At 53.2% G+C, this 66772-nt stretch overlaps 2 protein-coding genes across 3 annotated transcripts; one reads left to right on the plus strand and one right to left on the minus strand.

The window, feature by feature from the left end:
* The first annotated feature begins 2450 nt into the window (after positions 1-2450).
* On the plus strand, positions 2451-21449 carry FMNL1 (formin like 1). Its single transcript, XM_065650942.1, has 26 exons — positions 2451-2612; positions 8745-8828; positions 9082-9165; positions 9245-9318; positions 10400-10483; positions 10713-10853; positions 11995-12103; positions 12395-12471; positions 12556-12649; positions 12970-13044; positions 14148-14258; positions 14342-14491; positions 14588-14689; positions 14779-15055; positions 15266-15565; positions 15687-15808; positions 16309-16511; positions 16767-17001; positions 17085-17153; positions 17265-17345; positions 18199-18328; positions 18433-18596; positions 18827-18928; positions 19184-19276; positions 19407-19530; positions 20204-21449. Exons 1-26 carry the CDS (start codon positions 2451-2453, stop codon positions 20305-20307), a joined length of 3351 nt encoding a protein of 1116 aa, XP_065507014.1. The 3' UTR covers positions 20308-21449.
* A 1785-nt stretch (positions 21450-23234) lies between these two features.
* On the minus strand, positions 23235-48701 carry MAP3K14 (mitogen-activated protein kinase kinase kinase 14). 2 transcript variants are annotated; one of them, XM_065651160.1, is made up of 16 exons: positions 48612-48701; positions 41241-41513; positions 40629-40698; positions 38902-39112; positions 38174-38779; positions 37049-37186; positions 34843-34972; positions 34000-34131; positions 33458-33562; positions 32626-32789; positions 31705-31855; positions 30791-31144; positions 29767-29873; positions 27865-28009; positions 27271-27371; positions 23235-26407 (listed from the first exon to the last, which is right to left on the minus strand). In XM_065651160.1, the coding sequence occupies exons 2-16, from the start codon at positions 41491-41493 to the stop codon at positions 26243-26245; spliced, it is 2832 nt and encodes a 943-aa protein (XP_065507232.1). In that variant the 5' UTR covers positions 41494-41513; positions 48612-48701; the 3' UTR covers positions 23235-26242. The 2 variants fall into 2 exon arrangements, with proteins under 2 accessions (XP_065507232.1, XP_065507233.1); XM_065651161.1 differs by lacking the exon at positions 48612-48701 and adding an exon at positions 43496-43572.
* Positions 48702-66772: the final 18071 nt, after the last annotated feature.

Below are 66772 nucleotides of genomic sequence, written 5' to 3' on the forward strand. Positions count from 1 at the left end.
CCCCCGGTCAGGAGGGAGCTGGTGGGACCTTTTTGATCAAAGCCTGGCCCAGCAAGCAGTCTAGGACCTGGCCTAGCACCAGGCTTGGTCCATGGGGGGTCTCTGCCAGCACCCATCTTTCACCCCAGTGTGTGGGCAGGGTGCTCATGGGGGATCCAGACCTTGGGGGTCACCACAGACCCACTGCCCCATAGCAGAGCCCATCCCTGGCGTGGGACAGCTCTGCGTGAAAGCCCCGGTCCTCAAATGTGGTCCTGGTGACATCTGCCATCCCGGGCACACCTCTGGGACTAGGTCGGGGTGGCCGTCCCCATCCCTATGGTCACACAGCCTTCCCTTAAAAATCAGGATCAGGGAAATAAATGTAAAATAGTTAACGAGATGCTGAAATATTTAATGAAACGAAGAGATTTCAACCTGAAAATCGAGCTTTGGAAAATCAGAACAAACCCAAATGTGGGTGACCCCAATTTCGGTGCTGCTGGGCTGCCCGCGGCTTCTCTCCAACCTCCCAAACCCCCGGAGATGATGGGGAGGCTGCGGCAGCATCACGCCCAGGGCAGCTCGGGGATCGGCGGCAGCTGCCTGCTTGTGTCCCTCGTCCCCCGGCTGGGGTTTGGGGTTTGCAGAGGGTGGGAAGGGTTGGCCAAACAGGTCCGGCACGTTCCCCTGGTCCCCGCGGTGCCGAGCGCCGTGTCCCGACACCGCGGCGGGTTCTTGCCAAACAGGAGATGCCGCGAGAGCCGGATGGAGACGGTAACACCGGTGTCTGGCCCCGGAGCTGTGCGGGGGCTTCCAGACCACAGTAGATCCCGGGGGTCCCGGGACCCCACCTGCATCCATCCTCCACCCATCCCTCAGCAGATCTCTCCTTGGATCTTAAATCTTGGCAAGTCTCGGTAAATGTCAGCAAATCTCAGCGAATCTCACTGAATTTCAATAAATTTCATCGAATCTCAATAAATTTCATTAAATCTCGGCAGAATAACGTGCTTCGTGTCCTGGTAGCGATTCGGTGCTGCGGCGATCGATGCCGGCGCAGCAGGAGCCCTGGGGAGACGCGTCGGTCCTTGTCCTGGGTGGGCAGGAGCTGCGTGTCCATGGGGTGACACCAGGTGCCACATCCCCGGCCGTGTGCGGGGATGCTCTGCCGAAGGTGGCGGGTGCCACGGGTCCCCGGGGAGAGCCACCAGCACTGGCTCCGTCCCCGCACGTCCCTGTCCCCCCATGGGTGAGGCGGTTCTGCTCCTCCAGCTTTTTCCAGGCCCGGCGGCAAAGCAGAAGCGTCCTGGGACATCGGGGTCTGTCCCTCCTGGCAGGGACGTCGCTGCCCACCCACACCAGCCCTGGCTCTCGTCTGCCCCTTAAAAAAAGAGTAAATTAGAAATTAAAAAAGAATTTTTAAAAGGATTTAAAAACCCATATAAAATATATAAATGAATAAAAAAGAAAATAAAAAAATTAAACTAAATGGGATATTTTAAAATGGAAAATATGTAAATAAATAATAATAAAAGTAAATAAAATAAAAATGAAATAAATAGTGTTTTTTAAATGGAAGATGTATTAATAAATAATAACAATAATAAAAGCAAATAAAAATTAAAATAAGTAGAATTTTTAAATAGTGTAAAACACATATTAAAAAGAATAAAAACAGAGGAAAAGTAAAATAAATGGCATTTAAAAATAATCTAAAATATGTATTTAAAAAATAAAAGTAAATAAAAAATAAAAGAAATAAGGTAAAATCAAAGCGAAATAAAATAGTAAAACAAAAATTTAAAATAAAAAATAAAGTAAATAGAATTAAATAAATATTAAGTAATAAACTGAAACTAAACTAAAATAGTAAAATTTTAAAATGCGATAAAAAATTTAAAGGAGCGCATAAATAAAATGAAAGTAAATGAAGAATAATCAAAGTAATAAACTAAAATAAAAAATAAAAAATAAGAAATAAGAAATAAAAAATAAAAAATCCCCATAAAAACATAAAATAAAAACAATTAAAGTAAAAATAATTAAAATAAAATACGATAAAATACAGTAATATACAAAAAAATTTAAAAAATAAATTAAAAAAAACAATAAAATACAATAAAATAATAACATTAAAAAAATAAAAAAATTAAAAAATACAAGTACAAATACAAGTAAAACCACAAGACGATAGCGTAGGGCACAGCACACGCAGCGCAGGCAGCCGGGCGCTGCCCCCTCCCCTCGGGCGGGCGGGGGCGGCAGGTGCCGGGGCCGCCCCTGGGCTGCGGGTCGGGGCGGCGGAGCCCGGCCCGCCGGGGCGGGCGGGGGGAGGCGTTAACAGCGCAATGACGCCCCGGAGAAGTTGCAAACGCCGAAGAGCAGCAGCAGCAGAGAAGGGAGAGGAGTCGGGGTGGGGGAAGGAAAAAGAAGCCGAGCCCCGAGCCAGGCGCTCCCGCAGCCCCACCATGGGCAACGCGGCCGGGGGCTTGGACGGGGGGGCTGCGGGGCGGGACGGCCGCGACCCCCGGCTGCCCGTGCCCCCCCCCAGCGCCGCCGCCGCCCCGCAGCCCCCCCGGCAGCCCATGCCCGCGGCTGCCGAGCTGGAGGAGAGATTCGGGCAGGTCCTGGTGAGTGGAAGGCGGGGGGGGGTCGGGGGGTGGGGATGGGGGGGACCCCGGCTTGCGGGGGGGTAGTCCTGAAATCCTGCCCGCGATTTTTATGGTCATCATTATCATCATTAGTAGATTTTTAAAAAAATTTTTTCATTGATGTTTATAGCGTGTTTATTACAGTATCTTTATTCTTGAATTGTTCTTTTCATTATTTAATTTTTGTTATTTAATGATCATGTATTATTATTTAATTATCTTCATTACTAATGACAATTTTTCCCCTCCCACCCCGTTACTCCCGGGGATGCTCAACCCTTCCCCGGGGGATGCCCCACACCCCGCTGCTCTCAGGGGGTATGTGTGGCGGGGGGGGGATCCAGCCCCAAACTATTGGGGTGACCCCGGTACCTGGGGACGCTCCGCCATGGCGGGGACAGCGGCAGGGCCCGGGGCCGGCAGCGTGCCGCAGGCTGCCGGTGCTGCGGATGGCCAAGCTCTCGCTTCGCCTCTTCCTCCTCCTCGTCCTCGTCCCCGGGGAAAACCAGCGGCATCTCCCCGGTGCGGGGTGAGCGATGCGGGAGCCGCGTTCCCCGGAACGCTCCGAGCTGCGGGAGATCGGCTCCCGCTCGCTCCCGCCGTCCTTGAGCGGGGCCGGACGGCTGTGACCTTGTCAACCGCGGTCCCACCGCGGCAGCCGCTGCGCGCTCCATCCCACAGCCGGGCCCTCCCCAAAAGATGCTCGTGGCGGGAGAGGGGGGCAAAAAATGTGCTGCTTTAATGCCTTGATTCCCCCTGCGGGGGATGGAACCCCTTGCTGACCCCGTGCTGGGCAAACGCTCCCGGGATCTGCACGGTGGGACCCGCCACCCCCCGAGCGCAAATTATTTGGAAGCTTTTTTATTTTGTGGTGTTTGTAGGGTTACGTGGGGACAGGCATTGCAGCCGCTGCCACTTCTCTGCCACCAGCAGCATCTGCTCAGGGGGATGGTGGCAAAGGGCTCTGCAAGGCGGGGACCCGCGTGGGACCCCCGAAATCCCCAAGGAGGGTGTTTTGCCGTGGGACACCTGTCGCCGGGAGGGCAGCGGGTGGCTGAGCTGGGTGGCGGCGCCCGTGAGGGCTCCCGGGTGCTGCAGCAGGAGGGGACGGGTGGCCGGGGAGCTTGGGGTGCTTCCGCTGCCGCCGCGAGGCCTCAGGAAACGGCGCTTTCCGCCTAACTGGGTGGCGGCACGTTGGAAATCATAAGCCAAAAAATGACGAGAAAAGGGCAAAGTGATGCTCCAGACCCTCGGTGCCAGCCGGAGCTCCTCCATCCCGAGGGACAGCCCTGTCCCAGGAGCCGGGGGACCCAGGGGGTGGGTTTTGGCCAGACGGGAACAGGGCGTCTTGTGAAATCGGCTGTCCCAATCTCGCTTCCTCCTTTCGCAGGTTCCCTTCCCCCTTCTCATGGCTGAGGGGGCAGCGGGACCCCCAGGGGAATGGGGACAGGGTGTCCCTCTGCCCTCACCCATCCCAACCATGTTCCTTGGCTCCGAATTCAATGTTTCCACCTCCTGAGCATGTGAGATCAGTGATGGAGCAGGAGGTGATGGGTGGAGCATCTCCCGGTGGCGTGTCCGACACCTGGCCACCGTCACGGTGATGCCGGGAGAGCACATCGGTACAAACCAGCTTTGGGCTGGACATCCCAAACTGGGAGAGCTGGTGGGGCAAAGCCCGGCAGAAAAGCCAACAGTGGAGCCGGGGGGGTCCGAACTGCCACCGGGAAGGGGATGGATAAACCCATCACATGCCAAGAAATGGGGAATTTCGTTTTATTCCCTAAAAGTTGGCTCCCTCCCAGCTAGGGCACTGTGGCAGGTGCCGCTTTGGCAGAGCGACGGGAGGGTTGTCCCCGTGCCAAGCGGTTCGGGATGTGCCAAGGTGGCTTTTTGGGATGGAGTGAGGGAAGGAGAGCACCCTTGCTGCTGGGATGGGGATGCGCGAATGCTCCTGCTCGGAGCAGTCGGGATTTCCCCTCCTTTGCACGTCCAATCAGGAATATATAAATGAACTTGTGAGTCGAGGGTGTGGTGGAGGAGAAGCTGAAAATACCCAGGAGGGTTCAGCTGGAGCCGTGGGGACGGTGACCGGTGGGGACGGTGACCTATGGGCACAGGGGCAGATCCAGCCAGGAGGTTTTGCTGGTGGGGGCTTTGCTGCCGCATCTCCTGGGACCTGGGGGAGAGCACGGCAAAGGTCACTGCTGCAGATGTTTGCAGATGTTTGTTGCAGATGTGCTGTTGGCCCCGGTGGTGGAACTGGTCACCAGTGAGCCCCAGGCCTCAGCTCAGCTGGGAAAGAAAACTGATGCTGGGTCTGTCCCCAGGCTGGTCCCCTGGGGGTTGCGTGGGGTGTCCCCACAGGGGACACGTGCCCTGGGTAGGAAGGGGAGTGAGCTGTGAGCCGAGAGCTAGCGGACACGGCTGGATCAGGCCGTGGCTGGATCAAGAGGGGGTCCTGGTGCAGGGATCTGCCCCTGGTTGGCTCAGAGGACACCCCGGCACTGGGATCCCCCTGTCGGGGACGCAGCGTGGTGGCTGGGTCAGGCTCATGTCCCCAGCCTGTGCCCAGAGCAGCTTCTGCTTATTCTTAAAATCGAGCCTGCAGCAGCGGACGGTGGCAGCCGCGTGTCCCTCAGCCCGCTCCTTGTCACCCTCGCGGCAGGATCCGGCCATTGTGGGGACATGGGTGCTCTTGCTCTGCCTTGTCCCTGCCTGGCACACGGTGCGTTTGGGACCTGGTGCAAGCATGGGACTCCCTGGTGGGATGAGCTGGTCCTGGGACCGTCACCCAGCCCAGCGTCCTGCAGAGGCCCTGGTCCTGCTGGGTGCCTGGCACTGGGCCTCGGGAAGAGTCAGGAGGATGGGTCTGGTGGCAGTTGGGGTCACTGGAGGGGACACCATGGGACAGCTGGTGCTGTGGGGCTGGGCAAACCCCAAACCCCCTCAGTTGGGAGCATCGCGCTTCATGGCCAGATGGGACAGAGCATCCCGGGAGTGAGGTGGCCCTGGTGACACTGGTCCTTCCTGCGGTCGGTGAAAGCCCCTAAACCCCCATCTCGGGTCTGCTCCGACCCCTCCCTGCGGTGGGCAGGACTGGTACCCGACATTCGCGCTGGGACACTGGGATACTGTCCCGGGCCACGTGCCATCGAGGTTTTCCATCCCCACTCGGTGGCTGCGCAGCCCCCACCTGCCCCAGAAACGCTTTTCCCCGCGCTCAGCCTGGTTCTCGCTCGGCCTGGTGCTGTTTTGCAGAGCAAACACTTCCGCAAAGGACGCTTTGAATTTATTTTTTTTTTTTTTGCGCTGGGGTTTGGTGCAGAGCTTGGCTCCGCTTGACTCTGCCCGCTCGCGTGCAGAACAAAACGAAGGTGTCTGACACCCAAAATAGCTCGGTCCCTCCCTCCCCCCGCCGTCGGCAGCCCCGGCTCTGCGGGTGCTGCGATATCAAAAGGTCTTTTCATACCGGAAAATGATGTCGGCGCTGCTTCGCCTCCCCCTCAGTCTTAGTTTTAGGTGTTGGGTTAAGCCCAGCTCAACCCCGCAGCAAACCCATCCTGAGATGGGAGGTCCCGGCCAGTTGGGGAGGGCTGACCTGGCACCAGGGGCTCCGTGTCACCTCGTGTCCCACGAGGGCTGGCGGGGGACGTTTGGTGGCATCCGTTTGGGAACGCGGTGGGCTGTGATGCTGCTGGGAGGAGGGGAAGGGTGGGGAAGCCCCATGCCGGGGTGGGACGAGGGTGCTGGGTGCTGGCTGGAGGGTACTGGGTGATGGGAAGTGGGATGTGGCTGCTGGGGACGAGTTCCCGTGTCCCCTCCAGCCTTGTCCCCTGAGGAAGAGGAAGACCAAGTCTTTCCTCTGACACCTCTGGGGTGCTCAGCTGCTGCCCTGCCCCACGTCACCCACCCTGCCCCACATCACCCGCTCTGCCCCACACCTCCGACAGCCCTGGTTGCCCCCTCCCCGGCAGGAAACCAGAACCGGTTTCTTGGCGCTGGCGGGTGATGCCGGGGCCCACAGCGGAGCCACTTCCTCCCCCTGGCACCACGTGCCCGCCCGGAGCTGCGGCGGGACGCGGCCACCACCCAGTTTGTACCCAAACCCCTGCCACATCCTGCCAGCCGCCCAGCCCTGCGTGCGAGGAGGGGACCACGGTCGGTGGCAGAGCCACCTCCGTAGGGACATCCCACTGTCCCCCTGCATCCCGGTGGCAGGGAGCCCATGGGACGTCCTGTCCCACCGGTGACACTTGGTCCAGGTCCCACACATGGTCACTGGAAGGGATGGTCCATGTGGCAGGTGCCACCAGCTCCTCTCTGCTGAGGACACCCAGCAGGGTGTCCCACAGAGGGTGTCACGGGTGCTGCCAGAGCCCCGGGTGGGGTGTTTGGGTGTGTGGTCCCTCTCTCCACAGCCCTGTCCCTTGCTCTGACCCTCCTGGAGCATCTCATCTATCCCAAGGGTGACCATGAGGACAGAGCTCCCCAGCAAAGGGGACATCCAGGGGACCTCGTTCGTTGGGGGACCCACCCGGCAGCTCCGGTGCAGCCCCGGTGGCTTCGCAATGAGGCCATTTCTGACCCCACAGCCTGATGTCACCCTCCCTGCCCAGCTCTCCGTGCGACCTGTCCCCTGGCCAAACCCAGCCCTGCGCTGGCTCCTCTCCGCCCATGTCCCCGGGCTTTGGGTTCTTGCGAAAGCCGCTCGGCAAGTCCTTGGTGGCAGCGAGGTTTCCTCTCCCGCCCATCACTGTGCCACCTCTCCTCCCAGACCTGCTCCTCTGTGGGCAACCGACCCCCTGTGAGATGGCTTTTCCCCAAGGATGTGGGTGTCCCAGGGCTGCACGCACCCCACATCCCCATCCTCAGCATTGGGGAACCCCAAAACTGGTGGTTAGGGGTGACGTGGGGCTGTGTGTCACCTCCCCGTGCCGCCGTGCCGGCCTGCCTGGGCTCTCCAGGCGAGAGCTGCCTCGGCTCCTGCTGCTCCCCCAGTGACCAGATCACAAAAAAATGGATCTTTTGGGCAGTTAAATGCCCGTGGTCCGAGCTGAGCTCCCAGTGTCACCCAGGCCATGGTGGGTGCCCTGTTCAAGTCTCTGCTGGTCACCCTACGGTGTCCCTTGGGGGCCCCATGTGTCCCTGAGGCAGGAGCTGCACCCAGGCCCCCCCGGCGCCCCCGGAGCGGTTTCGGCAGCCGCCTCATGCCGTTCGGGGAGCGGAAACCACGTCATGTCCTGCCAGGGCGGCCCCGGGCGGGCGGTGGGGACCGGGGTTGTGCAATGGTGGCACAGAGGGACGCGGTGACACGCCAGGCCCTGCCATCATGGCTCTAAAGGAACACAGATTTCACCAGGCGGGCCGTCACGTGCCCGCGGCGGGGGGACACGGAGGTGACCCTCACCTGGAGCAGGGCCCGGGCTGCTGGTTCCTCAGCTGTGTCATCGCCCCGTGTCCCCGTCCCTCACCCCAAGGGGCTCTGCCGGGAGCTTTGTGCACTCATGACATGGGTAGACAGGTCCAGTTTTTCCTCCTGTCCCCCCTGCCTTGGGGACCCCCAGGTGGGGACATTATGATGGGTCCATGGCTGGTGGGATGGTAACGTTCTGGGAGTGGTGGTGGCCCCATCCTCCCACTGGTGTCTCTATCGTCCCTTTGGTGTCCCCATCATTCCACCAGTGTCCCTGTCCTCCCACTGGTGCCCCCATTGTCCCACCAGTGTCCTCATCATCCTGGTGGTTTCCCCATCCTCCCACTGGTGTCCCCATCATCCCTTTGGTGACCCCATTGTCCTACCAGTGTCCCTATCCTCCCACTGATGTCCCCATTGTCCCACTGGTGTCCCCATCATCCCACCAGTGTCCCCATCCCCTCACTGGTGTCCCCATCCTCCCACTGACGCAGTCACCAATCCATTGTCCCCATCCTCCCACTGATGTTCCCATCAGCCCACCAGTATCCTCATCATCCCTTCAGTGTCCCCATCCCGTCACTGGTGTCCCCATCATCCCATCGCTGAGCAGGGACACCCGGTGCTGGGTGCTGCAGCCCCGGGGGGTGTTTTTTGGGGGGTGACCTCCAGCCCTGACCCCCATCACCCCGCAGAACTCCATGAACCTGCCGCCAGACAAGATGAAGCTACTCAACCAGTATGACAACGAGAAGAAGTGGGAGCTCATCTGTGACCAGGTGAGGTCCGGCTGTCATGGGGTCCCCAGTGCTGTCCCTGTCCCCAAGCACCACGTGCGGCGTGAGCGTCAACGCGGCACGTGCCGAGCACCGACATCCATCTCTGTTAGCGAGATGGTGCCTTATTAACCTGATTAAACATTGCTGCAGTGCGGGGGCAGGGACAGGGACATGGTGGCTGCCGTGGGGACGGTGGCACGTCCCCGTGCTGCAGGGGGGTGGCCTCATTTCAACCTCTCTCTGGGGCTCGTAGGAGCGTTTCCAGGTGAAAAACCCCCCGTCCGCCTACATCCAGAAGCTGAAGAGCTGCTTGGACATGGGCGGCGTCAGCAGGAAGGTGAGTGTCCCCCTGTGACCCTTGTCCCCAGCCCGGGTTGGGTGTGGGGACAATGCCAATGGCTGTCCCTGTCCCCCAGTTCAAGAGGCGAGTGCAGGAGTCGACGCAGGTGCTCCGGGAGCTGGAGATTTCCTTGAGGACCAACTACATCGGGTAAGGACCGGGATGTCCTCAGTGTCACCCAGCCACTGCTGCTGTCCCCGGCATCACTGGACAGGGACGGGTGTGATGGTGCCTTCTGGCTGTGGGGGTGGCAGCGGGATGTGCAGGCTGGTGGCCTCATCCTGCCCCGCTGCGGGGACTCTGAGGAGGATTGGGGATGCTGGGGCTGTGTCATGGGTGCTGTGGGACCCCCAGTTTGGCTTTGCCAGGTGGGTGCCACCCTGGTCCCCCTGGCTGTCCTGGGCCATCGTGGTATGGTGGGTGGCAACAAAGATGCTGGAGGGAGTGGAGCATCTCCCGTGTGAGAAAGGCTGAGGAGCTGGGGCTCTGAGCTGGAGAAGAGGAGACTGAGGGGTGACCTCATTCATGGGGATCAATATGGAAAGGGGGAGTGTCAGGAGGATGGAGCCAGGCTCTTCTGGGTGACAACCAGTGATAGGACAAGGGGCAATGGGTGCAAACTGGAACACAGGAGGTCCCACTGAAAGATGAGAAGAAACTTCTTCCTGGTGAGGGTGCCAGAGCCTGGCCCAGGCTGCCCAGGGAGGTTGTGGAGTCTCCTTCTCTGCAGACATTGCAACCCGCCTGGACACCTTCCTGTGTAACCTCATCTGGGTGTTCCTGCTCCGGCGGGGGGATTGGACTGGATGAGCTTTCGAGGTCCCTTCCAACCCCTGACATTCTGGGGTTCTGGGATTCTGGGGTTCTGTGCTGAGCCACAGGTGCCAATGGTCCCACTGGCCAGGTCTGGGCTGTCCTGTCGTGGTGACAGTGGTGACAGTGGTGGCAGCAGGCCCCGCTGGCTGTGTCCCCCGGGCATCAGGAGCCAGGGTCACCATGTCACCTACCTGCCTTGAAGAGGTGCCAGCTCACGGTGCCACCTCGTGTCCCCAGCGTGTCCCACCCTCGCTGGGGACCTCTGGCAGGGGGTGGCTGTGCTGGGTGGCGGGGAAGGGAGGATGAGGAGCGTGAGGATGGTGCAGAAGAGGAGGAGGACAAGGAGGATGAGGATGAGGAGGAGGATGGTGAGGATGAATGGGCTGCAGAGCCACTAACCCCCTGTCCCCCCCAGCTGGGTCCAGGAGTTCCTCAACGAGGAGAACAAGGGGCTGGATGTGCTGCTGGAGTATCTCGCCTTCGCCCAGTGCTCTGTCCCGTATGTCCCCACCGTGTGCCCCTTTGTCCCCGAGGCCGGGGTCACCCTCCCCTGGGGCTCAGAGGGGCTGGGGGGGTCCCTGGGTGACAGTTCTGGGGCTCAGGATGCTCCATGGCTGGGCTGGAGCACAGCGTCCCCAAGACCTCCATGCCCACGTCCCCACCCCTGGGTGCCTGTCACCATCGGGGTGCCACATCTCACCCGTCCCCGTGTCCCCACGGGCCACCAGGTACGACATGGAGAGCACTGAGAACGGCAGCCCCGGCTCCGACAAGGGCAAGGGCCTGGAGCGCTCGCTGGAGGACCTGAGCAAGGGCAGCTCCTCGTCCCCCCCGCTGCTCTCCTCCAAAGTGCGGCACCTCACCGTCAGGTAACGCCCGCGCCTGTCCCCAAGTGTCCCCTCCTGTCCCCGCGCCGTCCCCAGCCCCGCTCCCCGCCTCGCTGCACCCCCAGCCGCGCTCGGAGGGGGGCTCGGCGGGGAGACGCAGGCCTGCTCCTAAAAATGGGTGCCCAGCGCTGGTTTTGTGGCGGGGGACAAAGCCACGGCTCCGTGTGTGTGCAGGGGACAAACCTGCGGGAAGCTGGGCTGCATCTGTGTCCCCTCCGTTGCCATCACCGCTGCGGGTGTAACCCATCAATATCAAAAATTGGAGATGCTTGAGATTTTGGGGGAGAAAATTGCACCCTCCGGGGTTTAAAACTGGGGTGGATGAACGGGCCTGCGCCCCCCGCAGCTGGCCCCTGGTGGCCGGTGGCTCCTGCTTGTCCCCTCTGTCCCCTCTAACCCCGCTCTTCTCTTGCACGCTGCCGGGGACGCGCTGACGGTAGGTGACGGGGCGCTGGCGTGATGGGGACGCCTCGGTGGGACCCGGTTGTCCTCAGCATTGGGGACAGCACCTGCGGGGCATCCCGGCGGGCAGGGGGGATCCCAGGGGACACCCCAGCACGGTCACCCTGGGAGCCGTAACGTGGCACCCCAGGGACCGCGGGGGTCTCTCGCCGCCTGCCAGCAGCTCCGGAGGAGCCGGGGTGTCCCCCAAAGCCCCAGGGACAGGTCAGGAGTGACGTGGCACCTGTGGGGGGGGTCCCAGCCCTTGTCCCCAAGGCCGGGTGTCCCGGGGGCCACGCGGGAGCCCCGTTTCTCCCTCCTGTCCCGCAGGCTCCAGCTGCTGCCTCTCGAACTGGCACCTCCACACCCTCCTCCGCCACGTCCACCCCGGTGTCCCCTGCAGCGATGGGGACAGTAGCCCCCGGTCACCCGGCAGCTCCTGCCCGCCCCGGTGAGCCTCCGAGACCACCCGTGCGCACGAGGGGCACCCACCGCCATCCCACCCCCGTCACCCCCCACCCCGAGGGCTCACAGACAGGGGGGTGTCTCCCGTGGGGATGTAACCGCCCGGGTCCCCTGGTGTCCCCCCGCTGCCACCCGCCCATGCGCTGCCCCCTCCCCGCTTGCGCTGCGCCCCCCAGCCGCTCCCTGGACCCCCCTCAGCCGCCCTCTCGCCCCCCAGGCTGAACCCCTCGCACAGCAGGAAGGCGCTGAGGAGCTCCCGCCTGGTCAGCCAGAAGGACGACGTCCACCTCTGCATCATGTGCCTCCGCGCCATCATGAACTACCAGGTAGGGGGAACAGTGGCCTCAGGGACCTGCCTGGGGCTCCCCAAAAGCCCCCAGCCCCTGCAGTGCTGGCTCTGGGGTCAGGGATGGTGGTGGGACCCGTTGTCCAGCCCCATGTTCTGAGGTGTCCTCACTCAAGCTCATGGCTGGTGGGGACGTGGCACAGGGATGTCCCAAAGTCCCAGAGGGTCGCTGGGTGGGGACATAGCATGGGGATGTCCCAAGGTCCTGGAGCATCCCTGGATGGGGACAGGAGGATGTGTGACCCCATTAACACTCCTTTTCCCCCCCAAGTCTGGCTTCAGCCTGGTGATGAACCACCCAGCCTGCGTCAACGAGATCACCCTGAGCCTCAACAACAAGAATGCCAGGTAGGACCCGTCCCCTGTCACCCGTCCCCCTGTCCCCTTGTCTGTCCCATGGCGCCGATCCCCCGGCACCCCGTGTCTCCACAGGACCAAGGCGCTGGTGCTGGAGCTGCTGGCCGCCGTCTGCCTGGTCCGAGGTGGCCACGACATCATCCTGGCCGCCTTCGACAACTTCAAGGAGGTGAGTCCCCAGCAGGGACACGTGGTCCCCACATTGACACCTGTGCTCTGGCTGGCTTCGTGCCTCAGTTTCCCTGTGTCACTGGGAAATCTTTCACCCCGAAAATGCCCATCCAGTGACTCAGGGATGCTTTGGCCGCTGGGTTTGATGTCCCCATGCCAGTGCGTGGCCTCAGGGCCATGTCCCAGGAGAACCAGGCACTGGGCAGCAACCAGCAAGGCTGGGATGGTGTCACAGCAGGTGCCTCCTGTCCTGCCACCCCCCTGGGTGTCCCCCTGGCTGTGTCCCTGCTGTCCCTTAGCCCCCTGTCCCTACCCCAGGTGTGCGGGGAGAAGAACCGCTTCGAGAAGCTGATGGAGTATTTCCGGAACGAGGACACCAACATCGACTTCATGGTGAGTGGCTGGCAGGGCTGCTGCTCTGCTGTCCCCAGGGCACTGTGTCCCCAAGGGCTGCCAAGCCACCGTGCTGTCCCCAAGAAGTTGTGTCCCCAAGAGCCGCTGGTCCATCCCCAGGGTGCTGCATCCCAAGGGCTGTCAAGCCACTGGGCTGTCCTCAGAGCATTGTGTGTCCCCAAGGGTTTCTGAGCCACCATGCTGTCCCCTGGTCCCTGTGTCCCCAGGGCATGGTGCCCCTAAGTGCTGCTGAGACCCCCATGCTGTCCCCAGGTCCCAAGGGCATGGTGTCCCTAAGTGCCACAAAGCCACCATGCCATCCCCATGTCTGTCCCCAGGGCACGGCGTCCCTAAGTGCCACAAAGCACTTCCTTCCCCTCTACTCTGCCCTGGTGAGACCTCATCTGGAATATTGTGTCCAGTTCTGGGCCCCTCAGTTCAAGAAGGACAGGGAACTGCTGGAGAGAGTCCAGCGCAGGGCCACAAAGATGATTAAGGGAGTGGAGCATCTCCCTTATGAGGAAAGGCTGAGGGAGCTGGGTCTCTTTAGCTTGCAAAAGAGGAGACTGAGGGGTGACCTCATTAATGTTTATAAATATATAAAGGGCGGGTGTCACGAGGATGGAGCTAGGCTCTTCTCAGTGACAACCAACAGTAAGACAAGGGGTAATGGGTTCAAGCTGGAACACAAGAGGTTCCACTTAAATTTGAGAAGAAACTTCTTCTCAGTGAGGGTGACAGAGCACTGGAACAGGCTGCCCAGGGAGGTTGTGGATTCTCCTTCTCTGGAGACATTCAAAACCCGCCTGGACGCCTTCCTGTGTAACCTCACCTAAGTTTTCCTGCTCTGGCAGGGGGATTGGACTAGATGATCTTTTGAGGTCCCTTCCAATCCCTAACATTCTGTGATTCTGTGATTCTGTGAAAGCCACCATGCTGTCCCCAGGTCCCCATGTCCCCAGGGCTGTGAAACCACCATGCATTCCCCAGGGGCACCATGTCCCCGAGCGCCACCGATCCCCAGCACGGTCCCCAGGGCACCGTGTCCCCAAGGACCAAGGTGCCGTGGCGTTGGCCGCGCTGAGCCTGTCCCTGTCCTGCAGGTGGCCTGCATGCAGTTCATCAACATCGTGGTGCACTCGGTGGAGAACATGAACTTCCGCGTCTTCCTGCAGTACGAGTTCACCCACCTGGGGCTAGACCACTACCTGGAGGTGGGTGACCTGCACCCATGGGGTGGGGGGTGCCGGAGGGGCCACCACCGGCCGTGACGGTGCCACCGCCTGTCCCATGGCAGAGCCTCCGTCTCACCGAGAGCGACAAGCTGCAGGTGCAGATCCAAGCCTACCTGGACAACGTCTTCGATGTGGGGGCCATGCTGGAGGATGCCGAGACCAAGACGGCCGTGCTGGAGCACATGGAGGAGCTGCAGGAGAGCGTCACCCAGGTGGGACGTGGGTGCGTGGGTGGGAGCTGCTGACGCAAAGTCCCCCGGCGGGGAGGGACGGGGATGGGGCTGAGTGACGGCTCCTCGTCCCCGCAGTTGACGGAGAAGCTGCAGGATGCGGAGAACGACTCCATGGCCAAGATCGCGGAGCTGGAGAAGCAGCTGAGCCAAGCGCGGCAGGAGCTGGAAGCGCTGCGGGTGAGCACCCATGGGTGCTGCAGGGGGGATGGGGGTTAGGGGGTGCCTGGGGGATACTGGTGACATGCTGGGGTTTGTCGCCACCGCAGGAGCAGCTGAGCCCCCCGCGGCCACCCAGCCCTCCGGCCCCGCAGCCGCAGGATTGCTACCGGCGGGCGCTGGAGCGGCGGCTGGCCGAGCTGGAGGAGAAGGGCTTGGTGCAGATCCTGCGGGGGCCCGACGGGGACGTCGCCATCGAAATCGTCCCCGTCGTCATAGAAACCCCGGCAGCCCCCGTGGTTACCGGAGAGGCCACCACCACCACTGCCACCACTGCCACTGCCACCGCTGCCACTGCCACCACCGTCTCCACCAGCACCGGCACAGGTACCGCGGGTACGGGGGGACGGCGGCAGCACGCGATGTCCCCATTCCAGTGGGGACACCTGGCACTGAGTGTGGGTGGCAGCGCGTCCCTGGGCGGGGGGTGCGGGGGTGCGCCCAGGGACGTGGAGTCACTCGGTGGCAGAGGGACCGTGGCGGTGTCCCCGTGTCCTGCGGTGCCACCACCTCACCCACCTCATCTTTCCGTTGCAGATGCTCCGGCTCTGGCACCGTCTCCCCCACCAACACCTGCCCCCCCCACTCCGCCCCCCCCTCCGCCCCCTCCCCCGCTGCCGGGGGCCGAGCCCGGGCCCCCCCCGCCCCCCGCCCCCCCCCTGCCCCCCAGCACCAGCCCCCCCCCAGCCCCCCCGCTCCCAGGCACCCAAGTGCCCCCCCCACCCCCCCCGCTGCCGGGGGGGCCGGAGGGTCCCATCCCCCCCCCTCCACCACCTCCACCCCTGGGGGGGCAGCTCCCAGCCGGGCCAGGTGCCCCCAGTGCCACCGGCGGTCCAGGTGAGTGTCACCCAGGGGTGGGGGTGACATCCCCCAGGTGAGGGCTGGGGGCACCCTGGGGTGGGTTTGGGACCCCCCCCCACCCCATGACGTGTGTCCCCCCCTCCCCGTCCCACCGCAGTGAAGGTGAAGAAGCCGATCCAGACCAAGTTCCGCATGCCCGTCTTCAACTGGGTGGCCCTGAAGCCCAGTCAGATCGACGGCACCGTCTTCACCGAGCTCAACGACGAGAAGGTGCTGCAGGTGAGGACACGGGGAGCTGGGGGGCCCAGGGGCGCCCGGGCACAGGGTGCTCCGCTGGGACGGTGCCCCAGTGCCCACCGTACCCACACTGAGGTTGTACCTGTGCCCACCTTGCACCCACCCGGGGTGTCCTGGGGCTGCTGGAGGAGCTGGAGGCTGGAGCAGCTCCGTGGTGACACGGAGAGGAACAACATGGGATCTGTCATCCTGCTCTCGCCCTGTCCTTGTCCCCTTGCTCCATCCTCATCCTCACATCCTGTCCATGGCTTCTTTCTCACCTTCATCCTCTGGTCCCCTCATCCCCTCCTTACCCACTCCCTGTCCCCTTGTCCTGTCCTTGTCACCTCGCTCCATCTTCATCCCTTCAACTTGACCTCATCCCCATGCTCCATCCGCATCCTCTCATTCCTCTCCCCTTTGTCCTGGTCCTCTGGCCCCATCCTCATCCCAGATGTCCTGTGTCACCTCCCCGCCGTGCCCTCAGCCCTGTGTCCCCGCAGGAGCTGGACATGAGTGACTTTGAGGAGCAGTTCAAGACCAAGGCGCAAGGCCCCGGCTTGGACATCAACGCCCTCAAGGCGAAGGCCACGCAGAAGCCTCCCAGCAAGGTCACCCTCATGGAGTCCAACCGAGCCAAGAACTTGGCCATCACCCTCCGCAAGGGCGGCCGCAGCGTCCAGGACATCTGCACGGCCATCGAGACGTGAGTGTCCCCTCCTTGGTGGGACAAGGTTGGGCACAAGCAAGGGGGTGGGGACGGGGTGGGGTGTGCAGGGGCTGGAGGAGCGATGGCACCAGATGTGGGGATGGAGGGATGCTGGCACCAGCTGTGGGGAGATGAGGGATGTGGGGACCAACTGTGGGGATGTAGGGAAGGTGGGAACCACCCCTGGGTGACAGAGGGGACCGAGGGACCTGCTGCAGGGTCTGACGGCACCACGGATTCCCACCGCCCCAGGTATGACCAGCAAGCCCTGAGCCTCGACTTTCTGGAGCTGCTGCTGCGGTTCCTGCCCACCGAGTACGAGCGGACGCTGATCGGGAAGTTCGAGCGGGAGCAGCAGCCGCTGGAGGAGCTGTCGGACGAGGACCAGTTCCTGATCCGCTTCAGCAGGATCCCGCGCCTGGCCGAGCGCATGAACGTCATGATCTTCCTGGGCAACTTCAACGACACGGCCCAGCTGCTCATGCCGGTGGGTGCTGGGGGGACACGGGGTGGCCGTGGGTGGGGGGGACACCGGCAGCACGACCCACACGCTTCTCCTCCCGCCCGCAGCAACTCAACGCCATCATCGCCGCCTCCATGTCCCTCAAGGCCTCCAGCAAACTGCGCAACATCCTGGAGGTGAGGAGTTGGGGGGCGGTGGCCCTGACGGGGGGACGCGACGTGCTGTGGGGGTGCCTCAGGTGCCACATCCGTGCCGGGTTGTGTCCCCACGCTGTTGTGTCTCTGCAGATTGTCCTGGCCTTCGGGAACTACATGAACAGCAGCAAGCGCGGGGCGGCCTATGGCTTCCGGCTGCAGAGCCTCGACGCGGTAGGGTCGGCGTGGGGACACTGTCAGTGCACGGGGACACTGTCGCTGCTGGGGACATTGTCACTGCTGGGGACCAGCCTCAGGGATGGAGGGACCGGCTGTGGGGATGGGGGGATGGAGGGACCATCTATAGGTTTTGGAGAGGCCTGGAGAGCATCTATAGGGATGCAGGGACCAGCCGTGGGGATGGAGGGATGAAGAGACCATCTGTAGGGTTTGGAGAGGCCTGGGGAGGAGTTAAATGGATGGAGATAGACAAGAACCAGCCGTGGGGTTGGAAGGATGCAGGGACAAGATAAGGGGAGATGGAGGTTTGCAGGGACCAGCCGTGGGGATGGAGGGATGTGGGGACCAGCTGTGGGGATGGAGGAACCAGCTGTGGAGATGGAGAGACAAGATACGGGGAGATGGAGGGATGCAGGGACCAACTGTGGGGATGGAGGGATGTGGGGACCAGCTATGAGGATGCAGGAACCAGCTGTGGGGATGGAGGGATGGAGGAACCAGCCATGGGGATGGAGGAACCAGCTGTGGGGATGAAGGAACCAGCCGTGGGGATGCGGGAACCAGCTGTGGGGATGAAGGAACCAGCCATGGGGATGCAGGAACCAGCTGTGGGGATGAAGTGATGCAGGAACCGGTTATAGGGATGGAAGGATGGAGGAACCAGCTGTGGGGATGCAGGAACCAGCTGTGGGGATGGAGGGATGGAGGAGCCGGTTATGGGGATGAAGGAACCAGCCGTGGAGATGCAGGAACCAGCCACGGGGATGGAGAACCACCAGATCCCACCCTGAGCAGGGGTCAGGCGGGCGATGGGATGCAGGTCGGCGCTGACACCACTCTCTCCCAGCTCCTGGAGATGAAGTCGACGGACCGCAAGCAGACGCTGCTGCATTACCTGGTGCGGGTGATCACGGAGAAGTACCCCGAGCTGACCGGCTTCCACACCGAGCTGCACTTCCTCGACAAGGCGGGCGCAGGTAGCGCCACGGGCACCGGGCCGGGGGGGTCACAGTGGGTTGCAGCCCCTGCCGGGGGGGTCTCCGGGCCTGCCCTGACCCCAGCGCTGTCACTGTCCCCGCAGTGTCCCTGGACGGCGTGCTGCAGGACGTGCGCAGCCTGCAGCAGGGGATGGAGCTGACGCGCAGGGAGTTCATGCGGCAGGACGACAGCCCTGTGCTCAAGGAGTTCCTCAAGGTCAACTCCGAGGTGATGGAGAAGCTGCAGGCCGACAGCAAAACCGCCAAGGTGGGCGCTGGGGGCACAGCAGGGTTGGGCCCCCCCATTCCTACGTGGGGACACCCCGGGGTGCCCCTCGCTCACACCTCTGTGCTGTGGGGGATGCTCTGGGGGGGACGTGGCTCCAGCTGGGACCTGGGGGGACACGGAGGGCATGGGGAGGCTGGAAGGGGGTGGTGGGTTATGGAGCATCGCTGCCTGGCCCCAGCCCCCCCAAATCAGAGTGTCTCTGCCCACAGGAGGCGTACGAGTCGGCTGTGGAGTATTTTGGGGAGAACCCCAAGACCAGCCCCCCCACCACCTTCTTCCCCATGTTCATGCGCTTCATCAGAGCCTACAAGGTAGGAGGGGACGGGGGAGTGCCCTGTTTCTGGGGGTTGGGAGGGGATTTGGGGTTGGGGGGTTTTGACCCCACTTTGGAGTCATCAGAAAAAGCCACACGTGAGACGGGGGCTCACGAGACAGGGAGCCTGGGGCTCAGCGCTGCCCTTTGGGTTGATGTGAGATGCTGGAGCTGGGTTTTGGGGCAAACTGGGGGCTGCGGCCCTGCAGCAGGACCCCCCCGCTCAGCACCCCCTCTCTCCGCCTCTCCCAAGCAAGCAGAGCAGGACATCGAGCTGTGGAAGAAACAAGAAGCTGCGGCCAAAGAGGCAGAATCCAGCCCCCCCGGCAGCGAGGACCAGCCTGAGGTGACGGTGCCCCCGTGTCCCTGTCCTGGAGGGGCAGAACCGGGTGGGGGGGTGAAGATGAGGGCCCCCCATCTCCTTTGGGGGACAGCGGGGGGCTGCGCCGTTCACCCCGCGCTGTCCCCAACCGCAGCTGCCCACCCAGAAAGCCAAGCGGCAGCAGATGGACATGATCGCCGAGCTGAAGAAGAGGCAGATGGTGAAGGAGCCGCTCATCTACGAGGGAAAAGACGGAGCCATCGAGGATATTATCTCAGGTGAGAGATTATTTCAGGTGAGAGGTTATCTCAGGCGAAGGGCCGGGTGTCCCCCCTGCAGCAGAGCCAGCAGGGAGACCCCGGTGGCGGGGGCTGCGGGGGCTGTCACAGCCAGGAGGGGCCACCGAGCCCCGTCGTGGGGTCCAAACCCACCTGTAGCACCTCCCCATCCCACGCGGCGAAGCTGCCGAGCGGTCTCTGCCCTGTCTCATGGCTCTTCCTCCTCTTCTGCTTCTTGCTTCTTCCTCCTCCTCCTCCTCGCTGTCTCTCTGGATCACTCTGCTCAGCTCTGAAAACTGTTCCTTTCACTGCCCGGACGGGCAAGCGCTCGTCCCGGCTCTTCTGCGACGTCAGCTTCAACGAGGAGAGTCCTCTGTAGGTAACGTGGGGGCAGCGGGCGCAGGGGCAAACTGCCAAACTTTGTCACCCTCGGGGACGTCTCAGCCCATCGTCACCTCCAGCTGCCTGGCGGATCGGCCAAGGGACGGGGTCCCGCAGGGTGCTTGTCGTAGCTGCTGCTCCTGTTGCTGCGGGCAGCTGGTCGGGCTCCTCCAAGTGTCCTTGTCCCAAGACGGGGGTGACTCCTGGGTGACTCCTGGGTGGTGGCCGGTGGGTCGCAGCCCTCGCCGGGGCAGCCGGAGCTCAGGCAGCCTCTGCGCTTGGCCCGCTGCAGATCTGCGGAACAACCCGTACCGGCGCGCGGACAAGAGCCGCGGCAGCGCCAAGAAACGGGCCGGGGGACAGAGCCTGCAGGCGACACCGGACATCTCGCTGTGACCGGCGCCGGCCCTGCAGCTGCCGGCACTGGGGCAGGACCATCCTCCCGACGCAGATGGGACCACAGGACATCAACGCACCGGCCCGGAACGGTGGGGCGGTGGGACAGTGTCTGCTCTGAGCTGCTCCAGCTGCTTGCTGTGCCAGCTCCCACCCTGCGTGCCCGTGGGACCCCCGGCGCTTGCTTAGCAATGCCCCTGAGCTCCTCTCCCCCAGGCTGGGGGACACTCCTGGGTATGGGCAGGGAGGGGGGAGCACAGAACGGGGCCCCCACTTGTCCTGGAAGGAGCAGAGGGGCTGCCCCATCCCGCCCCATTCCACCCCATCATCACCCCGGAGCTGCCCCATCCCATCCCATCCCATCCCATCCCATCCCACCCCATCATCTCAGGGTCAGCCCCTCGCCGCTGTGCCGCGCTCCTCAGCTTCCTGGTGCCTTGGATTTCCTGCTGCAGGAGGGGACAGGGGGTGACGCCGAGGCCACAGCAGCCCCTGCACGTGCCCCCGTCTCCCCCAGCCCCGCAGAGCCCTCTGTGCCCTGTGTTCTCCTCCGAGCGGGCATGGGCTGCACCTGCGCTCCGGCGAGGAACCTGCTGCAATGATCCCAGCCCGGGCACATCCCGTACCCCAGGAGCTGGCAGGGGTGCTATTTTACAGGGATTTTCTATGTCTTCCTTAAAATTTCTGTGTGCTACGGGAACCAGAGCACTCACGCGCAGGGTGTCACGAGGCTGCGGCAGCAGCACCGGCTGTTCCTCGCTGTGGGTTCCGCGGCTCTGACCATCAGCGGCAGGTCGAGGATTCCCCGTCCCCAGGTGTCTGTGGGGTGGCGCCTGGCGCTGCCCCCCGGCACCCACCTCCATGGGTCACACCGGTGACCGTCAGCCCTCGGGGAGCCCGAGGCCGCTCGCCAGCAGCCGCAGAACACGACACGCAGCCTCCAAAACCAGGGTCACGGCTGAAATCCCGCAGGAGACAGAGGCCAGAGCTGCACAAGCCTCCAAATACCCTGTTTCCCCGAAAATGTGACAGGGTCTTATATTAATTTTTGCTCCAAAAAATGTGCTAGGGCTTATTTCCAGGGGACGTCGTCTTTTTCCATTTATTCTTGAACAAAAAAAAAAAAAAAAAAAAAAAAAAAATCAACATTTATTCAAATATAGTCATGTCATCACATTCTGTCACATCTGTCCTGCTGCATTCTATTGCAAATTAATTTTACTTTTTTCCATGTATAGCTGCCTGGACACTATTTAAATTGATTTTAAAAATGAACTGTAACTAGGGCTTCTTTTTGAAGTAGGGCTTATATTTTAAGCATCCTCAAAAATCCTGAAAAATCAGGCTAGGGCTTATTTTCAGGGTAGGTCTTATTTTTGGGGAAACAGGGTAAGACACTGGGCTTGATTCCTTTCCTGCCCTGCTGAGTAAATCCAAACCATGCACTGTCACAATTAACCCGTTAACGCTTTGCCTTCGTTAAACGGCCCCTGCTCGCCCCGCTGCGAGGACGTGTGGCTGCCGTGTACGTTCTTGCTAGCCCCGGCTTTTAGGCCAGGCTTAAGTCCTCTCTCTAAGCCAGAGCAGCAACCGCCTCCTGCTGTAATTAAGCTGCTCCGCACCGGCCGGCTCAGGATCGCACCCAAGCTCCGAGGGGAGGGAAGGGAAATGAATGTGTAACTTATAAATGCCTTTTACGCCAGAAATGTAAGACATTAACTGCTAATTTGTATACATTATTTTTATATACTGAAGGCCTGTTTAATCTAAAGCAGAACTGGTAATAAAACAACTCTAGGATAAAGGACTTGTCTGTGAGAAGGGGGAAGCTTTGCATGGGGGGTGATGGAGGGAGGGGATGGATGCAGAAGCTGCCACTTGTTGCTCCACCACCACGTGTGACCTCCTGTGTAAGGAGCAGCTGCCAGGAGCAGTGACCACGCTCCTTACAACATTTTTAAAAGTGGAAGACAAGGCAACAAGGGCAAGTGCCGGGTCCTGCACTTGGGTCACGACAACCCCATGAACGCTCCAGGCTCAGGGAAGGAAAAGGACCTGGGGGTGTTGGTGACGGCGGCTGAACATGAGCCAGCGTGTGCCCAGGGGGCCAAGAGGCCACAGGATCCTGGCTGGTGCCAGCACTGGTGTGGCCAGCAGGCCCAGGGCAGTGACCGGCCTGTGCTGGGAATGGGGAGGCCAAACCGCGAATCCTGGGGGCAGTTCTGGGCCCCTCACGCCAAGAAAGGCCTTGAGGTGCTGGAGCGAGTTGAGAGAAGGGAACGGAGCTGGTGAGGGGCTGGAGCACAAGTGCAACCTGGTGTCTCTGCATCTTAGAATGACGGAACAGTTTGTGTTGAAGGACCCTCCCCAACTCCCCCAGTGCCCCCCCTGCCATGAGCAGGGACATCTGCACCAGCTCAGGTTGCTCAGAGCCCCGTCCAGCCTGGCCTGGGATGTCTCCAGGGATGGTTCAGCCACCACCTCTCTGGCCAACCTGGGCCAGGCTCTCACCACCCTCAGGGACAACAATTCCTTCCTCGTGTCCGGCCTGAACCCCAGCCCTGATTTTGCAGCACTGAGGTGATGACTCCGCAGCTCCCAGCACAGCGAATCCCCCACCTGCAGTGGGACAGGAGGAGGAAAAGGGACGATCTTGGAAACAGCGAGAGATGCCGAGTATGGTGAATAAATTTAGCAAATCCTGTGCTCAGATCCATCAAAATTATTGCTGCCGCTGCATACCCCGAAACAGCTTCTCCCTGCACCCCCGAAACCAAGGGTAATGTAGACCAGAGTTTAATCAGACCAGGCTTCCCTTCTGGAAAAACGTCTTATTCCGCACCCTTGTCTTATTCTCTGGGACAACGTATCAAACCACTAGCAACGAGAATGAGGAATCTGTTTTTTTACAGCTTTATTTTTTTTTTTTTCCCTGTGAAAATGCAGGTCAAAACCGTCAATTTCAAGAAATCACAGCTTTAAAAAGTGTCATTTGTTCAATACAAGCTAGTCACTCCATCGCCTCCACCCCTGCCAGCACTGCCCGTCCACAGAGATTATCAGCTTCACATTCCTTTGCCAACCGTGATTTTTCCCGAATTTTGGAAGGAGCTACACAACAAGAGTCATCTGTGTTCATCACTCCCGTTTGTCCTCCCTAACCCGAACTGGGGTTCTGTCCTAAAGACTAGTTATTATACACACTTCCAGCCAAATTTTAACGTGGATAACAAAAAGCTTTCCCAGCTTTCTCTTCTGTCAGTATTGCACGGCCAGCCTTGATCTGGAAGCTGGACTTTTTGTGCAAAAATGATCAGGCAAATTAAGAGAGATCTGTCCTGGCAGCAGGAGAGAGTCAAGGAGACCCCAAAGCTGGGCAGTAGCACAAATGTGAAAATCCTGGCGATACCCCCGAGAGGAGAACCACGTCAGGACAGTAAGAAAGCACCGGCGGTTTGTGGCATTTGCCAAAGCGCCTTTCCCGTCCAGGCGGGACTGCTGACACCACAGCCCAGCTGGCACGTAAAATATCGATTAGGTGGAAATCTGCAGTCTCCCTTTCTCACTTGGGGTGGCAGCAAATTAGGACTGAAGGTTTAGGACAAAACTGGCTAATGCTGGTGTGAGAGAACGGGAGAACACGGACATCTCCACCTACCCGCCACAGACATTCTGGGCTCGCGAGGGTTTTCTGCCTTCCCCTCGTTCCCGCAGGCGGCCTGAGATGAACGTTAATGCTATAGGTGAAGTGTAAAGCTCAGGAGTCCTGTAAACAGCGAGGGGGTTCTGCTGCGTCCCGCCCCATTACAAACCCGTCCACCTGCACGTCGAAGCACTTTGCAGATGACAGCGAAAGCCACGAGACGCAGCGGCGGGGAAGGGAGAGGACCAGGCTTTGGGGTTGACACAGCGGCGACAGCCGCGTGTCACCGACACGTCACCGACAGACTCTTCTAGGAAACAACCAACAGGTTTTTCTCCTCGCGCCCCTCCAAGGAAGCCCGGGAAGGGGGCCAGGCATGGGGGGACCGGCTGGTGCATTGAACAGGGCTCGGGAGCTCCCGGGGGGGGCGTTTGGATCCCTCCTGCTCCAAGACTACAATTCTCAGTAGTTGAAAAAACACTAAATCGAGCCAACGCACCCATTCCCCCCACTCCTTCCTGGCAGAGGTGTGCATGTCAATTGTTTACCAAAAAGACTCTTAATGTGGCATTTCAGCTATAATTAGGTGTCTATTTTGGACAACGTATTAAGTGCTTTAGAACAAAAAGTGCTATAAAAACTATACCCACAGTGGTGACAGGTTTAATTTTTCTTCAAGAGTTCTGCTTTTTTATTGCATCCCGACTTCAGTTTTCTGATTAGGCATCTTGCTGCCTAGTGTATCAAAACCAGCCGATGTTCGGGGAGACCAAAGGGCAAGAGCAGTCGTTCCCTAAGGAGCGTTGGTCCTCAAAAAGCGAGGCCTAGAGTATTATTTTCTCCAGCTAAGTGAAGTTCACTTGAGAAAACTGCAAATATTCCTGCCCCGTTGTGTCCCCCAGAACCGGTGCAGATCCTACCTTGCTTTTTGGGAGCTGTTTCCTTGCCTGGTCTGGATGTGGATGGTCCCAGCTCAGAATCTGCAGCAGGTCCAGCACCCTGGAGGAGCCACAGCACCCAGCAAGCCACCGGGATTCGCAGGCGTGCGAGGACTTCGAGCAGCCCTGAACGAGAACACCCATCGCTCACGCCTCCCTCTGGTTCTGTCCTGGGTTACAGACGGGCTGTCAACAACTGCCCGTCTGAATTCCACCCATACAGTTTCCAAACAATTCACAAATCAGTAAAAAAAAAGTTCAAAGCTTAAGGCACTACAGGCCCAGCTGCCTGGCCCACTCCTTTAGCACGTTTTGACAGAAGGGGAGCAGCACGAAGCCTCGTGCCGCACTGTAAGTGCTGGTGAAGACAGGCCGAGCCAACACACCGCGCAGAACCGGGGCACCGGTCTCGGCGGAGGGGCCGAGCGGCCAGATTGACAGCTGTGAGTGAAGATTTTTAAAAAAACGCTGCAGTAAAATTCAGACTTTGTCCGAGCTCACTGAGCCACCGTCCCTTCCCCATCCAGGGGATGCTGCCTGGACGGGACGGTTCCCGTGAAGTCCCAAGTCAGCGTGGCACTAGGATGGAGGAACACAAGCCCCCAGCAACACCGTCCTCTCCTCCTGCCCTCCCTGCCAGACCACGCCGGCAATGCCAGAGAGCGAGCGCCCGCTCCTCGGTCACGGAGGAGACCTGAAGACGAGAGCTGCAAACAAAGCTCTTTCTGGAAACAAAAGTTCTTTTCTGATTCAAGAAGGAAGCGTCTGCGGGGAAGGGTGGGAGGTGAAACCAGGAACCCAGCTAGTTACCGCTGTCGATTTTCCCCGTGCAAAAGGCTTGAGGTAGAGATGATGCTGCCCAAAGCCTACAGAGACGTTAACTTTTTCCTCCGGCTAGAAGGAAGTCAGCCAGCTCCCCTCGGCACAAACGACCACAGCTGCACTCAAGATAACCAACCTCCTCCTTGGGACAAGCCCAACAACAACCAGATTCACCTCGGGGGCTGAGACACGGGAGTTCTCACCCGATCGCCCTCTGCTCCTGAAAAGCACAATCGCATTCCTCTGAAAAGCAGGAATTTCCACCCACCATTCTCAAGCTCAACCTAAAACTCACACCCAAAACAAGTAATTCCCACTGTTCCGGAGAACATCTAAGCTCAGGACATGTCTTGGAACTGGATCAGAACAGACAAGAGAAGTGAGGCCTGGGAGCAGCGAGCTGCTGAACCGCTATCCTACTTCAGCACAAAACACCAGCGACCGTGCTCGGTGCTCCACGGCGGGGGTGGTTGGAAGCTTTTGCAATTCCTTCTTTCGACAAGGTAAAAGAACCTCTGAAACAGGAACGGCTTCACGGCCTGTTCTCCAGCTGCCCGTGTTTGACTCGCCACGTCCAGCTGACGCTGCAGTCGGGCGCGAGGGTGCACTGCAGCTCGATGCCGGAGTCGGGGACCTCCATGTCGTAGCGAACCGGCTGGCCTTCCTTGGTGACCAGGCTGAAAGCGGGGACCGGGATCTGTGAGGCAGAACAAACAGATCTGAGCGGCACTTCAGGTCTCTTTTAGAACATTATATCCCTCTATCCAACCCAACAAGTAGCTTCCCAAGGCATGAAAGGCTTCTGGAGAGAGGCTTGTGCTTGGCAGGAACATCCTTAACCTTCTCTCGTTAGAAAGTATCTCAGAAACCGGACCAGGCAGCGTCCACCCTGCTGCCGAATCGCATCACCCAGGGTTTTCACCACTGCTGGTGGCTGCTGAACTGGCTCTGTTTGGGCCCTGTGAATTCCTCTGCAGACTGGTGATGTTTTGCTTTGTGATGTCCTATGACTACCAAAGAGAACCTACAACACGAAAAGATTTTCTGGACTTCTGCAACCTCTTTGTTTGGAGACGATCACCACGTTTTACAGGCAGAGGAGTCACGGTGCCACAAACACTCAGGAGCTCCTTTCAGGGGCTGCCAAAGAGGCCCCCGGTGAGGTTTGCTGGAATCTGCCAACATCTCCACCCTCACACGTTAGAGACATCACAGCCAAACACAGCCCGTTTCCCTGGGCTGATACAAAAAACTGATACAGTGATTCTTCTTTAGGGAGAGGGGGAAGAATCTGGAGTCAAGAAGAAGGATTCTTAAGCTGCAGCACAGAAGATGGAGATCCCTATGGTCCCTACGACAATTAGCAATGGTTATGATTGAGAAAATATCTTCCGGTATCACCCTCTGGACAGCAGCACTGAAGTTATGTTGTTAAATGTGCCATTAGGGTCCCTGAATGGACTTCTCAGTTGCTGGTTTTAAAACCTTGTGAGGCTGCGTTACAGAAGAAAATAATTTTCGGACAAAATATTGTAGTTAACCCCCAGGTTTGTGTCTCACCTGGCTGCTTATCCCAGTGGCAATGTCTCCCACCTTCGTCCTGTGGAAATCCCTGATGTGTAAATTTTCTCCACTCAGCAACTGGATCTGAATTTTCACTCCTGAAATGGGCAAGAAAAGTCATTAACTTCTGTTGTAGGCATAATGACTTCACAGTCCAACACCGAAAACTGACGGGCCAGGCATATACATCACAAGAACTCATTTTCATCATTAAACATCTCATTTATGTAGGTGTTTCGCTGAGCACAGAGGCTTGCGGAAGACAACAGTGACTCACAGAGCAGAGCCGGATTTGGCAAGAAAACAGCTGAAGAGATGTATTGATTTGCACAACGTGCCCTCAAAATTACTTTGTAGACATTTATGGTTATAAAACGGATATTTTTGCACATGGCAGTTGCACGAGGCAAGACAAAGCTGAACTAGACTCGGTGCGTTCAGGAACTTCTCTGGCTTTGCTAAACTACACAGACCTGAGTCCTGCCTATCTATGATTGGGGCAGACTTGGCCTCCGGAGAACGCATATGCTTTTAGGAGGGTCTGAAAATTAGACCTGACCGTTTATTCACATGGGAGAAATTCAGACTCACCATTGAAATAGCTGGGAGTGTCCGTGTGGCGGCTGCGGTTCAGCAGGTTGTTCCAACTGAAGCTCTGTCCGTCCGTCTGGCTGTTCCAGGAATGAATCCCAGAGCTCATCGTGTCCCTCAAGCTGTGAGAAGCCTTCATGGAGTTCTGCAGAAGTAAGCACAAGTTTGTCTAAGGCTCCTAAAGAAAAGGAGCTTGCGTGGGATAAACGTTAAAACAACCTCAGGAGGACAAAAGTAGAAATATCCACGGGGATCTAGGCTGGGCCTTGAGTCATTTAACATTTACCCATCATCTAGGAAAGGGGATGAGCAGCAATGCAACAGTTTGCAGACATAGTAGGATATTCTCAATAGTCAAATCAATAATCATCTGAAGAGCTGGAGGAGAAAAGAGGGCTTCATCGTACCAAGAGGCAGGAGAATAAAGCCTCAGATAAAATGCTAATGTCAATAAATGACAACGCACAGGAAAAACAGTTAACTGTACCTAAACAACTACAGACCCTATATCGCTGTACTGCTTGGAGATGTCTGCTCTAACTTAGAGTGTTGTCTAATCTGACAACATCGGCACGTTGGCAAGTACCAGTCAAAAGTCAAATTTAATGTTAGGGTTAGGTATCAGGGGAAAAAGAAAAAAAGCAAAAGCAGAGTGACATCCCACGCTGCACACCATGCTGTGCCAACAGCTGAACTACTGCACAGTACACCGCTCAGTCCCCCTCAAATAGCGTTATGAGGCGGTGAAGAGGAACAGAGATAGGAAACAAAGACGATCACAGTCAGAAGTGACTCCTGCAGATGGCAGGCTACACAATTTTGGGCTCTGTGTCTTTGAAAACCATGACTGAAGGACTCATGGCTTTCCCTGCTTCAACAAGGCTTAGTCAGTGGTTTGCACTGGTATTCCCTACCTTATGAACGCTGGAGTTAAAGCAGACAAAATAAATTAAACTTAGTATTTAACTAATTTAGACTATGCAAATCATTAGTATTAAGGGATTAGAAGAAGTTCAGGGAGAACAGATCCATAGACTGGGAATGAATATCCAAGAGCCGGGACTCTGTGCTTCTGCCCTATTAGAATCATCGAATTGTTTTGTTTAGAGAAGACCCTCAAGATCATCGAGTCCAACTGGTCCCCAGCCCTGGCACTGCCCCATGTCCTGAGAACCTCATCTCCGTCTGTCCAACCCCTCCAGGGATGGTGACTCCAGCACTGCCCTGGGCAGCCTGTTCCAATGCCCCACAGCCCTTGGGGGAAGAAATTGTTCCCCAGATCCAACCTCAACCTCCCCTGGCGCAACTTGAGGCCGTTTCCTCTGGTCCTGGCGCTTGTTCCTGGGGAGCAGAGCCTGACCCCCCCTGGCTCCAAGCTCCTTTCAGGCAGGTCAGAGATCAGAAGGTCTCCTCTCAGCTCCTGTTCTCCAGCTGAACCCCCAGCTCCCTCAGCCGCTCCCATCACACTTGTGCTCCAGCCCCTCACCAGCTCCGTTCCCTTCTCTCAACTCGCTTCAGCACCTCAAGGCCTTTCGTGTTGTGAGGGGCCCAGAACTGCCCCCAGGATTCGCGGTTTGGCCTCCCCAGAGCCCAGCACAGGCCGGTCACTGCCCTGGGCCTGCTGGCCACACCAGTGCTGGCACCAGCCAGGATCCTGTGGCCTCTTGGCCCCCTGGGCACACGCTGGCTCATGTTCAGCCGCTGTCACCAACACCCCCAGGTCCCTCTGTGCCGGGCACTTTCCAGCCGTTCCTCCCCGAGCCTGCAGCGTTCACGGAGTTGTTGTGACCCACATGCAGGACCCGGCACATGAGAAACCCCAATGTCCGTTGGCCCCAGTTTCCAGAGGTGGTTACCCTGCCACCCACCCCGTCCCCAGTAACAGCAGACACTGACACTCACCTTCTCGCTGGCATCTGACACAAACGGGCTGTCGATGCTGAGACACGAAAGCATTTGTTCTTGCTCTTCCAGCGAGTAAGGCTGTGAAAGGCTGTTCAAAAACAGTTCTGCAAGTGAAAGGAAAGAGAAGGAAGACATTTCCAGTGATTTCTTCCATGCCTCCCTGCTCTAATCACAGTTACTGCAATTAATACTCAAGGCTTCTCCAGCATCATCTAACAAACATTGATATTAGTGTCTGCAAAACGCAGGAAACACAATTCCTCTACTAAAGCAAGGCTACGGCCACCGCTGTGAAAATAGGGAAATTGAGCCAGAAAGGACAGATGAATTACGCAATGACATGCAAAATGCCAGAGACAGGATTAGCACCCAGAATTTCCCAGTTCTTGCCTATTTTGTCACCCCTCAGTCTTCCCTCCAGATCCATCCACATCATACCCAAGGAAAGGTCAAACCGATGCACTTAACTCTCGCAGTAACTTGCCCTGGTATTATCCAGACCTGACAAGGCTGCTGGAGATCCAAAGCCATTTCAGAAGGAAGTTGCCCTTCAGCAACCCCTAAAATGCCATTTCTCAGTTCCATGACAAGGGTTACATTTCAAGACACTTTTTTCCTAGCTTGAAGTTTTCAATTCATTTACAAAGACTAGAAAATATGGGCTAAAAGAAGCGAAATGTTGAGTTATGCTCCAGCAATGGAACGGCAATATTACTTCACTGATCTTCACACTGAACTTCCTGTTGGTTTTCAAATTCTGGATCGCTGCTGGTAATCAAACTCGTTCAGAGGGTGGATGAAAACCCTGACCACTACCTTTGTGGCACATTTAATTGGTTAAGAACTACTAGTTTGGGTAATTTCAAGGAAGCCTGAGCAATTCGTGTAATGAGAGAGGAACTACGAATAAAACGACATCCAAGCTCAAAGCCCAGAAATAACTGTCAAGAGGCCAAAAGAAAGCAGCCACATTTTTATCAGACTCTCAGGCACAAAGCTGAATTCCCTACGCGGCGCTTACCTATTTCCAGCTGCTGAAGCTCTTGTTCCGAAATGGTTGTTGCTCTCTCCACGTGGCTGCAGCTCTTCAGGGGGAGAGGGGTGGAGGAGAGAGGTGGAGGGTCCCAGGTCTCGGGGAACTCCTTGCACGGGTTCCAAGGGGTTCTCTCCGTCTCCTCCCTTTGCTCCGGAGATGGTGGTGCTGGCAGGACTCGGCTCGCACAAGAAACTTTGACTGGCAACTTTGGGTCAGAACCAGTCTCAGAAACTGGGCTCGCTGTGGGGGACAGGGACGTCTGTGGGTTGTTCTCTTTGTTCAAAGATAAATGTCGAGGCTCTCTGTATTCGCCTCTCCAGGGGCTTGTCACACCTCCCACTACAGAAACAAAAAGGAGACGAACGTTATCAAATAAAGAAAACAAAGCAGTGAAGTTTTCCTTCACAATCAGAGTTTCCTGAAGCGTATCCTGCTGTAAAACACTCGGCTTCTTCAAAGGACAAAACCAGATCATCTCTACAAATTCTTGCTGTATTACAGAACCTTTCAGCAGGATTAAGGTGAAATAAATTACAGAGAGTCTTAGAGGCAAGACCAGGCCACAGGTATGAGTTACAGTTCAGGATGCAATAAACCTGCTTTCGGTTTTGCTGCCCAGCCCCAGCACACACCTTAACAACCCCCCCCGGCACAACATCGGCTGCTGCAAGAAAGAACACGTGACAGCACACAGGAAATTTTAATTTATTTGGGCGAGAAACACCCAGCTGCGGGCAAAAGCTATTGACCCGAAAATATACATCAACGCTGAAGCCCATGTAAATGATAAACCCAACGGTAAAACATACTGCTATTTCCCATAGAACCACCCTGACTTAACTGGCGACCAGCCACTTTACCAGTGCGGATAAGAAGCTTTAGATACAGGATGTTTCTACCTTCTTCAAGTGCGACGCTGGTCTTAGTTTTCAGCTCAGACGCAGATGCCCTCTGAACAGGCTCTTTCTCCAGACCCATTTTAATAATCTCAGCAGTGAGAGGGTTGCAGGAAGGTGGAATTTCCCTCAGAGGAGGTGGCTCTTTAGCGATCTGTGTAACAAACAGGAAGTGAAAGAGGTTAGACCAGAGAGGCTTCATTTGATTTCAGAAAGGTTCTTCCCACCCTGAGAGTGTTTCCAACTGAAATTGCAGCATTAAATGAGAGACCTGAGCAGTAATTTTACTACAGCTGAATGGCTCAAAAGTCACACCCAAGTCATGAGCAGGATAGGAAAGAAACAGCCTGAGTGTGTGCAGTATTTGGAGCACAAGTGTGATGGGAGCGGCTGAGGGAGCTGGGGGTTCAGCTGGAGAACAGGAGCTGAGGGGAGACCTTCTGATCTCTGAACTGCCTGAAAGGAGCTTGGAGCCAGGGGGGTCGGGCTCTGCTCCCCAGGGACAAGCGCCAGGACCAGAGGAAACGGCCTCAAGTTGCGCCAGGGGAGGTTGAGGTTGGATTTAGGAACAATTTCTTCCCCAAAGGGCTGTGGGGCATTGGAACAGGCTGCCCAGGGCAGTGGTGGAGTCACCATCCCTGGAGGGGTTGGACAGACGGACATGAGGTTCTCAGGGACACGGGGCAGTGCCAGGGCTGGGGGAACAGTTGGACTCGATGATCTTGAGGTTCTTCTCCAAACAAAACAACTCTACGATTCTGTGATTCTATACAGAAATAAGCAGCTTCCAAAGGAAGGTTGGCATGACCTCAGATGCCCCTCTGGCTCTCAGCCAGCCTTCCTGACATGTCTGCTCTCTCACCACGTATAATGAGATTTTACAGCCTTACCTGCCTTTTCCTGGAGATGCGTTGGGTCCCTTACCTTCAGGCAGAGCGGGTGATTGTAGTACTGGGTCCAAGGGTGGCACCCGTTCAGCATGTGCAGCATCATGCAGCAGCTGCTCCACACGTCCACTTTGGAGTCACAGCGCTTTCCCATCACCACCTCCGGAGCCATGTGAGTCTCTGTGCCGGGCACGTAGTTCCCTAAAACGGTTCACATGAAAACTTGCATGTAAACGAAACAATTGTTCCAATGCAAGGCAGCCTCCTTGTCTTTTTAAAGGGAGAAACAAGTCACCTTATCCCAAAAAGCAGCATCGTGTGCTCTTAGAAGCTGTTCAAAGGCTACATCTCCATATCGGCCCCATTCCTTATACACAGAATATGTATTAAACTCCCCTTTCCAAGCAAATTTGGGAGGCAAAACATGAGGCTCCATTGGTGAGCTCAGCATTAGAAAACATATCCTTCCAACAGCTGCATTAGGAAGCGCTGTAAAGTTTAACTGCCCAAAACTCAGTGAGGAATTTTGCTTTGGTGGAAGTCAAGATTCTTCCCCAGCTGCTTAGTGAGGTTACGTGACAAGCCAGAGTTAGATTTTTAAGTTTTGATGTGTTTTCTTGCAGCGACAAAACAATGAATGTAGCACGCTGACATAATCTTACAAAAAACCACAACAGCTTTCTAGACTGGGAGACGAGAATCACCTTCCAGCCCGAAGTTCATTTTACATCACAGTAATATCAATAAATGTGACACTATGAGCAATGCTAGGTCCGGAAGATAGTTGCTTGCAAATAAGCCGTATGTAAATGTTCAAAAAGAATGAGTCAGTAGGGCAATTCTTTAGAACAGCAGCAGAAACTCCTTACCTGTGACCAAGCACTTCCCCAGGCCGTCGGGGTGCAGGTGAGCGGAGTGACCGAAGTCACACAGGAGAGCTCTGCTTCCGTCATCAGACAAGAGCACGTTCTCCGCTGGCAACGAGAAGATTTTAATTAGTCAGTCTCCTTTGTATTATGGCCACTGAGATGGAAAAAAAAAAGTCAAAAGCCCAAAGAACTACAGTTTTCTGAGCCCAAACCAAGGTCTCTTACTCCTATGGAGTGTCACCGGCTTAAGCAAGTACACACCTATAATTATCTGTGCTTACAAGCTACAATTATCTGCCCTGGAGATTCCTCTACCCCAGTGGCGAGGCAGCCCAGGGAAAGAGTCTGTCAGCCCCACCGGATGGCAGAAAGAAAGAGGTGACAAATATGACATGCCCAGCTGTTTAGAGCTGAGTTAAGCTCTGATCTCAAATGCAGAACTGAAAATCTAGTAAATAACCTTTTGGCACTCAGTAACTTCATCTCCAAGCAGTTCACAGTAAGAAAATGGGAAGAACAAGGTACCTCAAGTACCATCCTACCTTTTACATCTCCATGGAGAATGTTTTGAGCATGAAGATACTCCAAGCCCTCTAAAGCCTGGCCCAAATAACTGAGGGCTCTGTCTTCCGGCAGGCAGCCGCTCTGTTTAATTAGCTGACCTAATGAGCCACCTAGAAAGGAATCCAGAGAGTCCACGTTAGCTTATCTTTAAATTCGTCCCAGCATCATCATCGTTCCTCGTTGTTTCTGATGAAGAAATGAGAACTGCCAGGTCTGACAGCCCTTATCTTCCACACACAGGTCTGGTCCTTTTGGTTATTCCCCGAGTTCTTACGGCCCACAGAAACCTGCCTCTTTCACAACGCCTTTTGCTTAGTGTCAGGTTAATGGTGTTGCTTTGCTACTCTGTGATCGTATCAGACACTTGTAGGTGCTACTGATCACCACCTTGATTCTTACAGTCTGTGTTTTCCATGGTCCTGCCTGGAAAAAGGAGCATCAGGCAACAGAAGGTTTGCTGATACAGCATCCCCTGTTCCAGTGCAATGAGCTTTACACGCTGCTACGCAAAGAAATGTGAAAGCAAAAACCAGGCCCAGTGAAGTGTCTTAGTGAGAATTTGCAGGTGCTGTTGAAGAGGAACACATCTCAAACAGGAGCGAGGCAGAACTGGAAACGATTCCCCTCAAACAAGACCATTGCTACATACCAGTAGGGGTTACACGTACCTATCCCAACCCCCTCAGGAATTAACACTAGGAACGCTCTGGATACACCAAAGAATTAAGAGATTTAAAACTGGGGCAGGAAGAAGAGGAGATCAGTGTCCACTGCATCCAGCAGTGACCACGGTGTTTCCATTGTGCCTGTTCCCTTCTCACCCTCCATCAGTTTCATGAAGATGGTCACCCAAGGTCCCTCCTTCACAGCTCCGTACAGGGGGACGACTTTAGGGCTGGTTATTGCAGCACACGTTGTTAACTCCTCTGCACGGAAGTGTTCCACTTGTACCTGGAGAAACAAAGAAGCAGCACTGAGTAAATTTTGTGACAAATCCTAACAGAATTGTCCCTCCTTGATGTTTGGGTCGGAGTGTCCTGCACTGTCTAGTAGCCGAGGCACAGGGATAACCTTCGTTAACACAAATCAGCGGGTGCAGCGATAAGTGGGAACACTCAGAATGATGCTGAACGAGGACAATGAGGGTCCCTAAATCTTCAGTGTCTGAGTAAAGTGAAGATTTGTCAAAAAAGATGCCAGGTTGCAATACCTTCAGCTTACGGCTGAGTACTGGTGATCTTCAGGGGGAAGGTAATTTTGGTCTCAATTAAGAAGATAATACTGACAACTCAAGCATTCTGCTTTCATGAAAGAGGAAAAAAATTAAGGATGATGCAGTGCTTGGCAAAAATAAAACTCCTCTCAAGCAGGAGGGAACATGAAATACAGCCACAAGCACTGATCTACACTGTCACCTTTTTAGGTGCTACTCAGCCTGCACAGGAAAACGCTTAAACAAAAATTCTATTCACTAAGTTCAGCCAAACAAAATACAACAAGAATTTGCTAAAGACCAGAAGAAAAACATGAGTCATTAAGATTCTGGTGGGAAAAGGATGTGTCGTGTTTCTTCACTGTCAGCAATGCAGCTAGAACTAGTTTTCTTTAATCTGAAGAATTTGGAGAGCAGGTGCTTGCAACACCAAAGGTGGTGGAAGGTCAGGTAGTGTCCCTGTGCCCCAGGCTGACAGCACTAATTCCAGACACTTATTGAGGTCAAATGAAATAAGTGTTCAACTCGCCTGTTAGAACTCACTGGGTTAAGCGTTCGTTCTGAGAAGATGTATTTCTGATCTACAGAAGTATCCTTTGAAATCCTCCAGTAATTCGGAATAAAAAATAATAATTGACATTTCGAAAGACTTCAGCTTCTACCCTGATGTCTTTATTTTCAGCACTGCCAGCCCTTCTTCCTGAAAATATACCCCACCACTAACAGCTATTTCTGCTAAGACTGCGCATTTGCAAAATGGATAATAAATATAACTAGTTACGCGCTGTCAGAAAACAAGCTGGTCATGTTGCCACAAAATTCCCCATCTAAAGGATGCAAAATAGAAAATAACATTCTACGTATTTGTTTCTATACAGTTGACAAATGAAATGGTTAAAAACCGGGAAAAGCTGCCTCAGTCTCGCCACTGACATCTTTCCACTGGGCAACGCACCAGGGTGAGACCAACATAAACACGAAAAAGCAAACATTTTAAATTGAAAAACACAAGTGCCAATTCTTTTCGCATATAATACTTTTGTACTCGAGACAAATGCTTCCCACACACTTCTTGAAGTTTTCTACTGGAGTAACATCAGTTCACAGAGGTGATGAAACTATTCAAGTGTTAAGTTCAAACAAAACAGTTCACATTCGCGTTATCTACTTGCGTTATCATTCTGCCTTCGCCCCCAAGTCCCCCAGGGCTGCCTGCAAATCAACACCCCGATGCAAGTTCTACTCCACACATCATCTGACGAAGGCGCACCTCAGTGTACAAGAGATTATTACGCCAACTTCTGGAAAAATCCACATCTTTGCTGTGCTGTAATGGAATCACCTCATGACAATGTGTCAGCACAGTGTACAACACTCGAACAGAAGAAACCTCTCTCTGTTTTGAGCACCTACTGCCCGTCTTATTCTTTTCCTACTTTCTTCCTTTTTCAGCAAACACCTGCCAGGTCACCACTTACACTCCGACATGTTTTAAGATGCTAACAGACAAGCAGACAACTCATAGAACCGTTTCTCCTTTGCGGTCATTAGGAACACACTGAATCTTTCTGAAATCTCAGTGCAAAAACCAAGATCCCTTGTTGCATGTTTCGAAGGCCAAATGAACCTATTTCTGGCTGCTAAACTGGACCCCCTGTGCACATCCAGGTTCTCCATCTGCTGCTTCTCTCCATGCCATCACCTCGAAGCTTTCCCTTGGACGTAACCACCGCAGCACGGTAGCTGGAAGGAGACGACCTTTTCTTCGTACACCTTTTTGTGTCAGGAATCCCCCCTTTCTCACACATCATTACCTTTTTGGCAGCACACTGAAACCCCGTCTGTTTGTCCTCTATTTTGTACACTTCTCCAAAAGAGCCGATGCCCAACGAACCGTGACACTTGGTCCAATGAACCTCTTCTCGGTACTCATAATCCACTGGCTTTAGTTTCTGCAAGTTAAAAATCAAAAAACAAGATGAAGCAAGGAAAGAAACAACTGTTGAGGTCACATTTTCAGAAAAAAGCCCCATGATAGACGCTGCCGCATGTGCCTAAAAATCCCTGTACAAAACTACTCCTGTCACAAGCTTGAGACGAAACTACACGGGAGGATCTACGTGATTTCTGTGGGTTCTGTTTGATCTGAATTAGTGCGCCCTGTTGTTGTAAAGAAAGGCTTTTCAGCTCCAAACTATTCCCTTCACATACAGGACATTACTACGAAGCTAAATCCTACCAACAAGGTACATGTGACTAAATGTAGACAGCTATGCGTGAGCTAAATTTTTACAGTCAGTAGACTGAATTGTGCTTTAGATCTCAGTGTAAACGAATTCAGGCAGGTAAGGAACCACCACCAACACTGACAGGGTCACACCGATTCCAGCGAAGAGTCCTCTAAGGTGGCGACAGAGAACTGAATTCAGAAGAAATGAATCATCCCTCTAAGATTTACAAGCGTTTGCTGCGCCCAAGCCCTGCGCTTGGCGAGGGACGAGCTGCTGGCGTCCTACCAGAGGCAGCAGACGGGCTTTGTGCACCTTCCCGGTTTACACGGCCCTGGTTTCTGTCTGTGTCACGCTCCGGGTCATCTATAGCCAATAAAATCTTGCAGCCCGTTCACCTGAACGGACTGGGTTCTTTCACAGACAAACAGAGACGTGTTTGAAGTCTGACTAAGCACAGAAAGGCTCCTCGGAGACAAGCGTGCATATTTTGTGAATGAGCGAACAAACGAGAGCCACCGATCTGAGACCGGGCTTTATATCCTTCAAGAAACAAAACCGCATCTTTAACTGTCGGCCTCGAACTATATCAAGAACCATTCAGAAAATGCAGTTTTGTTACAGAAGCTGGTACATGACGCAGATTATCTTTTTTCTGAAACCCAGGAGAAATTCTGCCTTGCGCGACACTAGTGTGTGTGGTCAGATCACCTCAGTGAGCAGCACGCCCTCATTTTCATCTGCTTCGTGAAACTGTTCCTTCGGGTCCAGACCTCCTCCTCTCCACGTCTTGGCTAGGCTGGCTAAATTTTGGGGTTCACCGAGACTCACGCTCCCCTTCAAGGCGTCTACCAAGTATTCTTCCACAGAAATCTTGTCCAAACTGGTTTTTATGGACTGGTTGACGCATTTGGGGAAACTATACTCTGAGTTTAGGCCAGATAAGCGATGCTCGCTGTCTTGATAGACTTGGCCGTGGAAGTACGTCTCCAGAGCGCTGCGTTTCACGGCATGGAGAGGATTGTCCAGGTGTGGGAAATGAGGGGGGATGATGTTGTAGGGAAAAGGATGGAGAGTTTCAGGCTGCGGAACACTGTCCCTCTGATAGTGTCGTTTCCAAACATGATTAAGGCACTGAATTGGGCTGATTAACTTGTGCAGTTCGGTTTTGTATTGGCTCCTTGGTGAATGGAGTTTGCCCGCGGACAGAACTTTCTCAGGTTTCTCAAACGGCAGCGGCTCATAGACCAAGTCCTTGTTAAGTTCTGAAACCCAAAAATTGTTTCTGTAAAGAGTGTTTTCGTGCGATTCATCTTCCTGGAAAAGAAAACAAAACAGCTGAGCAGGAACCTCGACAGAACCACCCAAAATTCAGCCAAGAATTGTTAGGAGTTCGCAGGGGTCGCACCAGCACGAGAGGAACGCTCAGGGATTCTCACCTGGACGGGAATTGGGGTGCAGCTTTCTTGTTCCGGAGTTCTGGGCCCTTGCCTGCCAGCAGCCACCGTTTGGATTTTCAGCTTGGATCTTTTCTTGTGACGTTTCTTTCTCGCCTTGCCGCGGTGTCTCCCTCTCCAGCAGGTAGGTGCCATCTTCCCCTCCGTCGCGTGGGCCACATTGTTGGGGATTTGATCGAGACTGTCCGATCGGCTGTTGGAAACCAAAACGCACAAAGTCTCTCAGATCTGGTGGTGCAAGCACATCTCCAGTTAACAACTATGACCAACACAACAAGAATCAGCAATTCTGCCTTCTGAGGCTTAAAGAATGGAGAACACTGACATCATTTCTTGCCTTCTAATATGTAGCGTTTGTAAATTCAATATCAAGGCACGGTAGCACGTCTGGCATTGTAAGAAGGAAATATTGGGGGTGTGTGGGAGAAGCAAAGCATTAAATCTCCCACTATTTGCAAATTCTGCAAGGAACAGCAAGAGGGAAAAGCAATGTATGTCTCCAGGTCTCTCTGAGACAGTTTGTCTCTGTGATTTACAGTGAACACAGAGATTATGTATAAATGCAACACATTTTTAAAAATCGTTGAAATTAATAAAAGTGCTCCTAATATAAATGTCTGCTCTACTTGAAAGAACAATAGTCATCCCTTTGGTGCAAAGCCTAAGTGCACTCAAATAAAATACCTTCAAAAAGCCAAAACGTTCTGGCATGTAAAGCTCAATAGTCAGATAGGATTTCTAGGAACGCACACAGACACAAACCAGCACCGGCCAGTGCACCACCTGGGGCTGCACAAACAGATGCAACCCTCAAGAGGAACTTTTATCTGCAGTTATTCAATACCAGTCATAGCAGTTATAAATTGATTTTAAAAAAAAAAATCTAAGAAAAAAGCAGGATATTTGATCTTCAAATCAAGAAATCGTAATTGATATATTGCACAGATCAAGAAAACATCTGGCAGCACCTTATTCTATAACCCAGTCACCCACTTCAGAGGGTGTTGGAGCTGCTTAATAAAGCTCCGGTGCTTCATAAAGCTCCAGTATGTGCCCCAACAGGGCACAGATTCTTCAAGAAGAAAAAGCAACTTCAGAAAAGCAAGTCCCAGGCCTCCATTTTTCCATCTCGACTGTTACTCCCACTTTACCAATTTCAGCTTCTCTTCACAACTCTATTTCTGCTGCTGATGCTGTAATTAAGCAAAGGTTCTCCTGTTTATCCTTCCCAGAAACAAAACAGTTCATGTTTCTCAGGACTACTAGTGCCAGTCTAAATTTCCCACAACTTTTCAAAGGGGACAGTGTAACATGATTTCAAAAGCATCAGGACAGCTGAGTTAAAAAAGACTGAAAACTCTCCTTTGGATCCTTCTCCTTCAAGCCCAAGAACCTCAAAAAAAATATCACTCATTCATTTTACAATAAATTTGACAACCCAGAAATAGAGACAGAAGATAATCGGCAGGCATTGACAATAGGATAATGTAAGGTGTTTGTGCTTAAACTTAGATTTTTCTCCTAATACAAAAAGGTTTTGAGGAAGATGTTTGGGGAAAGACAAAACTCTTCCAAAGCGTCAGACTGAAAAGTTAATTTTAAGGAGTGCTTTTGGAAGAAATACTGTAAGCACACAGAACAAGAGTGATTTGGAACACGCCAGCACACACGACGGTGAAGGTGGGTATCGATGTGGAGGGGTCTCTCACCTGTAGCGCTTACTGTGAGCAATAAAAGATCTCTCTGACAAAGTGGGGCTGAACTCCTGACTGTTTTCACCTGTGCGAAAGAAAACAGGATCATCACATGTCTTTGGTATCAGGCAAAGTCTCTGCTGGTAACAACTGGACTAAGAAACAACCCTACCGACTTGCTAAACCAGTGATTCAGAGAAGTCACCACACAGTCGTACCACATCACACACACTCCGTTGCTCCTCCTCAGACAGCTCCCCAGCGCTGCAACTGCCTGTCTCCCAGCTCTTTCCCACCTGACAGTGTTATTTTGTTTTTCTTCTCTTCACCCCCCCTCTTTTAAAACACCCAAGACCAGCTGCCCCAGCAGGACAGAGATTTAAAGTCCAAGCAGCTACGTGCAACGGCCCTTCTGTTATTTATGCTTTACTCAGTGGATTCTGCCACATTATTAGAAGATTTCATGAGCTTCCTAAATAGAGCCTGGGATGTGTCACCAACTCCACCCCGCTCAGCCTTACAAATAGATTTTGTCTCAGCTCTCCAGGAGTGCGAAGCGAGTGAAATCTCATCCTGCCGTTACACATTCCTTTTTCTCAATGAAGAGTAGACCGTCCCGCTACTTACATTCTGCTTGGGCAATAATAGAAATGGATGCACAGCCTCCTTCTGTTTCTTCTTTTGCTGTTCCTTTGGTGATTACATCATTCAGGATTTTCCACTGACTGTGAAAGATGACCTTCTTTGAATCTTCTACTTTGCAAACGCTGCTCTGCTTCTCACTCACTGTCTCGTTCAGCCCCTTCGTAGCTGTGAGCTCCTTCTTGTGCTTGACGGCTGGATCGGGAGCTCCTTGGCATGTAATTCCCATCACTGCCATTTCACAGGTTCAGAGAGTCACTAAGGACAAAAAAAACCCCAAGCAACACACTTGTCAAAATACTGAACTTCACAGGTAGAAGCAGCTTCAGGTTCCTGAGAAAAAAGGAGGCTGCTGAAGGTACCAGATTATCAAATAATTCAAACCAAATCAAGGACCTACCCAAACTCTGAGCTGGAAAAGAGCCCAAGACCTCCAGCTCTCCATCCCTGACCAGTACCACTGAATAATTAACATTAATGTCAGTACTAAAAATACAAGACCACACAGATTTCAAAAGGAAATTTATTTCCTGGTATATTCCCTTAGCTTAAATACAAACAGTGAAACTATATAGAAGAGGGAACTCATGCATCACTAAACAGGAAGAACATTCCTCCCGAAAAAGGGAAAAAGAGAAGACACAAAATATTTTCTCCTAGAGTGCACCAAGGAGAAATTACATTGTGCTCTCACACCACATAAAATGGCCATAAAATCCTGCTAATTGCTTTCCTCCTTGTACTCAGCCACCCTCAAATCCATTTCTCGTTTTTCCTTCCCTTTAAACAAGGCTCAGCAATCAGCCTGCCCATCCGTAACTCCTCCCTCGCTCCCCTCCATCACCAACAGCTTCTGAAACTTGCTCAAGCCTGAGAAAAAAGCAGAGCTCTCATGGCATACCGCATTAAAGCAATTCGGTGTCGGATAGAGGACAGCGACGGGGCTGGAAAAGACGATTTTCTCCACTTGGCAGCAGCTAGCGAGTCAATCAGCGCGGGCTGCGAGCTGACCAGTGAGCGCCAATGTAGCTCCCAACAAGTCCCAGCACATGGCAGATCTTGGAGGAAGGTGGAAGGGAGCCAGGCTGGGAAGGGAGAGGCACAAAGAAGCAGGGAAGCAAAGCACTGCGGTATATCGTGGGGTGGAAACCGGGAACGTGAAGGGTTACAAGTTCCCTACAACCAGACTGAACACCAGCCAACATGAAATACGGGTTTGGTTTAGCCTCTGAGCTCCTCACCTGGGGTTCCAGAAAAGTTAAAACATAATTGTTTTCCTTTTAAGCCAGAATATGTACTATTTGCCCTTAACTGTAGGGGTCAATTCCTCTCACAGCGCACGTGCAAAATCTTAAAATGAATGTTTCCATCATTAAACAACACACAAAAACTCAGAAATCTTAGCAAACGTACAGGTGTTGAGTACCACGAACCCAATATAAGATGAGAAGGAGGGATGTCTGAATGGAGACCAGCAAAAATAAGATCTCAGAACTATTACAGGAGCATTTCTTTAAGGCTCATCAGTTTAAATCTGCACCAGGGATTTCCCTCCTCTTCTCTTCTCTCGTTTCCACTCCCCCAAATAACTGCCTGGGACAAAAGGCTCCTGGCAACACAGAGATCAATCAGAAAAATGGCAAAACTACTGTGTGCTCTGTGCCTAAAGTGCCACCAAGGAAAGGGGACAGGAGCCAAGTGCCCGAACCTTGGTGCAAAGTGTAAATGAGTCACCTAACAACCTGGCAGGTATACAAGGCAAGTCAACAATGACCACATTCAGCAGCTCAACAGAGAACAGCTGCTGTGCAAAAGAAGTGCTGATGACAGTATCCCACTCATTACGCCCGTCCCGCTCCCTTCTCCTCTGCCGAAATTATGTCAAATCTCAGCGCTGTAAAATAATCCCTTGGAGCAGCAGAAAGAGAGCTGCCAGATGACTAACCCAAGCCACCAGTGACCAAACCGACAAGTTCAGAGCTATTTTTATACTCACTCTCTCCTGATTTGCATTAACTCTGTCTCTCCTTGCCCTTCCCTCACCTTCAAGGACCTTCAAGGTCCGCAGCCCAAACCCTTCCTCGTTGCCAAAAACCACGTCATTCTACAAGTCGCTCCTCAGCTTAGTTACAAGGCAACAGAGGGAGGGGAGAAGCAAAATTGCAAGTCCTTGTCGCTCTCTGAAATGGAACAGAATAACACGGAAACATTACTGAGGTTAAAGTCAACAAAGTACATACCTCACTGGCCGACTGAAAAAAGTAAAAATAAGAGGTAGTTATTGTAAGCAACGTCCTCTAACACAGCAGCCGCCAGCGCTCAGACAGTTTAATGTGTGACTCAGGTCTACACGGCTGTGTAGGCACAGAAGCTGCAAGCCCAGCCCAGTTTAACTGTTGCCGCACAATTTTCAGGTCCTTATAAGAAGCAAAACCCCAACTATTTATATGGTACATACAACAAAGTGTAGTTGGCAGAAGATGTGATTAAAAAAATAAAATCAGAGCTTTTAAATCACTTTTGAAGCATAACTTCTCTTGAAGCTACTGAACCGGCGAGACTCATCGCTGTGTGCTTGAAAGGGGCGGCAATCTGAAGAGGTGCAAAGTGTTTGTAAACCTGGTTAATTCAGTCGTAGGTGCTCGGTCTCCCAGGCCCAGGCCCCGTGCGCAGCCCCTCTCAGGGAAGCCTTGATAAAAAGGAGCCTTGGGAGCAGCCAACAGTACCTGATGATCCACAGCAAGACCACTAAGAACAGGATTCACCCACACGAGACGCGCTGGAGCTGCGGTTTCGGGTGCCGATTTACTCGCCGCTGCTCCAGGATGAGCACAGCTTCCTGTACAGACACCAGTTACGTATGTGCAACACGAGGAGCTGCAAGTTCTTGAGCCAGAGGATGGCTGTTTCGTACCCCAAACTGCTCCTCTGGTTTTCAAAACCTCCTCTCCCTCATCCAAGTCACTTAGAGTCTACTGTAATTCTTGATTTCAATATCCCAGACTTTCTTCCTTCCGCAGATGTGTGTATGGGCTCATTATTTTCAGGGAAGAGAGGGGAAGTTGGGTAATGATGCAGTAGATAAAAGTGAATACTACACCCCTAACCCACAATGGGCTTTTGCTAGCACAGCTAAAAACTACTTGCTCCTTATCTTCACTAAGGTTTTACACTCACCTCTGGTTAACTAATGTTAGTTCTCACTGCTGTAAAAAAGAAAGTGCGTTTTTACAGAACGAAAGCCAAACACAGTATCAGTTGTGCTGTGGTGGCACCAGCAACTCCTCCCTCAAATAATGTCTGTGCTCCTGTGAGAAACTAATACACTGGATAAGGTCATCCGAGACCTGCGGGGAGTCAGAATTATTAATATAAGAGATAACCACGTGCTTTCTGCTCCTGTAAAACCTCCTCCACCCTTCTCTAAACAAGTCCCTGTTCACCCTCTTCAGCTCTTCCATCTCAACTGGAAGCTATTTGTAGCACGGACCTTAAAAGAATATTTCTGTGTTTCACAAATTACTATGTATACAGAAAGAGAGACTCATAGATGGAAAAAGTAAAGTGAATACTTCTCCAGCACACCATAATATGGGATCCTGCTTGGGCTCCCCGGGTCAAATCCCCTCTGCCAATGGCTTTTTGGAGAATTTCAGTTAATGTTTTGTGGATTTGCTTAAAAAAAGACTCGGGACAGAGCTTTAAAATATACATAAGGCTTCATAAGTGGGCTTCAACATATGCGGATTTCTTCTAGTCTGAGTGTGAATGTTCCTCTGTAGTTTCAAATTGACATTTAGTTTGGGAAAAAAAAAAAGAATTATGTTGTCTCAGTGAGGTTTCCCACTTCCTTATTGAGAAGAGTTTTATGAACAATGCATTAACTTAGGTAAGCCTTCTCTTTTGCAGCTGCTACCGGTTTATTAAAACAACACAACGAGGCTTTTAGCAATGTTGCTGTGCTGACCACGACAACAAAGTAGCAGCTGGGAAGAGTCAGGAATTAATGCATCACTAGATGAGGGAATGTCAAAGGAAAAGAAGAACATGCACCATTTGGGGACCTTCCCGTCCCAACAACTGTCAGTCGGTATTCAGGAATGTGTCTGCAGCCAAAAGAACCTGCCTGGAGTATTAGCTACAAAATTATCATACAAAGACATCAAACCTTATCAAAAACGGCTGTTTGAGCAAAGCAAAGAAGATGACACTTGTTAAAATAAATGAATCTCACTAAAGAGCTGGTTTGGGGCCCAAGGAGTCAATATACACGGACAAGCCCTTCAAACCTCAGGCACCACCTCCCTCTGTCCCGGCCTCCTCACCATTGCCCGTCTCTGCTTGGATGCGATCGATGAGCTTCCTTGCCCCACTATGTTTCAGATGGAACTGAAATTAAGACGGTTCCGTTTTTGGCCATGTCGTTTAAGGCATATTATTGTAGCATGGGCCTGGAGTGGTTATTTAAACAAGCTCAGCGCTGTCAGCAAGGGAGAAGTTTCAATTTGTGTCAGAAGGGACTTAAAAAAGTTGTAGCACTCAACACGCGACCCTACCTTAAAACACGCTTAATGTGAGTTTAAGGTAGCGTGTTTAAGAGGAGAAAAAAAAAAATACTTCCCTTGTGTATCTAAGAGTTCCAAAGTAAAAATAAATAGAATGCCTGACTGATTAAAATACTGGTGAGTCAGATCAGCAGTTGCTATTCCAGGATGCTTCACCTCCTCTTCTTTAACCAGTCGCCTGCCCAAGGGGCTCCTGCAGAATTGTGTCTGGTTCCCCTCGGTCTCTCAAGCGCTGCTTCACCCAGATTTACCCAAACATCACCAGGTAAAGCTAAACCTTCCACCTAAACCACCACAGCACCGCCTGCTCGAAGGATTTCACTATCAGCCTCGTCTTTATGAGCAAGTTGCGTTACAAATGATAATAAGTACGTAAACACGTTCTTTAAAGTGGTCGGATAGTAAATACTTCAAAATCCCATTTCGGCTGTTTGTGTTGCTTACTGTAAACACCAGGATAATGAGCTTCAACTGCTTTTTTAGTTGCCAGACATCAGTATATTGCAATACTTTGGTTATAAAGTCTGTACAAAAATATTTGACAGAGTTTAACCGCCAGCAGACTTTCTAAAAGTATCTAAACACACCTATCTTCATTTCCTCAAGTACCAGCTGGAGCACAACTCACCCCTTAACAATCCTTTTCATGTTGTTGAACCAAGATATGACACAATACCATCCACTCAGAGTTTATAAACATCGCTGCAACCCCATTCATTCAGAGAAGCGGCTCATTTTTCCAAACTGCAAACAAGCAGAACAAAAAAACAGCGGAACAAACTTCAACCTGACAAGGCTTTGCTTCCCAGCCTGGCTTAGCTGTTCTCACACAGGCTTTTAGGACTCTGCCTAATGACCTCCTGATTCTTAAGACCCACTTGTGAAGCTATTTCCTAAATTATAACAAGATGATATAATAAAGCACCTAAACGGCCAACTTCCAGCAGTAAACCCAAACACTCATTAAACTCAACTCTGCCCAGCGGGCAGGACTGAGTTTTCACCAGTTATTACAAATCATTGGTTTGCAGCTTGAAATTTGAAATTTTCAATGACGTTTACGAAATGCCATGTGAGGCTACAAGAAACAAGTAAGGCTGAAATTCTAGGCAAACCCAAAAGTTTAGTTAAATTTGGTATAGATAGAAGCATTTATATGTAATTTTAATCGATGATTTGTCCTGCAAATTCGATTATGATGGTTTTATACTATGAAGTAGAAATATGAGCTGCTCAGAGTAGTTTCTAATGCCCATCCTGAGCAAACTCCCATGAGACAAACTCTCTTATTAACTGCAGAAAAGAATTGCCTTTTAGACAATACCAGGTCCATATTCTTCAGGGCCCTGATGTCACTAAACCGTGATCAGCAAAGCCCAGTTTCCTACTGACTAGTCCCACCAGTCCCTCCTTCTGGTCCCCCAAGCATCCTCCTGCTCTCCCTTCCTCAGTATTTCCAGCCTCTTTCCTAACTCAGGTCTCTTCTACTTCGAGCCAACTGCTTTTCCTGGAAATTGGAATTTTTCCTGTCTTCCAGACCCCTCCGTCTCCACCAACAGATTTGAATGACACTTGACAGCAAACTTCAAAAGTTGAAGAGGCAGCACGGTCACATTTGTCTCCTTCCCTTCAGCAGACAGAGTAATAATTAGGCACCACATCATCATTAGAACAAAAGCTCAGCTCTACCTTCTCATATTCAATTCTGAAATAAGATTCGGGGCAGACACTGGCAAAGTTCATCAACTCCAGGGATGCCGGATCAGGTCCCACAGATCCCTTCTGGTTTTTGGTTGTTATAAGTTTGTTTGTTATGCTCCTTCTTGACAGCATGCTGTACAAAGAATCACTCTCTTATAGCAGTTAAAATTTAATAGTTAATAGCAAATGACTCATTCCACAGGAATCTAGTGGCTGTGCCAGTAACAGATTTTAACTCAGTAAAATGCAATAAAGCAGCACACTACAGACACATATTTCAAAGCCCAATTCTATTATTCTTATCACTAATGTCACAGCAAAGAAGGTGCGAGTTATTACTCATAAAAGAGTTCAGAAAGCCGGCTGAAAAAGAAATTCAGACGTTGTTTATGGATGCTGGTTTCAGATTGCTGCTTCTTACATGTGCAAAGCCCTGAACACATGTTTCTAATGTAACCGATTAAAGTAGACAGGAAGCATCTGAGATCAACCACAGCAGCGACTTATTAATCAGCAAAGAAACATTTTCACCATTCGCCAGAAAAAAAAAAAAAAAAAAAAGACGCGTCAAAGAGAAGCGCCGAACGTGCGAGGGGAGCAGAGGCAGTTTAACCGAACTCCTGATCTTATTCAGTTGGATATTTTGATGAGCTGAGCTCCGGGCTGCCCCGTCCCCGCTCGCAGCGCCCACCGCCCCGCGCTGCCCTCAGCGTGCGGCCGCCGCTCCGGGAGCCGGGCAGCGGAGCTTCCGAGCGGCCGACGGGCACCCGGGCTCTGGAACGGAACCGCGGCGAGGGGCTGGCTGTCTGCGGGGAGCCGTGTGCGGAGGGGAGCGGCTGCAGCGGGCCCGGGAGCGGCCCGTTAGCCCGGGGGTCCCGCTCAGCGCTCCCCGGTGCTCCCGAGGCCCTTCCCGGCTCCCTCACACTCCTCACTGAGGCGGCCGCGGAAGCAGCGGCAGCACCGGGCTCCCTCACGCCCTACGGGACAGATGCGCTCCGCGGTCGCCGGGCCGCCCCCCGCCCCCCGGATGCCGTCCCCGCAGTACCCCGGGCACGGCCCCGCTCCGCGCCCCCCGAGCGGCCGCACCTACCCCGGCGGCCCCGCACGGCCCCGCACGACGCGGCTCCTGAGCGGCGCCCGCTCACTGACAGGCGGCGGCCAGCTCGGCCCCGCCCTCCCGCCGCCGCGCAGCCAATCACCGCCCCGCCGCGCCGCGTGACGGCGCCCCGCTCCCGCCCACGCCTCCCCGTGCGCGCCCCGCCCCGCCCCGCCGCGCCCCGCCCCTCCGCCCGCGCTCGCCCAATCAGCGCTCGGCCCCGCCCCGCCGGCTGCCGGGGAGCGGCGCGGCGGTGAGCGGCCGGGGGCGGCTCGGGTTTCCCAGAAGCGGGCGGAGCTTCCTGCCAAGCAGCCCCGCCTCCCCCTCCGCTTCCGCCGCCGCGCCGCGCATGCGCCCGGGCTGCCGGAGGGGCGCCGTGAGGGCAGGGGCGCGGGGGCGCTCAGTGCGCAGGCGCAGGGCGGGAGAGGGGCGGGGCGCGCGCGGCGTGACCGTTAAGCGGCCGCGCGTCTCCTCACGATCGCCCCGCTCCGCTTCGCGCTCGGTGCCTCTGGCCGCCTCCCCAGGCCCCGCTTGTGCTCTCGGGGCCCCGCCGCCTCGGGAGGGAGGCGGGGCCGGGCCGGGGCGGCGCTGCTCGGGCTGGCAGTCTGGCTGCCGGCTCGGCTCGGTGTGTTGTGTGCTGGGGTAGCGCTGTAGCGGCCGCACAAGTTTCCCCAAGAAAATAAGTGGGGTTTGCCTGTACGGGTGCTGCAAGGGTGTGTATCTCTGAAGGAGGCGGCTGGAGCCGCTGTATAGTAGCGTTATGTCTGTAAACTGCCTCGTTTGAGACTAAACTGCTTTTGGCTCAAGAAGGTGCAGCTTTATGTTGGCTTTTTTGTTGTTGTTTGTTTCCCTGTTTTGAGACCGTTACCTTCCAGCAGTTGAATGCTCAGAAGGCCGCAAGCAGGGGTGTCTGTGTTGTCAGAGCTGCCCCGAGAGCGCGGGGGGATGAGGATGAGCCTCCATCCAGTCCCTGGGGAGGCTGCGGTCCTGCTCTGCAGAGAACGTTTTTGAGTAGCTTAAGAGTATAGTAACTTTGAGAGTTCTTTTTGCCTCATTTAGGCTTGGTTGCTTCCCCAGCAAGTGACAGTTTATTGTTCGGATTGTTCTTTGTGCGCGTAGCGTTATTCTTGGGTTTGATACTAAAGGGAGGGGTCAGTTTGGGTAACTCCTGCTCCTTGCCTTGGAGAGGAGGCAGCTGTGGAAAATAAATAATTTCAGAGCTCTTGAGGAAGGATTCTGATATACTCAGTCCCTCTGGCTTTGGACTCGTGGTGTGACACACAATATGCTTTGCCCTGTGGACGAGGATGACTCACAGTTGTGGCAAAGAGTCCGTGTATGAAAACCACTGTGGTGGTGCTCTGAGCAACCCTGAAATTTGCAGTAGCAGGATCCTGTATCCCTCACCTGGAGCACAACTGGCTGCAACAGGTGCTGCTTCTGCTCAGACTCTTCATGTAGTTTGGAGAGAACTTGTCAACCCTGAGAGCTCTTTCCTGAGAGAATAGAGCTATATTTTGTTGTAAAGTAATCCTCTGTTGCCTGGTCATAGTAGGAAACCGGAGTTAAATGGCCTGGCCTGGGTGGGTGTATATGTGATGGATAAAGAACTGTCTGGAGGGCTGGGCCCGAAGAGTTCTGGTGAATGGAGTCAAATCCAGTTGGTGGCCGGTCACAAGTGGTGTCCCCAGGGCTCAGTGTTGGGGCCAGTTCTGTTTAATCTCTTTATCAATGACCTGGACAAGGCGGTCGAGCGCACCATCAGTCCGTTTGCAGATGACACCAAGTTGGGTGGGAGTGTTGATCTGCTGGAGGGCGGGATGGTCATACAGAGGGATCTGGACCGGCCGGATTGATGGGCTGAGGCCACTTGTCTGAGGTTCAACAAGGGCAAGTGCCGGGTCCTGCACTTGGGTCACAACAACCCCATGAACACTCTGGGCTCGGGGAAGAGCGGCTGGAAAGTGCCCGGCACAGAGGGACCTGGGGGTGTTGGTGACAGCGGCTGAACATGAGCCAGCGTGTGCCCAGGTGGCCAAAAAGACTAACAGCATCCTGGCTGGTGCCAGCACTGGTGTGGCCAGCAGGACCAGAGAAGTGATTGTGCCACTGTGCTGGGCACTGGTGAGGCAGAGCCTTGAATCCTGGGGTCAGTTTTGGGCCCCTCATCATGAGAAGGACATTGAGGTACTGGAGAGAGTGCAGAGGAGGAGATGGAGCTGGTGAGGGGCTGGAGCACAAGTGTGATGGGAGCGGCTGAGGGAGCTGGGGGTTCAGCTGGAGAACAGGAGCTGAGGGGAGACCTTCTGATCTCTGACCTGCCTGAAAGGAGCTTGGAGCCAGGGGGGGTCGGGCTCTGCTCCCCAGGAACAAGCGCCAGGAGCAGAGGAAACGGCCTCAAGTTGCGCCAGGGGAGGTTGAGGTTGGATCTGGGGAACAATTTCTTCCCCCAAGGGCTGTGGGGCATTGGAACAGGCTGCCCAGGGCAGTGCTGGAGTCACCATCCCTGGAGAAGTTTAACAGGCATTTAGGTGAGGTTCTTAGTGACACGGGTTAGTGCTAGGGTTAGATTAGGTTATGGTTGGACTTGATGATGCTGTGGGTCTCTTCCAACCGAAATGATTCTAAATGAGCCTGTCACGGTAGGTCACTATTGTGCCTAGTGACATACTGTGTCAATAGGTGACTCAAATACTGATTAAGTGGAAATAGAAGGTGCTGGGAGTGGGGCTGCTGTCAGGTCAGCTCTTGCCAGGAGTTTGTCAGTAATTACAGGTGGCTTTGGTCCTTCCTGGAGGACCCGAGCTGTGGTCAGCTCTGAGTGGGGTGAATGGAGCTTCAGGGATGGTTCCTGTTCTGTGTTCTCCTGCACTTGGGCAGCATGTTATGGTGACAGAACCTGAGTTCCACCCGGGCTCCAGCATCCCCTGAGTAAAGAATCATCCTCGTGTTCAAGCAGTAGGAAAACCTCAAGTGAGGAAGGAGTTGCAGTAATGACTCGTCGTGTTTTTTTTCAACCGTTCTTGATATCTTACGCTTGCTTAAAGAATGTGGGATGTCTGCTGGTCAAGATAGAGAACCAGAGAGAATTTTTTACAAGGCGATGTTTTTCAGAAGTTGAAATAACTTGACAACAGTCCTGCCTTTAAAAGTCCAAGGGAGTCTTCGTTAGGTTATTTTTGCCAGGGTAGTTGAGGTGATCATACTGTTGCATTTAGGGGTATTTATGACCTTGATATTTTTATAACAGTGGAAAGAAAATTAAACAAAACTTTTAAGAAAATCTAATGGACCTTAATACTAATTTTATGGGTTTTGAACAAGTCACAGTTTCCATTGAAGTTACATTCTGTAATCGCAGTCTGAAGAGGGCAGACAGGCGGTACACAGGACAGAGAGCTCAACGAGCATGTGTGGAACCTGTTACAAGCCCAGGTCCAATACTGAAACCCAGAGCACTCTGCCTTTCTTCTGTGGCCGAGTTACATGAAGTGAGTCAATGGTCTCAATCAGCTTACTGGCAGAGAAGTTTGTCACTCTGGAAGCTGTGAAGAATGTCTTGAAAGCATGAATGGAGTGTAAATAATGTAATAATGACTGCTCCAGTAAGCCAGCAGTATGCAGTAAGAGCTGAGTGGGCGTGCGGTAATAGCTCTGAGATGTGAAGAGTCCATTAGCTGGAAGTAACAGGAGCAGGTACTGATCTGTCAGAGCGCTTCTGACAGCTCTTCAGCAGAAAAAGCGTGTTTGAGGAGGGCAAGAACGCAGTGTGTCCTGCCAGCGGAGCAGGAGCAGGGCTGGGGATGGCACGGCCCGCCCTCTGCTCTGTCCCTTCGCCGGCATCACCAGGACACCGACAGCCAAGCTCTGGTTTCATTGCAGCAGTAAAACCCACAAGTAGTTCTCACCGTGAGTACAAACAGAGTGAATGCAAATAGAACTGTGTTCCTCTTCATGTGAATCGCACAGGGTGTATCAGTTACTTGATTTGGAGAGTTCACACAAATAACTGCATTAATAATCAGTGCAAAATATGTGGAGCCCTTCCCTTTGGGTGACCCGATAATGTCAAGACCTACTTCTCAGAATGTGAGCTGTGATTATAGTTGCAGCTCAGAGAGCACAGTTAGTTTCACAAGAGGCTTTTTGTTCCTGCCTGGCTTGATTATGGTGATCCACTCTGGGACCACTGATCAAAAAAAGCTTTTCACTTGGAGTTTTTGATCTATTATTTGAATTTGGTGCTCAGTGCAGGTGTGTGAGCCAAGAACAGTGTGTTACAAGTCAGGAGTTGTAAAGGGCTTGAGCCAGGTGGACTTTTGGCAGTGTGAGCTTCAGCTGGGTCTAGAGATGGGGACAGCTCACACCCCCTTGGCTGATCTTCAGCTTCATCCCACCAACCCAGCTGTGGCACATCACCAGTTAACAAAGGAGAATTCTGACCCCTGCCATCCCTGAATTTAGGTGGCTACATTATGTGCACTCTCATAGAATCAGAGGATGGTTTGTGTTGAAGGGACCTTCCTAGCTGCCCCAGTGCCCCCCCTGCCATGAGCAGGGACATCTGCACCAGCTCAGGTTGCTCAGAGCCCCGTCCAGCCTGGCCTGGGATGTCTCCAGGGATGGTTCATCCGCCACCTCTCTGGCCAACCTGGGCCAGGCTCTCACCACCCTCAGGGCCAACAATTCCTTCCTCATGTCCAGCCTGAATCTCCCTCCTTTAGTTTCAAACCATCACCCCTTGTCCTATCGCAACAGGCCCTGCTCAAAAGTCTGTCCCCATCATTCTTCTCGGCCCCTTTTAAGTCCAGAAAGGCCGCACTAAGGTCTCCCCGGAGCTTCTGTTCTCCAGCTGAACACCCCAGCTCTCTCAGCCTGTCCTCCCAGCAGAGCTGGTCCAGCCTCGGGTCATTTCTGGGGCTCCTTTGGCCCCTCTCCAGCAGGTCCATGTGTGTCCTGTGCTGAGGACCCAGAGCTGGCCCAGCACTGCAGGGGGGTCTCACAGAGCGGGGCAGAGGGGCAGGATCCCCCCAAACCTGCTGCCCATGGGGCTGGGGATGCAGCCCAGGGTATGATTGGTTTTTGGGGATGCAAGCACATGTTGCCAATCTCTCATCCCTCTCCCAAAAACCCGGCTCCAGCCTTGTGTGTGCTGCCGAGCTGGTGGCACAGGCCTCTGGGTGTCTCTGCCTTGGCACCTGTGGTTGCTGTTGCCTTTGCCAGCATCACTCTCCTTGGTTCAAGGTCTCCCCTTGAAAGTAATCACCTGCTTGGTTTGTGCTGAAGTTGGGTGGGCAGCTACGTTGTGTGGAGTAACTCAGGACTTTGGGGGTACTCAGCCAGGAGAATGGTGTCCCCAGGAGCTGCAGGCCAGTCGGAGGGGGACCCTCATGGGGACATGGTGCATGGGGAAAGCTCTGCCACCAGGTAACATGGGTAGCGGTGACAAAGCAAGAGGGACATGGGATTGATGGGGCAGCTGCAGAAACGCTGCTTCAGTGTGAGAGAGACGGGAGGTTTTACACCCGAGGGAACCCGGGTCAGACCCCACGTGTTCTACTGAAACAGAGCCAGCCAGAGCCAGAAAGCGTAAAACAGGGTTCTTGCCTCTTCCATTCCTCAGAACTTCAACCTGAAGCAACTGGTTGAAAACTTCACCATTAGAAAGTTTCACTTCCCAAATTGTGCTGTTCTATAAATCTGCAGTGCAGTGGGATATGACATTTACTCCCACACACAGCGTGCTTTGTGACTCGCGTACACCGGCCCTTAACCCTTGAGCTGGCTGTGAGCAAACACAGGGCGAGGAACCTGCCGCAGACTCACTTTGGTGGCTGTCGAGTAAACGGCGGTAGAATTGCACCTGGAATTATTACATTCATATGGAAAAACTCCCTTTTTCAAGCTCTGGGTAGCACGAAGATGTTGAATTAGGAACACCGGTGCTTTATACACACCCTTATCGACAGATCTCGGAGCACTTTCCTGCCCCAAACAAACAAATTACTTAAGGTAGTTTGCTTTAATTACTGATTCTGCTACTGATTTATGACCCTTGGCAAATTTCTTAGTTCTTGTCCCATGTAAAACAGATGATGCTGCTTTTTTCCCATTCTTCACATGTTTTGTGTGTATATGTATATAGTGGAAACTCAAACAGGAGGTTCTGTCTTTGCAGGATGCACTGACTGAAGTGCTCAGGTGCTGATGCTTTATAAATATCCTATATAAATAGATAAATACCCTCTATATACATATATCTCTATATGTCTCAGTGGGAGTATGTTTATAATGTCTCCTTGTTATTGCAAAAGAGATGAAGACACCTAGATTGTGAAATTTAAAATCAATGGCTCATCTTATCTCATCCTCTTGCGTAATGAAACGCCAAGCAAGCTGTGTATCACAGCCGGACTTGGACTTGAACAAGGTTGGCAAAGCCGTCAGCGCTGCAGCCGTACCCCTGAGGTGAGTGGAGCCCAGGGGTTTAAAATTCCTTACATGATTTTGGTACGTGGCTGTTTCTCTGGTGTTAAAAGAGGACACAGAAGAGGAATGAATCCCAGTGTTGGGAACAGGCTGGTTGTGTTATCTCGCTGGGGTGGGAGATAGGAAAACAAATTTAGGCCTTTGTAGAATGGGTCTGATCTGATCTCGGTTACACAATGTCAATGTAATTCCCTGCACCTGAATGACATATTCATGGCTTGTGTCAGTGAAAAATAAGAATCAGCCTCAATGGCTCATGAAAGTTTTTCATCAGCTCTTCTGAATACTAAGCAGTTCCAATTAATCGGAGTTTGGCCCCTGCAGGGAATAAGCTTCTGAAGAGCTTCCTCTTATCTTTGCCAAAATATGATCGAATCGCTTTGTCTTTCTGAACAAGTTCTGCTTTTGGCTCTGGTCTATCATCAGGAAACACATGTCAGCGCTTTAGCAGCCGTGTGTCCTGTTCAGAACGAGCTCTCAGTCTGAGCTGGTGCGGACGGAGCGGGGCCGGGGCTGGCGTTTGCTCATTTATGGGCAGGAGGATCGAGCAAACATTGATTTTTTGCCCCTTTGCTCTGGAGGTCATCTGAGGATTTCGGCGCTTCCCGATCCCACTTTCGTGAAGCTGAATCTTCATTAGATTCTTCTGCAGAGGCGCCAGCTCGAGCGCATAAAAAAAAAAGGAAATGAGTGCTGGAAAGATAAAGCCAAGATTATTAAAAGCAGCCTCTGATTTTGAGTCTTGGCTGCTCAGTTCAAGGAAATTTGGGTGTTCTTTTTTGCGTAGATTACAGGATTTCTCTTGTAGCGACGACTGCTTTTTGGGAGGGGGCTTAAAGGCTTTCCAAACTCAGCTCCCTAAAAACCGCTTCTTTGGGAGTCGCTTTGCATCAGAAGCAGAGACGCCACTCACAGAAACCTTACACTATCTCAGATATTACAGGACTTATTAGAAATAAGCATAAAACCTTTGTCAGAATATTACAGTATTCATGTGGTGGTGTTTTTTCTTTAAGCCCCAGCTATGAGAGTGAAGCAGTGAATTAAAATTCAAATATTGCCTTTTTTAGAAGAAATCTTTATATGTAGTTTGGAGAGATTAAACTCATGAATTCTAAGAAGCTGGGAGGTTGACAGTGTCTCTGGTTGAATATTCCTTGCTTGAACTGGTAACTCCTTAACCCAAAATGAGCAACAACGTCCTCCGTGGAGCTGGCTGTAATTCAGCTCATTGGAGCCACTTGTCAGAAATAATTCCCAGACACAATTTTTATTCATTAGCACTTAGATCTATATATCCGGTACTTTTTTTGAGGGGGGAAAAATTGTGCTAGATTTTCAAAGTAGCTTGTAGAGGGACATGACGAGTAACGGAGGAGCTGATGGAGCCGCCTGTCTGAGGAGCTAATGGGGGATTGGGACTGAAATATTTCAGCAGAAGGAGCCAGACTTGTTACTCGCTCTGCAGGTTTTGCTTTGTGTACAAAGAGGACATTGTTCTTAGCCAGTCTTGTCACATCCCACTCTAATTTCACTACGTGACACAATGCCGATAAAACATTGGTAATTATTAGTAGGTCCCTGGCAGTGAATGTTACACAGTCCCAAGCTCAGAAGTTGCGGGCAGAGTCCAAAAGCCACGTTGACTTGCCGGGTTTCTGAGCTGTGTGGGTCATTCCAAAATATTAATGATACGAGGCTTGTTGCAAACGTAACACCTGGCAAATGGAATTTGGTTTTGCAGTTCAGCCGAGCGAGCTGGTGCCTTCCCTTTCACTGCAGCACGTCTTCCCAGTGCTCCTCGCGTTTGAAAGCGCTGGGTTTATTCTGGTACATCTGCTGGTTTGCCCTTTCCACGGCAGGACACACGTAAACACAGGTCAGTCATTAACAAGAATTAATCTAGTTGGCAATTTTTAAAGTCCATAGGATGTGGGCAAAACCTAGTTGGCTTATTCAGGCTTCAAAGTTTCCTCCTCCCCAAACTGCAAGTCTGTAAATGACATTTTTTTGTAGGCTGAACACAGCCATCACCCCCAGGTCTTGCCTTGGTGAAGAAGAAGGGCTCACTCTGGGTCCAGGGGCTTGGAAGCACTTCTGCTCCCAATGCTACAGATTTAGGCTTTGGAACCAACTCAAATGGACAAATAGCGTGGGCCTGACCCCAAACTGCTGCTTCAGGCGTTTCAACTCTGCGATCACTGTCGGATGCCATAATTTGGAATGGTGTTACAAAACATCCTGAGGATTCCCCCTGCCTCTGCATAGCTTCTTCCCACGTCGGGAAAATCTGCTCCAACTCCGTGTTTGGAGCCATCACACCAACTAACGGTGGGCGGTGTGGACGGGAATGGATCCAGTGATGTGGCAGGAGAGGAAATCCCAAGAGCATCGGGACATCATCCCTTGAGGAGATGCAGCTGTCGGCAGCTGCTGCTGTGCAGCCTCCTCCTGGAACGTCCCCTCTCGTCCCAGCCGCTGTCCTCCGCTTGAACCTTCCCAAATCCCGAGCAGTCCATGAGCTCTCTGCTCTTACGGGCATTCAGATGGTCTGAATTAGAACCCAGCAGCTGCTCCCTGCTGTGTCGCGCTTCCACCCCGTTTCTGCAGAGTGAGAAGCTCGGCAGAGCTCCGTGTTCGCACCAGGACCTGCCACCCTGTGCGTCCTCTTCAGCGGATTTTTCTACTCCACTTCTACATCCCGGTCACCCACTGAGTTCTCGTCCTGCTCCAGGTTGTCACCCTGCCCAAACACCCCTGCACCCACCCGGGGAGCCCCACCAGCTCCTTTCACTGGCTCCAGAACAAGTTAACAAAATGACCAATGCAAGTTACTAATTTTCTCAGATTGGAAATACGAGAAAATGTTGGAAATATTCACATATTTTCTCCTATTTCTCATATATGTTGGGAAGCGCTACCAAGAAACAGAAAAACAGTCACAAAAGCGAAGGCAGTCAACTCCAATCCAGGTGAAGATGTCTCATCTCTAGTGCTTTATGCAGTTTTTACTCCGGGTGTCCTCTCCTGACGTCCCCAGCCTTCCTCCCAGCTCCTCAGCCCAGTGCCACCTCTATTGGTGTCTGTGCTGTTCCCCACAACTCTGCTGTCTCCTAATTCCAAAGTCTTCCATCCATCCCTTTATCCTTTCTTTCCCAGTGAAAACCCCGCCCATAGATCATAGAATCACAAAATTATTTTGGTTGGAAAAGCCCCTCAAGATCATCGAGTCCAACTGTTCCCCCAGCCCGGGCACTGCCCCATGTCCCTGAGAACCTCATGTCTGTCTGTCCAACCCCTCCAGGGATGGTGACTCCAGCACTGCCCTGGGCAGCCTGTTCCAATGCCCCACAGCCCTTTGGGGAAGAAATTGTTCCCCAGATCCAACCTCAACCTCCCCTGGTTGTTAACTTCAGGCCGGTTTCCTCTTGTCCTAATGAGATAAGATAACCCTTGCAAACCTCAGAGCTTTAACTCTTTCACTTTTAACTTCCCAGAAGAAGGATGGTGTCGGTGGAGGGAGCCCAGCTCGGCATCATCCTCATCCCCACTGTCATGTGTGAAAAGAGATGGAGAGAAGAACGTCCAGGGTTCCTTCTGCGCAGGTTGTCCCCGGGGTGAGCAGCTGCAGGGTGAACAACCGAGGCCCGGAGCTGGGCACGGAACAAGGTACAGACGTGTCCAGAGTCATCCTATTTACAATAGCACACGAGAAGATGGCATTTGTCCTCCTGAAACAAAATACCTAAAAAGGAGAAGGATTTCTTTCACCAGCCTTGACAGCAAGACTGGGGGGGTCACTAGCTAAATATTTACATGCAGATTAATCAGGGTTTATTGTAGGCGGGCGAACCCCAGCTCATATTAGGACCTGGCAAAGTGTACAAAAACCAAGACCCGGAGTATCTTTCCTAATGCAGAAAGTGCCTTTACAAAGGAGCCTGAGAGCACAGAGGCACCATTTATCTGCGGTTTTGCCCTCTGTGAGGATCCTTCAGCTTCTGTGCCAGTAAATGGGATTTCTACAGTGTACCCGCAGGAGGAAACAGGCAGCGCCTCTTGCCTCTGCTCTGTGCTCCAGCCTTGGACATGTTGGTAGCAATAATTAGGCAGAATCCTCATTAGACAGACCACAGGATGGAGCAGGGGCAAGACACAAGTGGGTCTTTACACGGATACGACACTTTCTTCCTTAAAGCAATAGTGCTCCAGCAGTCAGCTGGCTCAGGCGTTGCTTAGGAAATTAATTATGATAAAGCAGAATTGTCAGAGACTGGGATTTCTGATCAAATTAAAGCAGCCTATAAAAAAACCTGTATAAGTAGAAATGGACTAAAAATCCAATCAGACATTTGTTATTAGTCTTACAGAAAAATGCATGCAATGCTTTAAAATTAATTATGTATTAATCTTGCAAAATAACAAAAGCCCTTAAAGCATGCTGTAGGACAGAGATTTTGTCTTCAGGTATGATCCATCCATGAGATAAAAACAATTCACACCAGTTAAATGGCAAAGGCTACATCAAGCCATCTCCCCATGTTTCCTATGCCAGGACTGCCGATCCTGCAGCCTTTCGGCCAATGCCAAGCTGGACGGAGCTCTGAGCAACCTGAGCTGGTGCAGATGTCCCTGCTCATGGCAGGGGTGGCACTGGGTGGGCTTTTGTTGTGGTTTAACCCCAGCCGGCAACTGGGACCACACAGCCGCTCGCTCACTCCTGCCCCCCAAGTGGGATGGGGGAGAGAACCGGAGAGGAAAAAAAAAACAACTGGTGGGTTGAGACAAGAACAGTTTAATAGGACAGCAAAGGAAGATAAAATAATAATAATAGAATGTAAAAACCAAGAGATTCATAACGCAACTGTTCACCGCTTGCGACACCAGTAACGTGTTTGTTCCCAAGCAGCATTTGCCCCCCCCAGCCAACTCCAGTTTATATAGTAAGCACGACACCATATGGTATAAGGAATATCCCTTTGGCCAGGTTGGGTCAGCTGTCCTGGCTTTACTCCCTCCTAGTTTCTTAGCAAGCGCCAGGACAAGAGGAAACAGCCTCAAGTTGCGCCAGGGGAGGTTGAGGTTGGATCTGGGGAACAATTTCTTCCCCAAAGGGCTGTGGGGCATTGGAACAGGCTGCCCAGGGCAGTGCTGGAGTCACCATCCCTGGAGGGGTTGGACAGACGGAGACGAGGTTCTCAGAGACATGGGGCAGTGCCAGGGGTGGGGTAACAGTTGGATTCAATGGTCTTGAGGGTCTTTTCCAACAAAAGTGATTCTGTGGTTCTACAATTCTATGATGTAGCCTGGGCACATTTCAACATGATCAATACCTGTGGGGTGGGCGCCATCTCTCAGCCTTTGCAAACCTTTTATGTTCCTCCGCTTGCTCTTTGGAGCTCAACATGTGCCTGACCATTCTTTTCTTGATGTTAATAGTGCAGATTAGAGCTGTTGGTGAGATCAAAATGTGCTTGGGCAAGATTGCACAGAGAGGTGGTTCCATGACCTGTCGTTTTTTGCAGAGGAAGCTCGGGGCTGGTCGCACCTGCAGAGAAGAGCTGAAGGTTTAAAGCTGCAGCATTGTAGCCCATGCCGAACACCCACCTGGAGACTTCAACCCATGTAGCAGTTGTTGGTTTCCCACAGCGCACGGGCAGGGATGGAGTCTCACATTGCTGGCTGTCGCTGGGTTTTGCAAAGCCGAGGTGTTCGTGTTCACGGGACTTGCTGTTCTCTTGAGGAATCTGGTAGCAAGAGCAACAAAACACTAATGGGCTTGAGAAACACAAGCAGAAACCCCACGGTGAGTCTGCTGGATCTCCAGACAAACAAGTTCACACTCTTCAGGGGATGTAGCATGAGCTCTAGGGCTAAACCAACCCATTCCCACACTGTTTCTGCTGTCCTAACCCCACGTCCTTCTGATTAGCCTAACCCTTCCTTCCTAGGGGGTCTTCTGTCATAGAAATAGTTCCGCATAGGGCCATCTGTCATCCTGGGGCTGGCTGAGTTTATTGGTTATTTAATAAATTGAGAAATAAGTCAGCTCAGACTGTTACAAATCAGAAGCCTTCAAGCAGCCTTAGACATTTGTTATTGCCATACAGTTTCCTCTGCGAGTCCTTTTTCCAAGACCAATATTTGAAAAAAGGGTGAAGCCTTCAGAGCAAACACGGCTGGCCTGTAGCACGGAGAAGTGAAGCAGTACTCCTGGGTTAAATCCCTCGGTCTCAGTGAAAACACCCAGAATGTATCCAGTTCTCCAGGCAAGGTTTAGGAGCAGCATTTGTATTTGGTTCACTCCTGGTATAAGCTGGACTTAGCGAGATTCAAGCTGAGCTTTAGGGAACCTCTCTGAAGGTCACCATAACTTCACATTTCCAAGCCAGTCCTCTGCGGTGTTTGATGCGACGTATCTACCGGGTGCAAAATCCTCCTGTGCAGCGAGGAGGGGAACAGAAACTCCTGCTGGGGTCTGGCTGATCGAGCTGGTCCTTCTCTGCCAGACGTTAAATACTTTTCTGTTGATCAAATCAGAAGGAAGTTTTGGAGGAAAAGGAAACGGAGTCAAGAACAGCTTTCCGGCCAGTGGCACGTGGCCCGAGCTCCCTCCTCGTCTCCAGCCGAGCTCCTGTCCCTATGCTGTGGGTATAAAAGGCAGGTTGTTCTTCCAGGTGGACTCAGGACCATGAAAGAGGCCAGGGTATGTTTGATAATGAACTTCGGTTACCGGCAGATACTTAAAACAGCTTGAGCCTCATCCTTGAATAGAATGAGAATGGATCTACCCAGACTTGGTCACAGGGTTATTGGGAGGAGGGCGCAGGTCTTGTGTTGCCACTGCCAAAAACAAATGGGAAAGGGTTCAAAAAGACTTGTAAGAATGATCAGAGGGACAAACCCACCTACAGACTAAAGCAACGCGATATTGCATTTGTTTAAAAGGTTAAGGAGTGGCTCAATCACAGTCTCTAATGAAGATTCTGATGGTAGAGGACATTTTAACAAATAAAAGAATAACAAATGCCAACAGCCAGAAGGAGAAAGGAGGCAAATTCAGGCTAGCATGGATCATAAAATCACAGAATGGTTTGTGTTGAAGGGCCCTTCCCAGCTCCCCAGTGCCCCCCCTGCCATGAGCAGGGACATCTGCACCAGCTCAGGTTGCTGAGCCCCGTCCAGCCTGGCCTGGGATGTCTCCAGGGATGGTTCAGCCACCACCTCTCTGGCCAACCTGAAGAGCAGAAAAGGCTCGTTGGAGCCACTTCAACATTTCTCTGTCACTGAAGTCCTGAAATCAGATCAAGCTGCAGGCTTGACCATCTCCTGCAGTAATTCCTGCATGAAAATAAACAGGTCTTGCCACAACATGGAATTGCAGCAAAAGAGAAACTAATCGTTATATCCTATCCCTGCCTCGTGTCATGTTACACTGTAAGTGATTTGACTCAGAGACAAACTTTGTTTTGGCTCATGGAACACCAGTTGCAAAAAGAGCCCTATTCATCGAGAGGGTCCCAAGATGCTCTTGCAACAGACATCACGGGGAGAAGTTGTTGCCTTGCCAAGTTTGGATGGGAGCCTAATTCTGTTCTCCATATACACAGGCTTAGACGTGCCTTAACCGATCAAAGCATTATAGATAAGAGCAACGACTCTTGTATTAGATAGAAAGCAGCTTCTACCCTGTGAAGATAAGAAATAGGTTCTTGGTTTTTAACATAAATGCGTAAGTTTAAAAAGTCACTTCTAAAAAAACAGTAACCAATGTCTTTAATATGAAAACCAGCATTTTTCATCCCCTCCTTCCATCACTAACCCGGATTCATTCAGTCCACGAGCTGGTCTGGGAGCCGGACACTTGAATTACATGGGCTGAGTCTGTCCCAGCCCGCACACACGGCACCAGGACTCCTTCCAAGGTTGTCTCGAATTTTTCTCGAAGAACTGTGGAGGATTTACCTTTCAGGGAAAGCGTAAGAGAGCTTTGGGCAGGATGGTGCCAGAAAGTCAGACGAGTTTCTGAGCTGTGCTCGCTGCTGCTCTCAGCCCCAGCTCTGCCAGCGCAGGGTTAACTCAGCTGCTTCAGGGTTTGTTTTGTGGCTGGATGTTGAGTTTCTGGACACTGCAGTGGCTCCAGGCTGGGGCACACGGCGGGTGAGGGACAGCAGGTGGCTGTCCCCACGCTGCCACTTTACATCTGGAGCAGGTGAGGACAAACCCACACAACACCCCTGGGGAGCTGCGGGCGGAGATTGGTGGGAGGTTGCGCCCCACTTCATGTTCTTGGCCATTAAAAATGTCATATTAATGAGACAGGGCGAAGAATCACCTGGCAAAGCACCTTGTCAGCAGCTGCAGCTTCAGGACTTTCTGAACTGGATGTTGTGTCTGGACTGGAGCTTATCAGCCCCTGTGGGAGGTCCCGCTTTTGGAGACCAGCGCACAGGAGGAGACTGAAATGTCCCTGTGACCCGAAGACGTTCTCCAGCCTCGCTGCCCACACCAGCCGCACTCAGTGCTTTCCTCTCTGCAGGAATTATTAAAGCTGAAAATCGGCACTTGCATATTTTCACCGACTGCTGCCAGGAGCACCAGGACGGGTGGCCAGGCTGGTCAAGGTCGTGGTCGCGCCATCTGCCCCTTCCCAGCCTCAGCGTGTGCCTGAAAAACAAGGAAACCCAACCAGCACTCAGGTCTCTTCCAAAAACAATTACATCATGTCGAAGCCATCAAGCATGTGATTTCCCAGCCCTGAAACCGAAAGGAGCCTTTCTCCAGGAGCGGGAGGGAAGCTGTGTGGGATCCAGGATTTATCCGCTCCCCGGGGAGGTCGTGTCCAAGCAGTACCCCTGCCACGGGAGACAGGATTGCAGCAGGACAGGCTGCAGCCTTCGGAGAAGGAAAATAGTTAAAATATTGATCTGCTTTTGGATTTTGAGCGTGTTTCTTGGGAAACTGGCTTATTTTTCTTGCGGCCATGAAATTCTTGATGCATGTTTCCAAAGAGAGAGTTTGATTCGGAGCAGAGCAGGTGCAGCTGCTCGGTTTAGTGTGTTAAGGCGAGGGATGCAGGGACATTTCAACTGACACCACACAGCGTATAGCACCCGGCTCCTATAGATGTACGGGGCAAATAGTGCTGCTGAGCCCTGTGGCAGCAGGACAAGGCTTTCTGCTGCACCCGGGTTCTCACCAGCACCTCTGTTCCTTGTCCTGTTTTCCTGCAGCCTCGGGATTAAGGGGAGGGAAGAGCAGGGGTGGGGGAGCAGCTCTGCCCAGGCATGGAGAGCCCGACCTGAGTCACATCCCAGCTGGACATCTCACAAGGATCCCCTTTGATCCACGCACAGCGAGGAGGCCACGGAAACAAGGACAGAGGCCACAGACACTGTGGAATCCCAGAATCATTTTGGTTGGAAAAGATCGTTGAGATCTTCGTGTCCAACCATTTCCCCCCACCCCTGGCACTGCCCCATGTCCCTGAGAACCTCATGTCCGTCTGTCCAACCCCTCCAGGGATGGTGACTCCAGCACTGCCCTGGGCAGCCTGTTCCAATGCCCCACAGCCCTTTGGGGAAGAAATTGTTCCCCAGATCCAACCTCAACCTCCCCTGGCGCAACTTGAGGCCGTTTCCTCTGGTCCTGGCGCTTGTTCCTGGGGAGCAGAGCCCGACCCCCCTGGCTCCCAGCTCCTTTCAGGCAGGTCAGAGATCAGAAGGTCTCCCCTCAGCTCCTGTTCTCCAGCTGAACCCCCAGCTCCCTCAGCAGCTCCCATCACACTTGTGCTCCAGCCCCTCACCAGCTCCGTTCCCTTCTCTCAACTCACCCCAGCTCCTCAGTGCCTGGATTAACTAATCCAAGTGAGGAAACCTGCTGGGAATGCTTGTCTGAGACAAATCCCAGTCTTGGGACACTCAGGTGTGTGTCCCCAGCTGGGACAGGCGAGTTTGCAACTCGCAGAGCCCGGCTGGGAGCAAAGTTTCCTGAAACCTTCTAGCTTCTCTTTCCTGAAAGCCCAGATCTGCGGATTAGCAGATGTCTTTGTTGAAACCCTGGGCACCTGCCAAGGGTTACTGTAAACACTTGGCAAAGCGCAGCCTCTTGGCACCCGCGCTCAGTGTTGGAGGGGGAGCTGCCGTCACCTCACCGAGTGGCAGTTTTGATGTTCACACTCACAAAAAATTGTTAACTGGAAACACCCTGGGCAGGGGGAATGCAGCAGAACCTCTCATGCCTGAAACATCAGGTGTATTTTGTTTTTCCCACCTTTCTGACCAAGGAGGGGTAAAGGTGTTACCTGCCCGTTTACTAGGAACAGAGACGGCTGTTCCCAGACCTGTGAAGTCCCATGTGGTTGGACACAGTCCCTTGTGATGGCCAGCGTATAGGCAGCATCTGCATGGTGCCAGGTGTCGGAAACAAGGAAAGAGCGCCACAGAAATTGATGTATGATCTAGGGGCTAATCCAGGCCTGAGAGGCCAAGAGTTACTGCCTCGGTGTTGGGATCAGCTCACGCTACAAGAGAAGACTTAACAGATGCGCTGCTGTCACTTGCTCAGGATCTTCTGTGCTTGCACCACTGCGGGACTAAGTGAGAGCACAAGAGGACCCATCACTCTGGGATGGAGTAAAGACTGTGCCATGCGTTTGTCCACATGCCATCACTGGGGGATGCTGCACTTTCAGGCATAACATCTGCAGGAGCATCACGTTCAGCTGTGACCGTCCAAACACCAAAGGCCACACTTCAACCCAGCGTTTCAACCCAGAAGGACTGACTCTGAGGAAGACACCTGGGTGATGCAGGACAGCCCCCGATTCACTCAAGTTTGAAGACAAACGGGTTGGAGCAGGTTGCCGAGAGAGCTGGTGGATGCCGCATCCCTGGAGACATCCCAGGCCAGGCTGGACGGGGCTCTGAGCAACCTGAGCTGGTGCAGATGTCCCTGCTCATGGCAGGGGGGGCACTGGGGGAGCTGGGAAGGGCCCTTCAACCCAAACTATTCTGTGATTCGATTAAGAATGTTATATAGTGAAGTTATGCAACCCTATTTCTGACTGTCAGTGACTGAGCCTGCCTTAATGAGTGGCTCCAACAATTAATTACCTTCCCTGTTAAAAATGTGTGTTGTGTTTCCAGTCTCAACATACCTCGGTTGGCCAACAGCACTGGCTTGCATTTTTCTTTTCTCTGCCAGGTGGAAGAACCCTCCAGTGTCAAACGTTCCCCATGGGAACTGCCAGAGAATCTTTCCCGAGCCGTGGGCAGCACCATGGCTGTGGGGTCCCCATCCTGCTCCAGAGTCCCCAACCTGCTGATATGAGCTTCCAGGCAGCCTGTGGTCCCTCATCCCACCTTCTAGCTCCCAATTTCCCCATCCTACATCACATTTACACAGTAACCCCCCATCCCATACATAGGAACTGTGCGCAGTGCTGAGCTCTGCCATTTGGGAAGGACGTGAAGTTTCCTGAATGCGTCCAGAGAAGGGCAACGAAGCTGGCGACAGGGCTGGAAGAAATATCCTGTGAGGAGCGGCTGAGGACTTTGGGTTCGTCTAGTTTGGAGAGGAGGAGGCTGAAGGGCGACCTGCAGCACTTTGGGTGCTCTTGCTCTGACCAGAGCATGGTTGTAGGACACGAGCAGGTCCCCGAGCAG

The sequence above is a fragment of the Caloenas nicobarica genome, chromosome 24 (assembly GCF_036013445.1).
Source record: "Caloenas nicobarica isolate bCalNic1 chromosome 24, bCalNic1.hap1, whole genome shotgun sequence".
Taxonomy (NCBI): Eukaryota; Metazoa; Chordata; class Aves; order Columbiformes; family Columbidae; genus Caloenas; species Caloenas nicobarica.

Coding starts and splice junctions, on each gene's coding strand:
- FMNL1 (XM_065650942.1), top strand. CDS start 2,451: ATGGGCAACGCGGCCGGGGGCTTGGACGGGGGGGCTGCGGGGCGGGAC. Junction 15,056..15,265: donor CTCCACCAGCACCGGCACAG/GTACCGCGGGTA, acceptor TTTCCGTTGCAG/ATGCTCCGGCTCTGGCACCG. Junction 18,929..19,183: donor GCTTCATCAGAGCCTACAAG/GTAGGAGGGGAC, acceptor GCCTCTCCCAAG/CAAGCAGAGCAGGACATCGA.
- MAP3K14 (XM_065651160.1), bottom strand. CDS start 41,493: ATGGCAGTGATGGGAATTACATGCCAAGGAGCTCCCGATCCAGCCGTC. Junction 37,187..38,173: donor AGGGCGTGCTGCTCACTGAG/GTGATCTGACCA, acceptor TTTAACTTGCAG/AAACTAAAGCCAGTGGATTA. Junction 28,010..29,766: donor TGTCAGATGCCAGCGAGAAG/GTGAGTGTCAGT, acceptor TTACTTCTGCAG/AACTCCATGAAGGCTTCTCA.